Consider the following 61,390-nt stretch of genomic DNA (forward strand, 5'->3'; position numbering starts at 1 on the left):
ATATATCATCAACATCACAGATATCCAACACCACATATATATCACAAACATCACATGTCTCACAATATATCACAAATAAGTTCACAAGTAATCCAAGTGCTCCATCATCTACAACCACAATTGCAAATAGAAGTACCATTAACAAATACAAGTATCATCACCTAGCTTTCTCATCCCACCGCCCACCATCTTTGTTCAATCACCTGCAATTAAAAAGAGTAAACCAATATGCACAGATAAACAAGAAGTACTTAGAAAGAGATGCAAAATAAACAAAACATAATTACAAAATAGCATAGTATTACATGTATTAGAAATAATCTTCATGATCAGGATTAGCTGGATCATAAGTCTCATCATCACTATCAATCATGTTGAAATAATCAACACTATCCGAATGAGCAATGTTGCCATTGTCATTGTCTAAAAGTAATCGCTCAAGCATTTGTAAGTCCTTCATATTTTGCACCTCATCTCTAGCGTCCTCTTCAATAACCGTTTCATTGTCTACTTCCATTCTGATCGCTTTGGTTAAGTCCATCTCAAACCTTCCTTCTAGTCCCTCTTCTTGAAAGAACTCTCCGTCATATGTGTTTGGGTCTAAGTTGTAATCTTCATCGTTTGGGACAGACACTTTACCGTGTGGCGATACCCTATGCATAATATCCCAACCCTTAAGATGACTTTTGGTTTGACACGCATATAGGAGATAATAAACTTGCGTAGCCTGTTGGGCCACAATATAGACATCGTTGCCTGGTAAGATGGAATCCTGTCAAATTTTGACTAGCCCAAGATTAGAATATGTCCGTCTCCTTACTTCAGGATTAAACCAATGACATTTGAATATGACGGGATTAAAAGGTTTGGAACCATGAAACTTGAGTTCGTATATTTCTTCAATTCTTCCATAATACTCGACCTCATCAACGCCGGGCATAAAAACTCCAGAACTTGTGGTTCTTCGATTGGGCCGACTCTGCTCGTAGCTTGTTGTGCGAAAGCGATATCCATTCACGTCATAACCGGAAAATAACCTGACCCTATAGGCAAAGCCATCGGCAACCTGTCTCAACTCGGCACGCATAGACGCATCCCTCTGGCCCTGCAAGCTCAAGCAGGATGCATTGTTATATTATTCGCACGTACGAGTAACTTGGAATGTCAAACTAAGTATGAGCTAAATTGGATGGTGCCTTTCGTTTGAACCAAGAAATGAAATCGGGCATTCCATTTCCCGCACCCTGTTTAAGAAGGGTATCTAACTGCTGCGGGGTAGGATCCCTTGATTGAAGCTAGAATTCATGAAGAAATTCCCTGTACCAACTAGAAACAAGGGGGTTAGATGTAGAATAGTGACAGCATATTTAACAAGTTCGTTGAGAACTTACTGCATGTACGGCGCCACTTCGTCAAGGTTGGTCAACATGTATAGCATGATATGGTGCCACTATTCATGATTCAAGGTCTTGGGGGTCGATGCACTTGCGCTTCTGAGTTGCCCTCGGAAAAGGCTGAGGTTCGATTCATTTTCGCCAGCATTGTAATGAGGGGGTGGATTATGCACGCTAGGGAGGTTGTCACCATAGTATGTTGTTGTGAAGTTCGCCACCTCCTCCATATTGTATGCCTCTGCAATCGAAGCCTCGATTTCGCATTTATTTCTACATTTCTTTCGAAGAACCTTTAGACATCTCTCGATTGGATAGCACCAACGGCCCTATAGGCCCCCCATTCGTGTCTCATACGAGAGGTGCAAAATCAAATGCTGCATCAGATTGAAGAAGCGGGTGGAAAGATCTTCTCTAACTTACAGAGCAACACAGGTGCCATTCTTTCCAAGTCCGCAATCACAGTCCGAGATAACTGTAACAGAACCGCCCAATTTATACAAGATCAAGTATGGCTGTCCCCGCTAACACGTTGACACGCGCATACTTTCACTTATGTAAACCCGGTAGTCCGCTGAGTGTCCCAAAAGACCTCGGTAAATCAACATCACAACCAAGATCGCGTGATTAAGCAAATACACATCACATACACAGGGTTGCAGTGGAAATAATATTACAACTGGGTTCACAATTAAAAGTACCAGTTTAGGTTTCAAAATCGATTAGTGAAAACAACATAGCTTTCAAAAGATTATATTAATATATGTTCTAAATACATTGCTAGCATAAGTGACATCATCCGACAAAAGCATATAGATGATAAGTAACTATAGAATCACCGAGCCACCGGCGGTTAGCCACCATCTTCACAGGCCGAGAACTTCACCTGTAACATGGTGGGATAAACCCTGAGTACGGGAATGTACTCAGCTAGACTTACCCGTCAAAACCAGAAATAAAGGACACCAAGGGTCATGCAAGGCTTATGAGGTGGGCTAGCTTGACACAGTTGCATAAAAGAGCTTATGATTATAGTAATCAATTTAAACTTAGCATCAAGCTTATCATCATTTACCTGTCCACTAGATTTGCACCTGTACTAGAGCACTCACTTATTAGGAGCAAACAATATTAACCATAGCAGGTATAATAAGGCTGTCATCATCATATCATCATTTCTGAACCATTATGTTATTTAGTGTATCTACTTTGGAGATAAGCCCGTCAAGTTCTCACTAACCGGGAGAGACGGCGACTCGAATCGAATTACAACTCAGCTGAGGGGGTATTCCTAACTCTCACCCTGGCATACTTAGCAAGGGTAGCCGTGGGTCACCTTTGGGACAACTCAGGAACCAAATTCGCGGGTTCGATCAGCGCCAGCACTCTCAGGGATTACCCTTCTGCCAGGACGATCAGGACTTTTAAATCACCTGCCCTTGGACTCACGCCTACGGCTCCCTTCCGAGGCGTACTTTATACTTATCGACTCCCGGCCTGAGGTGAGCTACTCGGCTTCGTGGTTAGTCTCCAGACCCGGCCAACTAAGAGAGAGGCATGCGTTCAACATGAACAGGAAAGGCTCCAAGATTCAGTCCTTAAGCGACACAGACAGAGTCACTGCAAACCGGCAAGCCTCCGCCCGGTCTTCAATTCAAATTAAGACAGGTTCTTTTCCACGATAGCAAATATAGCCAACCGTGCCATATGTATATTCCTATATCTCGCAGGTGACAGGAAATCACCTGACTTCTACCGCGTTTAAGCAGGGCTAAGCACTACACAAACCTGAGCTACAAAGGATTCAGGGTATCAATATCTGGGCAAGGATTGGATAACCAATGCAGCAAGTGTTTGCATCCAACACCTAAACTTAATGCAACAATATATATATATATATATATATATATATATATATATATATATATATATATATATATATATATATATATATGTAACAATAATACTTTAACTGCATTTCAGAAATTAGGAGGCTTAATATGCTCTGGGGCTTGCCTAGGATCCAACACAAGTCAGTTCAGTTAGCTTGCACCGTCATGGTGACATCTCCGGCCCTAGCACTTGCTTAGTCCTTCCATCTTCGGGATATATCCACCAAACCAAATCTTCGGGTTTGGCTCCAACATCGCATCCTTCATGTGGTGCATCTAGCGTACCTAGATGAGATGCAATATGCAAGTGTATGAATACATGGAAGTGCAATAGACGATGCATCGCATGCAGTAAGTAAGACAAGCACAAGGTTACATTAACATGCACAAGCACTTCGCATTGCCTACTTTAAATATCGCACAATTTATCATCCCACGATAGCAAAGAAGACGACAACACCAAGCATGACACAAGTTTCCCAAGATCTCAGGTGCTCTAACTCAGTCATCATTCAAGGCATAAGTCACACTTAACAATATATAAGCAAACACTATAATTGGAATCTACTAATTTCTGGACATGCAAACAGCAGCTACAAGATTTAGCTATAACTGGAGTTACACAAATCCAAATGACTTGAAAGAAGACATTTTGGAAAGCTTATGAAATTATCTACATTTCATCTATAACCATCACAACATGATTCCCAAGTTAAGTAGGTCGAAATTATACCTTTACAGAAACTGGTTCATACAAAACAGAGAGCAACAAATCCTGTATTCTAACTTTAAACAGTTGTAACTCAAACACTACTCAGCCAAAGGATACCAAATTTTAACAGCAGCTAGATACATAAATTATCTACCACTTTTGTATAAACAAGTTTCACAACAAAGCACATTGTCATGAAGAACTTTGCTAAGTTCCCAGATCTGTCCATAAACCACATCGACAAGAAAATAATTATTAACTTATGTTGCAAATTCATAATTGGGCAAAACCAACTTTACCAACATTTCACACATGACTAAAGAACACCAGAAAACCTAGTGTCCATGACCAAATAAATTCTTTTAATGCATCTCTTAATTTATTTTAGATAACAAGGTGATTTAATGAACATATACCAAAAGTATACAATAAATTCTACACAAATCACAGTGGCTCACATATCCTCTCAATAGTCTACTGTATAAATTTCACTCTATTTAAATATGTATAGCAACCTCTATGAAAAAGACAACTTGCTAAAGCAAGAAATCATGTGAGAGCAAGATAAACCAATAACTCACTCATACTTCATCCAATACTCATGAAATTTTTACCCCACATCAACTATCACATGAGTAGCATGCCACAAAAATTTCACTTCATTTGGAGCCCTAGATCTACAGTTATGGAAAATAACAAATTCAACTAGCATTACAACCTTACTGCACAAATCTATTTTTACCGCAAAATATTGAAACTAAAACATGCCATATTATAGATCTAATGCATAGAGAATTTTACAAGGATTCGAAAAAGTCCTCATTTGCTATTTTACGAATTTCCTATGAATTACTATGAATTTCCAAAGATTCAGCAAATTTACTGCAAATAGGTCCTTATCGGCACTATTCATTTGAGTCACTGACTTCGCAGTTAGACCCCTCCCTTTCATCAAATTTGAGCCTGAGGCCCCTGGTCGCAGTTGAGAACAGAGGAGGCCGGGGAATTGGCCGGTAGCGGCCGGAGAAGGGCCGGTGGCGGCGGGGGAATGGTGGGGAAGCACCAGGGGTCCCGCGCGCGCCCGCTGGTGGTCTCGGATGGCCGGGAGGCGGCCCGAGGTGGCTCGGCCATGTGCACCGGTGGTCGGAGGCAACGGCGGCCGGCGACTGCGGTGCTCCCAGTGCGGTTTTGGACGGCGAGCACGAGCACGGCGTGCAGGAGAGGGAGGCGAAGCTGATGGCGTTGCTCGTGAGGAGCGAGGGGGGGCTAAGAGGGGGAAACAGCGCGGCACCGGCGAGCTCGGAGCTCGACCATGGTGGTCGCATGCTCTAGCGCCGAACGGAGCGGGGCGAGGGAGCCACAGAGTGAGTGAGGGAGAGAGGGCAGCACAGCGTTCCTTCAGGAGGGCGTAGGGACACGACAGGGCAGACCACGTGACAAGAAAACTCAGCAATGGTGGCCACGTCCATGGGCACGCGGTGTCCTTTGAGGCCTTTTACCGAGCACGTGGCGGGCGACGGTATGGCCGACGTGGGGAGCCGATTTGGGCTGCTTCCAGGCTGAATTTAGCAATGGGCCCAAAACGAAGTTTGCTCACCTTGGTCAGCTCTACATTTCTTATTGAGGGTGCCAAGTCATTTGAGCTATGGATTAGTAGGTAATTAAGCTACAAACTGCTAGTGTCAACACATTGATAACGGTCACGGAAATTCGCTTTCGGAGGTCAAAACTCGGTCAAACTCAGTGCAACTTTTTGCATGCTCTTCTCCATAATATAACCTTCAACTTTTATTTTTGGACCAACTCAAGTTGCTTAACGAATTTTGGAGAACGCGAAACGCCAATGCTGATGTCAATGAAATTCCAGACTTAGAATATTTCCAAGCGCTGAAAACTGCAGTAAATTCAATCTTGTGACCTCTGTTTGACTTATTTCCAAGCTGATCTAGGTCTTAGTGTAAAAACAAAGTTTCTTCTACATAATAGGAACTACAACTTTTATTTAAGGTCCAACATCAAAGCTTGCATAGAACCTAAGTTCTACCTTGACCAAAGTAGGATCATGATAAAGCTTAGATTATCATTTTTGATCCATTGGAGCATTTTCTTGGCATTTGCCCAACATGAACCTTTCATGACTTTTGCTGTAGAGTTCCTCTAGAGTCATTTGGGCAAGGTTGCAAGGTTTGGTTGATGACCTACATTTCCATTCACTTAATAGTGCAATTCAAGCACTTAGTAAAGTCATTCCAATAAGGATATAACTTATCATTTCATGTGACTTTTTGATTCCAAACTTTATGAAACTTTTCCAGTGATCCATGTGGGTGGAAATTGATGTGAGGCACATGAAGATATTCCAATAACACCAGCCAAGCATATATCTTGAAAAGACCTATATGTAAAGCAAGGGTGCAATATCCGAGTTTAGGTTGGGGCTCATTTCCATAGGTTTGACCTTGACATCTCCATCACCACTGAACATGTCATGGTTGAGTTTAAACCCATTGCTTAATGGGTGACAAACACCTGGGGTGTTATAGCCCTCCCCTCTTAAAGGAATCGCGTCCAGAGATTCGGTGCAAAAGACTTTTAAGGGAAGAGAAACATGTCATCCAGTTTCCAACATCAGTGATAGCATTAGGCCACTTAACTTCGGAGTATCAGAGGGACCAAGTTGGTCACGACACTTTCTGATACTTGCTCTTCGTCGTAAGTTGTTGTCTGAAGAATTTCCTTCGTTGGCTTCCATAAAGCATTGTTACATTGGGAGGAATCCAAGATAGCACTGTCCAGCGTACTTCGTCCTCGATGCACGAAGAGTGATACAAGCATAGACTAAATACTTGTAACATCTACTTCCCTAGTGGATATAGCATAGACCTATGGACTTTGCACTAGATCGCAGTCGGTTGATGGATATTCCTCGCAACGGTGCTATATTTGTTCCCAAGGTTTGAAAAGCAGTTCTCTATTAAAGTGGCTTGAGCACAACTTTTTGTAAAGGATGTGATCAAAGACGGGGTAAACATCCTTTGAGGGTATGAGAAGCTAGTTAACCAATATCCAAACTGGTTGTAGCGGTGCAATCACTCATTTGTCAACTGATGGAAAGCTACATAATGTTTCATGTGTGCAGTGCTCTTTCTCTGATAACAATACTGTATTACCTGAGTCCATTGAGTGAGCGGTGAATGTGATAGCTGACTCCATTGACTCAGCATTTTCGACGACCATTATTTAAGGGAATTCTTGTATCCAAGCGGCAACAGTTATCTGAGTTGTATCTGAGGCAACCCCTTGGGTAAAACACATGGAAGACACCTTAGGCATGTCAGCATTGGAAGACACAAGTTGCAAGTAATCACAAAACTAGGGACTAGTTCACTACCAAGCAGGTTAAGTACAATTTGCCTTCGTGGTGCAGTTGCACAGCAAGTTGGGTTTACTTGCATCGTAGCAAAACCAGCTTTCTTAAACTATATTTGCCGTTGAGGCTTCCATTCTTAGGCCAATCAATATCTCAAAAACCATAATCCAAAAATCTATGGGTTGACACCTTTCCAATTACTTTCGAATTGCAAGGGCACAATTTGACTTCTAGAACACTTTGACTGCTCACGCATTGCTGATCTAAGAGGGCAAAAGCAAGGCACATAGGGTTGCACTTAGTCTTCTCAAGGGTATGGAGGGTTGTCTAACAGCAATATACCTACAAGTTGTAATTTCTTGGCATGAATTACAAACACAACCGTCTAATGCAAAGGATGATCGCAGTCACAGCGAAATTGCAGATTCTGTACCCTTTTGTTTTCTATTCATATCTCACAAACTAGTGCTCCATTGTGCATGAATTTTGGTAGGAATATAGATCCATGGGTCTTCTAACTACTCACCAAAATTCAACTCAACCAGACACCGTTTGACTATCCAAACAATTCATCTACCAAAACTGCTCTGTTCTGAAATAGTAGCAAACTGAGCCGACAAGATATCTCTCAAATCCGATGTTTTACTCAACCAATACTCAAACCAACTTAAGACATTGAAGGGTCCTAAGCAATGAATGATATCACCAAGTTTGGGGTCAATCCAACTTCGTTTGAGTCACTAATTGCTGACTTGAAGATAACCAATTTTAGTGCCACAAAATCTGGACAGATTTCGTGTTCTCCCTTTTCTTTGCTTCACACGTTGAGGTGTGTGTTTTGCACTCTTTAACCTTTCTCATAGCAGCAGCAGCCTTTCCCTAGCTGAGGATGGAGGCTAGAGTTTTCCTCACATGCTTCTCTGGTAACACTTCAACCATCGTTCTAGACAGTAACTTGACTATGCACAAGCATTGGACTTGTGGCTATGTTTTTAGGACACAAAGCATCCTCTTCATGAAGGGACTGTCCTATTGTGATAAGGAACCATTCCTATATATCCTTCGGCACTTCATCCAATAGAGTCCGGACACATGTGTTAGTGGCACCTTGGGGCACAAAGATGCTGACTGAAACTAGGGACGTCTTGTACTATCTATGTGATTGTCCAAGATGGAATTGACTTGATAGCACAGGTTTTGGAAAACAAGGCAGTAGTTGCATTACTAATGGCTTGCTGTTTCATTGTTTAACATTAATTGTTGTGTGCCTTTCTGATCCAACAGTGATGACATAAGTTGTTCACTAGGTGACGGACGTCAATACTGGGACAACCAAGTGGAGTCACTTGTCTACCACCTCTTGTAGTCGGTTAATGTTTATGTCGGTGACCAGTTCTTCAAAGGTTATCCTTTTTGTGACTTCAACCGGACGCTCTACTACTTTCGGTCTGATATAGGGATCTTCGATAAGATATGGAGAGATAATCAAGGAAGAGCTCACGTGAAAATAACACATCGGTGCAGTTCTGCAATGGATCATGACTAGAAACCTCGATACCAGCGCGCACCCAGTAGCACAACCATGCATCGGCCGCCCACAAGGAGGCCCTAGGTTCCGTCGTGGCACCGTAGATTGCTAATCGTGGCACCATTACTGAACATACAACCCACCAGAATTCTCACATGGCACAAATTTGGTTGCATAGGAGCAAGCACAATGAGAAGGAGGGATAGCAAACAAAGGTAGTCACAAGGTTAGGACTCCACAAGGAGACGATCAGAAGATCAAAACATAGCACAAAAGAACATAGCCTAATTGCCGAAGGCAACTAAGCAGGAGACTCTTGCTTAATTTCCATATACGCCTCGTGTCCACCAAAGTGATTACCAGATAAATATTAACATGAGATTTGGTCCTGTCGAGCAGCAACAGGAGATCAAGACTGATAAACATCTAGGGACTTGAACGGGTTCGAGGCAAAATAAACGAGATTCGAAGGTCAGAGCCAATGCACTAACTAGGGATTCAGTTGATAAAGCAATGACATGATCTGTGTGGAAAAGGTTCCAAAGCCAGGGCAGATAGTGATTAGCGTTGCACTAGCTCATCCATAAGAGAAAGAGCAATGAAGTCCGACAAAGATTTTTGAGCAAGGTCCTCCCCCATAGGAGCGGGACAACCACGACACATGCAAGCATTCAAGGGAATTAAGCTTGGGCCTACGGTTCAAGCAAGGCATAGATACACAAACGTTCAAGGGCTAGTGACCACGTCTACAGGCTCAGGCTCCCAAGAGAGAACCTAATTGGAGACGACAACTGTGCGATTATGTAACTTGAGCGTTGTTTTAGGATAAAGCTATTTGACACTCGTATGCTTACCGAGGACAAAAGGGTGTCAACTACGGCACTACCTAGATAACGAGCATCCACACATATATCATGTTCTTAAGCGAGCATTTCGAAACACTCAATTCAATTAGCTTAAGCGACTATTACTAAGCTCAAAGTTCGCACACATAACAAGCATTTACCAGAGAAGATCTATCTACAAGCTTGGCCCAAAACCAAAGCAAGCTAAAGCATTCACTTAGAATATGCACAGAAACTGAACAGCAATACAGTAGGCACATGTTTTAGGCATAACTGAAGTTGTATGCATCAAACAAAGGTGATTCTAGACTTTAGGTAAAGCTTATTAAGTTGTCTATAACTTTGGTATTCTCTATAACTATAGAAAACACCGTTATGACCACGAAAACATCACTACTATAGAAACTGTTCTAGCAGCCCTAAACATTGTTACCTTAGACCAACAATAATTTAATTTTAGTCATAAGAATCACAAGTACTTAAGTGAGGCCTAAAGCATTTGCAAAAGCTTGTAAGAGCAACATACCCACCACTTGGCTAGACTAGAGGACATTTATAGGTTTAAACATGTAACCACAATTATTTCTAGAAAGGCTAAGCACACACTTTTCTCAAGCACTTCCTATTCAAGCAACATGGAACAAGGCATTTTGTCTAGCTTCACACAGAGAAGATAGCAACATCACATTGATCACAAGTTACTTAGTATTAAAACAAGGTGAGGGAAGCATATTTATGCACAAGCACAATCATGATGCATGCTCGTCCTATTCGTCCTCATGAAATTGCTAGCCTATGGTGGTAATCACGTTCTATGTCAGTGGCATAACACGTACTCTCTCAATATATAGCTAGTCGTCAGCTACATTCAATCTACGCATTCGTGGTTAGCGTACCTGTAGGCAAATTCATTGTAGCCCATCCCCACAAGAGATAAATAAGCACACAATGAAAGCAGTAAACTAAGATACTCTGCATATATACATCCCCAAATGTATATACTTCGATATCCATAGCTACCCGATAAATATACCTGTAATTAAATACCTTCATATATACATGTGTGTGACATGTAAATATTCCAGTAACCACAGCTAACTCTCCCCTAGACCGACAGTTGGACGGTCATGCTCTCACAACTCACACTTACCTGGGCGTAGAGGCAATTGATCCATACATTACCATTCAAACGAATGGCATCCATACAATAGCACGCCGTATGGACGACGAAAGTAAAAAACCCCCCATGTTAGTCCTTAGATAGCCACCTAATAGTCGTTAACTGGGCATAAAGGAGGATGTCGCTAGCATAGTTTTGCAAATTAGTTTTGACAAATTTGCCTGTAGCTAAAGTTTTAGTTAAATAGGCTTTTTAAAACCAAAACTTTGTTTTTAAAATAATGTACATGACAGTATTATGCTTAATCTTGCTCTGATACCAGCTGTAACAGAACCGACCAAATCATAAGAACGTAAGTACAAAAACAATCATCGAGGCGATCAAATTCCTATACTTAAGCTCCCATAATCCCGGTAGTCCAGAAATCACGAAGGATTTCAACCAACTCTCGACATACAAACCAAGATCGTAGTGATTCAACACAACACATCATTCGTTACAACATTTCACAAGTAGCATTCGAATTACATCCATCAGAGTTCAAATAACATATTACAAACCAAGTTTGAGTGTGCGGAAGCAACATAGTTTAGTACAAAACATCATAGTTTTCAAATACATTGCCAAGTCTGAGTCATGTCCCACAAAAGCATTATCAGGTACGAGAACTAGTACAGACCGCGCCCAACGGTCTAGTCTTCATCCCTAGCTGGGAGAAGGCAGTACTTGCAGCAACCAAAGTAGAACTGGTCATCTGCAACAAGTGGGAGATAAACCCTATTGAAAAGTGTCAAGCAACAGATTTCTTATTTTTCCTAGTATCATTCTAGCATAAGAATAGCACTCACCAATTTTTACCTTCACTGGATCTATAGAAAAATTATGAAAATTCACACAAGATCCATCCATGCAAACAAGATAATTTTCTATCTCCTACATACAGTATCCAAAATTTATGAAAATTTAACTACAAGCTATTCATGATATGAGCAGTACACCATAAAAATTTCATGCCATTTGGAGCTACCTAGAAAAAGATATAATTACCCCTATTTCTTGTATGATTAAAAGAGATAAATAGAAACTCCCATTTTCATAACAGAACCTGGCATGGATTATATTTTTAATAGAAACTAGACATTATCATGAACTCAACAAAATTAGAACCACATCATTTGGATCTACCATCTAAGAGCTACATATTTTTGAATATGTACATAAATCTGTGAAATAATAAAACAAAACAAAATAAGAAAACCAATTCAACTACTGGTGGGCCAGCCCGAAGAAACGGTGGCCCGTGAAGCAGGCGTAGGCGTGGCCCAGAAACGGCGCGGCCCAGCCAGGCTCCCGCGCGTCAGTCGACTTTTAGCCGAAAATGCAGAGGAGCTGGCCAAGTCCCGTGAAGAGCGACGTGCTCTCGAGGGGGAACTTAACCAGATCCGCAACGTTGCCCAGCTTGTCATCTCAGAGGTCTTCGGGTCGGCGCCAAGCACTAGCGCACCCGCCGTCCAGCTGGCGGAGGTCCCGAATGCGGTCCGGGACCTTATCACGAGCGAGCTGTTCTACGGAGCGTCAGGGGTGCTGACTTCGGTGGCGACACACCATCCAAACCTAGACTTTGCCACTATCTTCAGTGGGTACGCTGATGGCTTGAGCACGGAGGACATTCAATCAATCGGGGAGAGCTTGTTGCCGCACGCGAGGTCGGTGGCAGAGCAAGTCTCTGCTCAGTGGGTGATGGACGTCCGCCATGAAGACATGGCTAGAAGCATGCGTTGGGAGGACGTTGCCCAGCCTACGGATGGCGCAGAGCCTGGGTCAGAGGTGGACATTGCCCCAGCTTCAACCAAGTCGAATGTCGTCATGCCGGGGAGTGACCGCCCATGCCTTCGCCGGTCGCTCCGACAGCAGATGCTGCCGAGCCGCCCCAATAGCTTGTAAAGTTTAAGTAGTTTAGTAAACATAAAAAGTTTAAGTTTGTGGGGGAGCCCCTGTGTAAACGTTCATGTGTACTTTAATGACTACAGTCGGTTTCGTTTTCAGTGATGGAGTCACTCCGTTCGGGGAAGCTTGTTCCTTTTGTTCCTTAGTTTTCCCTTAGTGTAATTTTGTTTTTTGTTCTTTCTTTTTCTCACCTGCCTGTTTGTCCCATAGGCTACAACCTTGGGAGGCCGGGGCATGGCCCGCGAGGCTCAGCTACTCGTAACCGTAGGAAAAGGCGGGGTGCGATCGGTCGGAATGTTTTAAAGCAAAGCTACATAAGGCAAATTAAAGGAACGAACTACCCTTTTGTTTTGGTAGGAAGGAGTTTCACAATATGGAGGTAAACGAAAAATAGAGGTAGTAGTGTACCCTAGTGGAGCCCTCAAGCGCCCCGGGCCAAAAAGTGTTCGGGTCGGGGTGCTCTTATAGGAGCAAACGCTAAGTAAACAATGGTAAGACTGAAATTTAGGGGAAGAAAAACGACATAGTTGTTTCCAAGCGTTTGGTGAGGATGTCATTGTTGTCGCCCTTCAGTCGGTAGGCATCCGGTCGGATCACTTCAACCTTCAGTCGTCTGGATCCTTGTCCGTTATGCCCCTTTTCATGGCCGCTGCTTCTTCGCCTTTTTCTTCCATTGGCCGGCCGGCCTGTCACAGAAGGCGCTTGAGGAGCTCATAGTCCTTGTAGAGGTGTTTGACAGGGTAGCCATGGTTGGTGCATGGGCTCTCCATGAGCTCGTGGAAGTGGCCCGGAGGGTCCTGCTGGGGTTGCTTGCCCGTGTGATAAGCTGTGGCGACCAACGCGGAATTGGCCGGTCGGCGGCGATCTTTTCTGTTCTTTTTCCCCTTCTACGTGGAGGGGCCCTCGACCTGATCCTGATGCTTGGCCTTGCCTTTGCCTCGGCCTCCATTGGAACGTGGTGAGAGCGGCGCTCGCTGGGGGTGTTGGCCAAAGGTCTGTGGTCCCGGGCCATCCAGGCTAGGACTCTGATCGCTGCTGCGTGCATCTTGGTTTGGCCCGAGCCGCGCGTGGATAGGCGGTCGGTGTGGAGCGGTCGTCAAGTCAAGACGAGGCGTAGGTGCGACCTCTTGTGCTACGCTCGGTGGTTGCAGTGGTGAGTGAGTGGAGTGACTCGTCTGCCGCGTCCCCCTTCCCCTGGTGGGGAGTGAGGCCACGAGTCAGTGTCGTGATACAGAGCTCTCCGCTTGTTGAACGACGGCAGTCTCCACTAGTGCCCGGAGGTTTCGATGGATCGCCTATTCTTGAGAGTCGTTCGCCTCGGATAGGCCGCGTAGAAGCATCACCGCAGCGGCAATGTTCTGATTGGCCTGAGCGAACTGTGGGGGATCATTTCCCCTATCCAAGGTGTTGTGCTGGACCCGACGGGCGTGACCCAGGGCGCCGCTCGCCGGTCTATGCGCACGGGGCGCAGTGTGGTGCATCGAGCGTGCTGGCGCAATAGGTGGCTAACGCAGCCACTGTTGTCGTAGTGCCTCGCCATGCTCCCGTGTGAGCTCAGGGGTCTCCGCACAAGAATCTGGAGGGGTGCGAGTCTGTGAGGACTCTGCTTCCGTCGATGGGTGTCTTGGAGTGTCCGCCATAGCGCACTCCCGAGACAGATGGTGGCTAGGCGCCAGATGCTGGAGCCATCACTCTCGCCATCATCATCCATGAGGTCGAGGAAACAGGTGGGAGCATAGCTCGCCATTCCCATGAATTCGGAAGCGAGAGCGGCGGCGCCGGCATCCTTCGGAGCCCTCGAGCGTACACATCCGTAGGGGATGCGAGGCCGTACGGGAACTGGTCACGTGGCGGTTGCGGCGGAGACAATGGGGTCCCGCCAGATAATTGGCAGAAGATAGAAAATAGCAAGTAGATAACAATATGTACGTTACTTACAGCGGGGTTTGAGCAGAGAGTTTGCTCGGAATGAAGCGTAGATGCCGCACCCTTGAAGTCGCCGTGCGTCCCGGAGCCGATGGAGGGCGCCCCTCCGATGGGCACCGGAACGAGAGCCTCCTCTCAGAGGTGCAGTACGCCGAGCCAGTCGGCGATGAAGTCCAGGCTTCTAAAGAGGAAGGCTTGGGATGGCTCAAAGATGGGTGGAACCCACATCCCAATAGGCGAGAGTACGGGAAACTCTAATGAGCCAAAGAAAATCGTATCTCCGATGACCAAAAAGTGTTGAACGTACAACGTCTTCCCCACGGACGGCGCCAACTATCAGTGCAGAAAGTGACCAACAAGCAAATATTTATAGTTTTGCCATACGTTGTGATCGGAGGTGGCCTAGCACTCAATGACACAGGGTTTATACTAGTTCAGGCAATGTGCCCTATGCCCAGTTTGAGTCAATCGGTGACTTTATTCCTGAGCCCAGGTGCTCGAAGTTTGCAGTGGGGTTACAAACGAGAAGGAGAAAGATGGGGTGTACAAGAGGTCTGGTCGGCTCCGGTCGGAAGGGCCAAGAGCGACAGGAGCTCCGGTATGAGCTAAGTGTTCAAGCGTGTGTTTGAGGTCCGAACCTAACGGTTCTATGGTTGTGAACCAGTGAACTTGGTCGATCTAATGAATCTGTGGTGACTTGTATGAACTTGAATCAACTTTCTCTTCTTGGGAGAGAGCACATCCCCTTTTATAGATGAAGGGGATGGCCTTACATGTGAGAGGGAAGGAGTATGTTTGATTCTAAGCCTTGTTGCCCACGCCCATGGGTACAGGATGATGGTGGGCACCCGCAACACTGTTGGATGTCAGATGCATGTGGGAGGTCACGTCGTCTTTGTTTGGGTATGGCAGATGTCGGTACCTGCATATACTGTTGGTGTCCAGAGGCATGTGAGGAGTTTCACCATGTTCACTCGGTATGGTAAAAGTCGGCGCCCACAACACTGTCGATGCCCAGAGGCATGTGGGGGGCCTTACCGTATGGGAGTTAATGGCGCTCTCAATACTGTTGGGAAAATGTCAACGCCTACAACATTGTTTGTGTCAGGGAGGTTGCAGAGTACTGTTCCTGCAGGTGTATAGGGTACGGTCCTTGGTATCGTGGTTTGACTTATGTGCCTTGTCTCGCTTTCTCCGTTCGTTCCCTGGTCCTTTCCGAGTGGGCGTCCCCGGTCAGTTGGTCCCAGTCGGCTTTGGTGGAGCCAGTCGGAGAAGTGCAGTGCGTAGGGTCTTTGCATACCCTGGTCGGAGATGTGGGGTCGGAGTCAGAGGTAGTGCTTTGCCAGGCCTTCCGGTCATAGAGGCCGTCCGGAGGCGGCTAGAGTCGGAGCGAGCACTCCGGTCGGAGAGGTGGGCCGGAGTAGGAAAAACGGGTGCCGCTCCTCCTTGGCCAGACCTTCCGGTTGGTGACTAGACCACCCTTCTGGCCTGTCGTTTAGATACTTGGGCCGGCCCATGAGTCGTGCGCTATCTGCTTGGGCCGAGCCTTTGTTGGGAAATCGGCCCATGAGGGACCCCGGGTTTATGAACCCGACAACCCCCTTGTTTGGTTGTTTTTCTCAACTGGGCTTGGTCCAAGTCGAATTCTGTTTGTTTGCCTAGATGGCTTGCCAGTGATCCCAACTACCTCCCAACCGCCGGTCTGGGAAGATGTTTGTTTGCCTGCACGTCTGGGCAGGCCAACGAACAAGCACAAGATAGCACAAATGAAGGCATACAACAGTCTATGCAATAGCAATTGTTTGGACCAGTTTAACTCATATTACAACATGATAAAACACAGTTTAGTGTAACTAAATAAACTGATAACCAAGCTGTTCATTACTAGCAACTTTTGCAATTGTTCAGCTTCATCCACATGAGAAAACCAAAGCACACAGGAAGATAATGACAACATTTTTGTAGTTCATAGCCGAACTTGGTGCTGCAGATTCCACCATAGAAATGGAGGTAGAAGGAATTCAGTTGACTGTTGAGTTAAAATCAGCAATGACTTGCTCATAGGACTTGTACTTCTTATGCACAGCCTCTCGATACCCCAGCACGTGCTCACTGCACCCAGCCCAGCTGGGGTACACACCAGGTTTGTACCCTTTGAAAACAACATACTGTAACACCCTAAATTTTGCACCTTTGAAAATAGGGTCAAATTAATTTAATTTTGTATTTTTGAGCTCATAAAAACATAGGGAAATAATAAATTTACATTAAATTAAAATTTATCTTAAGATAAAAACATGTTTGTTGCATTCATGTCGGTCGCACCTTGTGTTTCTATGTGCAAATTATTTTTTAAAAATACGTTTAGGAGACGAATATCTATCTCTATGAAATTTCCAGCTTCTTTCTCGAATTTAATTCCAACCTCCTTGACCTTAATCTTTATGTTCCAAGTTTCCAACAATCAATTCATGATCTCCAAATCTTTTACTTGAGTTCTTCGTCCTTCAATTTGCTTCGATCATTTTTCGTGATATAAATGGTAATTCTAGACTTTCTGGAATTATTTTTATTTCATGATATTAATTAATTTCAAAATTAAAAAAATATGAGCTCCATTTTCCACCGACAAGGCCCATGCCTTTATTTACTAATGGGCATAAATGATTATTTAGGCCTATTAGTGGAGGTAGATGGTGCAACATTAATTAGTACCATATTGCTCGTTGGTGTGAAGGTGGGGAGTTTTCCTCCCTATATTTGTACCACACCTGGGCAAAACACACCAAGACTACCGTAAGGAAAGCCTCTAGTTTGAGAATCCCGAAGGCAATAAAATTAGATTTTTCCCTCTTTCTCTACGTTCCAACGTCTCGCCTATACACGTCGTCCCGTCCCTGCATCGTCAATTGGACGACCGAGCACCATGGCCTGGCACCACGTGGCTGGCTGGCATGCAAGCCATCGTCACCGTTTTGGTTGGATGAGCGTGCGAGCGGTCAGCTGCTGCGGCGTTGGTCTAGATCCAAGAAAGCGCCGCTGCCGGCGAACCTGCCGTCGACCAGCGCTGGTGAGCCTCTGCAAATACTCCTCGTTTCTATTGTTCACGTCCCGGTATCGTTTTAGCCAGTTGTCTGCCCATGCGTCATCTAGTTTCACCATAACGTGTGCACAAGGCATAGAGGCTTACATGCACATGAGCAATTAACGTCACCCGTGCATGTATAACCCCTCTATATATCTAGCTCTTCAAACTCTAATGCAAATTCGGTTCTTTTGATATCAATTCGTCCATGATCATCTAGAACACCTTTACTACCCATGTTTCTCTGCAGTTTCAAACCTCTGCCATCCAATCGTTTTAGCTCTGGTCTATTCGTTTTAATTCCGTTTTGCACCGTTCAAGTTACATTAGATTCGTGTCGACGTGGTCTACATGTTAGTAGCAGTATTTTTATGCCACCCGCTTATGTGTTTATAATTAAATATTAAATTGATTAATTTACATGCAAATTTTATAATTAAAAGCAATATAAGCAAACATTGATCTTTCAAAGATAAATATTAACCAGATTAATGTTAACATATGTGTTTGTAGTTATAATTGATTAGTTTAAACACGATACATATAATGACTTGTATAGATGCTCTCGCATGGTTATTTCCTTTTCAATGTAAAATTTAAATCACTTAAATAATATGAGATATGTTTATAAATAAAATATGATTAGCTTTAACTCCACTTGCAAAATTAAATAAGTTTTGATTAATTTGAATTAATACTACTCACATAGTTTTATTAATTAACATAAATCAAGCTCGTAATTGTTTCTTTTATAATGTAAAACTTTTGGGTAGTCGTCCGTTTAATTGTAGCTCCGTTCTCAGCGTTTCTTGTGATCTTGTGACCGTCGCACCTAACTCTCTTTTAGTAACATTGTTTAACATATTTTGTGCTTTCAAATAAAATGTTAGTTTGATCAGTCCATACCCAATTGATTTTCTAATTAAAAGCAACTTAGCCTTTCCACTTCGATATTAAGTAAAAATAAGATTAGATCCATTTTAGTTATCCAAATCAAATATAACTTGGCTTAATTCAATTTAGATACTTCTATGAAATATCTTATACACGTTTAAAATAAATGAATCTTAAAACCTTTTTTTCTCTTAAGGAGTAAATTTTACGGTAGACGTTTCTTGTTCACCGTAGCTCCGATTAGCGTGCTTTTCGCGTATGTGTGCTCGTAGCAATGCGTTCAGACCTTTTTATTGATTGGTGTACTGTTCTAATCTAGTCAAATTTGTATGTTATACATGTTTGTGTTTGGATGCTTGTGTGGTGCTTTATTATCATGTTCAGTCGGTGAGCTTTACATGGTGATCAAGAAGTTCTTGAAAGTTTGGACTTGAAGAAGGATCTGAGTTTAAGGCAAGTATAGCATGGGATCTTCGTTGTTGTCCTATACACCTTTAATCATTTAATTCATTGTGCATGTGTCTACCTTGACTACCACTAAGGATTTACTAGTACTTTGTTACCTTGTACCTTGATTCCTATGGCTTGACGAATCGGGTATAGTGCGGCCCCTATTCGTATGTGTATAGGCTGCGCGGAATGTGCTATTTCAAAGGGGAGCTCTACATCTATTTACCAATTGGAATCCTAGCGGCCCTAACTTGTTAGACGAACCTTTGAAAGGCTCGGGTAATTGTCAGGATTGGTCTTCGGTTCGAGCTATCATCAATTGGGAGTTCAACCTTCAACATACCCAAGACAAGTTGGCATTGATGACCCAGGAGGTATGACGACAATGAAAACATGCGTTGCATCTTGCACCCCAAAGGAAATCACACCATCGAAGATTGCTACACCTTCAAAGATCGATACACAAGGAAAGATAGTAAGGAGAATACCAAAGAAGGCAATCAGAAAAAAGAAGAAGACAACCACGAAGACAAGGGATTCCAGAAATCCAGGGGGACAGTAGCAGTAATCTTTGTCGGCGTTCCAGATTCTAGAAGCAAACATCAAGAAAAGCTAGCGTTATGAACCATCATGGCAGCAGAACCTGCTACACCAAGATATCTCAATTGGTCACAGTATCCAATCTAATTTTCAAGAGAAGACCAATGGACTAGCATAGGAAATGCAAGCCATTACCCACTGGTTCTGGATCCAACTATTGCCGGTATGACTGTTACGAAAGTACTAATCGACGGGGGAGCCGGACTCAACATCATTTGTTTAGAAACTCTAAGGAAGATGGGACTACAACTCGTCGAGATGATTACACCGACAAGCACACCTTTTTATGGCATAGTACCCGACAAGGCAGCAATGCCACTTGGACAAATCACTCTACCGGTTACTTTTGGGACTACCTCGAACTACTGTATAGAGTTCATCAAGTTTGAAGATGCGGACTTCGATTCATCACATCACGCAATCCTCGGGCGCCCAACACTAGCAAAATTCATGGCAATACCGCATTATCCATACCTGTTGCTTAAAATGCCAGGGCCTAACGGTGTCCTTTCTCTTCGGAGTGATTTGAAGCGCGCTTTTGACTGCGATGTTCAGGCAATCCAAATTGCAGCAAAAGCACAGGCCGTCGATGGAAGAAAAGAAATAGCCACTGTTGCAGCAGAAATGAACCCAGAAGAGCTAGTGATACCAGCTAAAAAATCCAGTATCCTAGCACCACCAAAAGAAGCCAACGTCAAGCAAATCGACCTGGGCACCGGTGATCCCTCCGAAACGGCAACCATCAGCGCCCACCTCTCAGCAAAATAGGAACTCACGCTTACCAACTTTCTTCGGGACAACAAAGATATCTTCGCTTGGAAGCTGGCCGACATGCCAGGGGTCCCAAGAGAGTTGGCTGAGCACAGAATTGATATCAATGAAGGCTCCAAGCCTGTGAAGTAACGACTACGACGATTCTCACTCGACAAGAAGGCAGCAATTAAAAAAGAAATCACAAAACTAATGGCAACCGGATTCATCAGAGAAATCCTCCATCCAGATTGGCTAGCAAACTCAGTTCTGGTACAGAAAAAGAATATGGACGAGTGGCGCATGTGTGTCGACTACACAGATCTCAACAAACACTGCCCGAAAGATCTGTTCGGGCTACCACATATTGATCAGATAGTGGATTCAACAGCATGATCTGCCCTATTATCCTTCTTTGATTGCTATTCAGGATATCACCAGATTGCATTAAAGGAACAAGACCAGAGCAAGACATCTTTCATCACCCCATTCGGTGCTTACTGCTACAAAACCATGTCATTTGGACTCAAGAATGCTGGTGCCACTTACCAAAGAGCTATCCAAACGTGCCTCGGTGATCAGATCAGCGAAAACATAGAAGCATACGTGGATGATGTAGTAGTAAAGACAAAGAACCCAGATACACTAATTGAAGACTTAAAGCAAACCTTCAAAAACCTGAAAAGATAGAGGTGGAAATTGAACCCAAACAAGTGTGTATTCGGAGTTCCTTCAGGACAACTACTCAGATTCTTGGTCAGTCATCGCGGAATCGAAGCAAGCACCAAGCAAATTTGAGCCATAACAGAGATGGGCCCTCCTCGAAGTGTCAAAGATGTGCAGAAACTAACAGGCTGCATGGCGGCCCTCAATCGTTTCATATCAAGACTGGGCGAAAAAGGGTTACCTTTCTTTAAATTGCTAAAGAAGACAGACAAGTTCGAGTGGACAGAAGAAGCCAACAAAGCTTTCAAGAAGCTCAAGACATACCTCACCTAGTCACCCGTTCTCACACCTCCGAAGAAATACGAAGACATGATGCTGTACATTGCGGCAACTTCTACTGTGATCAGCACAGCTATTGTCGTAGAAAGAGAAGAAGAAGGGCATGTATATAAAGTACAATGCCCCGTATACTACATCAGCGAAGTATTGTTAGAATAAAAAATCCGGTACCCGCATGTGCAAAAATTACTCTACGCCCTTCTGATCACTTCACGCAAGCTTCGCCACTATTTTGAAAGCCACAAGATTACCGTGGTGACAGATTTCCCACTCGGAGATATTCTACACAACAGAGACGCAACAGGGCTCATATCTAAGTGGGCATTGAACTTGGTGCTCTCAATATTGATTTCACCCCACGAAAGGCAATTAAATCTCAAGCCTTGGCCGATTTTGTTGCCGAGTGGACGGAAATTCAACAACCTATGTCAAATACCTTTCTTGATCATTGGAAGATGTACTTTGATGGATCACTCAAGCTAGGCGGAGCCGGTGCAGGCATTCTCCTCATTTTTCCAGATGGAAAACAACTCAAGTATGTCCTTCAGATACAATGGCAAGCTACAAACAATGAAGCAGAATACGAAGCCCTCATCCACGGGCTACGAGTGGCAATTACCCTCAGAATCAAGCGTTTACTCGTATACGACGACTCAGCAGTAGTCATCAATCAAGTCAACAAAGATTGGGATTGCACCAATGAAAACATGGGCGCTTACTGTGCTGAAATACGAAAACTCGAAAAACATTTTCAAGGATTAGAAATTCTACACGTCCTGCGCGATTCTAATATTACGGCAGACGTCCTCGCCAAGCTTGGATCAGACAGGGCAAAGGTCCCACCTGGTGTATTCATAGAGGAGTTATCAGCTCCCTGTATCAAACAACCCGGTGAGATAACCCCTGAAATCTCAGCTAAAGGCACCCAGATTTTGGTAATCACCACTTCATGGACCCAGGTTTTTATTGATTACATCAAAGAGAATAAGTTGCCAGCGGAAAAAGAGGAAGCTACCTGAGTTGTTCGCAGAAGCAAGAATTACGTCCTAGTAGGAGACAAGCTCTACAGAAGAGCCGCATCATTAGGAGTACTCCTAAAATGCGTCTCATTTGAAGAGGGCAAAGAGATCCTAGATGAAATACACTCAGGTTGCTATGGAAATCACGCCGCTTCAAGAACACTAGTCGACAAAGCATTCCGCACCAGTTTCTACTGGCCAACCGCTTTGAAAGACATAGAAGAACTCATCAGAAGATGCAAAGGTTGTCAAATGTTCGCAATACAAGCTCATGTGCCAGCTCACAACCTCATCTACATCCCACCCGCTTGGCCTTTCTCCTACTGGGGGCTAGATCAAGTAGGACCTCTCAAGAAAGCAAAAGGAGGTTTCAAGTACATTTTCATAGCAATTGACAAGTTCACCAAGTGGATTGAATACAAACCACTCGCAAAATACAGCGCAGCCAAAGCAGTCGAGTTCATCCAAGACATTATGCACCGCTTCGGCACGCCCAATCGAATCATCATAGATTTGGGTTCTCCCTTCACAGCCACTGAATTCCAAAGTTGGGCATAGGACTATGGCTTCAGCATAGATTACGCATCAGTCGCGCATCCAGAGGCCAACGGACAGGTAGAAAGGGCTAATGGACTCATACTAGCCAGATTAAAACCAAGATTGTATGAAGAACTAGTGGACTATGGATCAAAATGGATTGAAGAATTACCCAAGGTCGTATGGGGGCTGCGAACTCAAATAAGCAGAGCAACCGGATACTCACCTTTCTTCCTAGTTTACGGATCAGAAGCCGTACTACCTACCGACTTGATCTGGACGTCACCAAGGATAGAACAATACGACGAAGGAGAAGCAGAACACACCCGAAGATTAGAACTCGACAATACAGAAGAAGTCAGAGTAAACGCTACCCTTCAATCAGCAAGATACCTCCAAGGATTAAGACGCCACTACAACAAGAATACCCAGCATCGATCACTACAAGTCAGAGACCTAGTACTAAGAAGAATACAAAAAACTGACGGACGCCATAAACTACTCAGTCCTTGGGAAGGTCCTCTTATCGTCACAAAAGTCACCGGACCAGGCACATACAAGTTAATAACCGAAGACAGAAAAGAAGTCAACAATACATGGCACATCAGTCAGCTAAGAAGATTCTACGCATGAAAACAACTCAAGGGAAAATATATATACAAGCCACAAGAGATCAATGTTCATGATCAATAAAGATGGTGCTCATCGACAACATATGTACTATTATGACTTATCAATATTCATGATCAATAAAGATGGTTCTTTCTAGACAACATATGTCTTACTATGGCTTTCCCCGAGTTGTTTCCAATGAGCCCGCCGATGAGGGTAGCTAATAAGCTAACACCCAAACCAAAAAGCAAAATGGCTGAAAAGACGCCTGAGCATACCGGCCGAGAGCAAAAGAGCTAAAAACATGCTTGAGCCCGTCGATGAGGGTAGCTAATAAGCTAACACCCGAACCAAAAAGCAAAATGGCTGAAAAGACGCCTGAGCATACCGGCCAAGAGCAAAAGAGCTAAAAACATGCTTGAGCCCGCCGATGAGGGTAGCTAATAAGCTAACACCCGAACCAAAAAGCAAAATGGCTAAAAAGACGCCTGCGCATACCGGCCGAGAGCAAAAGAGCTGAAAAGATGCTTGAGCCCGCCAATGAGGGTAGCTAACAAGCTAACACCCGAACCAAAAAGGAAAATTCCTGAAAAGACGCCTGAGCATACCGGTCGAGAGCAAAAGAGCTGAAAACATGCTTGAGCCCGCCGATGAGGGTAGCTAATAAGCTAACACCCGAACCAAAAAGCAAAATGGCTGAAAAGACGCCTGAGCATATCGGCCGAGAGCAAAAGAGCTGAAAAGATGCTTGAGCCCGCCGATGAGGGTAGCTAACAAGCTAACACCCAAACCAAAAAGCAAAATGGCTGAAAATACGCCTGAGCATACCGGCCGAGAGCAAAAGAGACGAAAAGATGCTTGAGCCCGCCGATGAGGGTAGCTAATAAGCTAACACCCGAACCAAAAGGCAAAACGACTGAAACTAAGCCTGAGCATAAATCAGAGCAATTTCAAGACAAGACCCTCCAGCTCCTTGTTCCAAATAGCAAGAGGCTCGAGGGCTACACTCGAAAGATCCCAAGAAGCGCTACATGGTTTTGCTCAAGAAAGCACTCGGACGATGCTTGTTCCTGCTCAACAAGACTTGAAGGAACAAGACGAGGCTTCTAGAACTCAACCATGAAGTGCTCGGGGGCTTGTCGATCCTAGGATGTTTTTGCAACCAGAGATAGGACCAGATGCTGACCACACTCCGAGTTAAGCCAAAAAGAAGAAGCTAGAGATGTCCTAAGTCTTTTCAGTACTAACAAGAACACAAAGTTTGTCGAGACAACGATCTATACCGAGTTGTTTACAAGTCACAGACGAAAGCCAGAAAAGCACTCGACAAATCAAGGAAGTCTATCAAAACATCAATCTACGTATACCGAGTTGTTTACAAGGCACAAACTGAAGCCAGAAAAGCACTCGATAGATCAAGAAAGTTTGTCAAGACAATGATTTACCTAAGCCAGGTTGTTTACAAGACAAAGAAATACAGACAAAGAAGGCATCAACAAAAAATAAAGAATCTCCATTCAGTCTTCAAGTATAGTGTTTTATTATAGAAGCTGGAATACAAAGGTCGACTACATCAAGCATTGTCATCAGGAGAAGAAATATCAATGTTAAGATTATATACAATCTTCCTAGCTAAATCATCGACCTCGGGCTCCAACTTCTCAACAGCATCTAGATACTCTTGGCTCTCGGCTTCATTAGCAACCTTGGACAAAGGAAAGTCCGGAGAAAGAACCCGGACCTAGGACAGAACATTCCTAGTACAAAGATGGGCACACCTCTTCATGAACTCCTGGAAACGGGTCGGCACTTGGGGAATGAACTAAGCCCAAGAATGACCATCATCTGCTGGAGTCTGGAGAAGGTCGGCTACTGACCAAAAAGACTTCCACAAAGCTTTCCAGTTCTCAGTAGCCATTGCCAACTTGCCAGTCAAGTCCTCAACGGTCTTTTGGGCCTACACAAGATCTCTGTCAGCTCCACGCCTAATCAACTTAGCAAGCGCGAGTTCTTCTTCAGCTTGAGTAAATACCTCCTTGGCCTTATTGTGGCTAGTGCGAACGAGTGTCTTCATCTCCTCGATACCCTCCGAGAGCTTCTGCTTTTCAACTCAGAGAGCTAGACCAATCAACAAAAGACAAGTCAGCAGAAAGGCAAATTTGAGTACAAAGGGAAGCGAAAAAGAACTCGTGATATCATGGCACTCTTTCTTCATGGCCTCCACATTTTTCAAGGCCTCCTGGGCAGCTGCATCCCTCTGCTTTTCTACCTCAACTACCCGGGCACGGAGAACCTTCTCCTCCTTCTGATGCGTCTGACGCTCGGTCTCTAACTCGACCCGACAGAGGCCAAGCTCTGCCTTTAGGGTACTCACCTCAGAAGACAACTTTTTCTCGGTTTCAGACGAGAAAAAGAAGCCGGTATGATCATGAGAAAAGGACTGAGCAAAAAGAGAGAGAAAAACAAGACATAAGGATAGAAGAAAAACGAACATCCAAAGAAAGAATAGCAGAAAAACTTACCTGGAGCTTTTCCCCAAAAGAACTCGCAAGGGTCGACAAGCTTCCCCAGGCGACGGTTAGCTCTGACAATCGATGAGTGGCATCAAATTGCTGCACCACATCATCAGCCGAAAGCGGACCACCAGAAGCAAGAAGAGGAGAGGGAGAAGCCGGCCGAGGCGAAGAAGGCATGACCAGGGCAATCTCCTAGGAAGCCACGGCCAATCCCTCAGATGAACCTGCCGCCATGGCCACGGTCACCTCAGGAGTCAGCAAATCAGCAGCTGCGTACTCTGTCCCCCTCACAGCCACCTCGACGACCGTGCATTCTAAGTCCTGAGACTCATTACACAAGGGCGCACCAGAGGTTTGACAAGAAGTCGACTGGAGGCTCAGGGAAGAGGAAGGCCTGAAAGTTGACAAGGAAACTCACCAATAAGAATAAGAAAAAAGGAGAACAGAAGTAAAGAAATAAAACCAGAATTCACTCACTCAGCTATCTTCTTCTTCATAAAACCAAAAGAAGACCTCGCAGGGGGAACCACAGCGGCAAAAACATCACCACCACCCTGCGACAGGAGCGGTGCGGCCGGTACTGGAGCCCCAGAAGAACTCGAACCCGATGACCGCTTACTACAAGAGAACAAGACCAAAGTCAAAACAAAAACAGGGGTTCAACAATAGGAAAACAAGAAAAGAACTCACCGACAAGTAACGAGGGCAGCATCATCATCCTCTTCTTCCTCACTCTCGACCAAGGCCACCATAGCACTAGCTGAAAAAAGGACAAAAGTACTCGGTCAAAGATAAAAACAAACAACAAAAGGACAGAGCGTATTAATATGCTCACCTAAGAGCATGCTAGCTACAACTAGAGTACCTGGACGAGTACTCGACTGGCGAGACTTCTTGGCAGTAGATGGAGCAGAAGAAGAACTATCCGCTCGCCCCCTCTTTCCAAAAGTACGAGGAGCTCGAGGAACTGGACGAGGAACATACTCTTCATATATGTCAGAAAATGCAGAAGAAACACCAGGAAGCGTCATGGTAGTTTGAAACTTACTGGTCAAGGATGCCCCAGCAAGACTACCCCCAGCCTCCACATTTGCAGGGAGATCATCAAGACTACCCCCATATGAGAAGGGTCCTCCACCCCAAAGTACTCGAAACCGTAATGTTCTCGCTCCTTCAAAGGTTGAACTCGGCGGCGAAGAAAACTAGAAATAATCCCGAAGCCAGTCAAGCCTTACTGTTTCAGAATGCAAATCCTCTCAAGAAAAGGCTTGATCGTCTAGAGCTCAGCCGCCATCACAGGATTCTTTTCCCATCGGTCATTAACCAAGGGACCAGATCCAGAATGAACAGAAAGAGGGGGAATCAAGTTGGTGGCATAAAACCAGTCAGCACGCTAATCCCTCACAGAATCAACCAGGTCATAGTCAAAGAATTTGCTCTTAAGACCCTAGCGAAACTGGATCCCGCAGCCACCAAGAACATTGGTGTCATCGCGGTGGGGTTGTGTCTTCAGGCGAAAGAAGTAACAAAAGAGAGAAAGAGAAGGAGGAATTCCAAGGAAGGTTTCACAAAGATGAACGAAAATGGAAAGATGAAGGACAGCATTGGGAGCAAGGTGGTTTAGGCTAATCCCAAAATAGTTAAGAAATCGGTGAAGAAAGGCAGAAGCAAGAAGGCATAGACCGGCACGGATAAAGGAGACGAAAAGAATAATCTCACCAGGGCCTAGAGCAGGGACCCGATGCTCACCTAGAGCTCTCTAATCAGCAATATCCTTGCTCTGAATTAGACCATCGCTAACAAGCTCGCGAAGCTGATCTTCAGTTGTTGTTGGAGCCGGCCAGATCTTCTAAGCAGCCCTCATCGCCATGAATTCCTGATTTTCAATAACGGAGAGCGATGCTTCCTCGTCGACAAAGGTCGTCTGGGACTTACTCGCCGACTTCTTCCTACCCATATACTAGCAAAGGCAATGGGGCACTAAGAATAGAGAAGGCTCGAACAGCAGCGCTCAGATGACGGCGGCAATGGCGATGGCAGAGTTTCGAAGGCTTGGGTTTCAAGGCAAAGGCAAGGTACCAAAGAAAAGGAGGAGAAAGGCCTTTAAATAGATTTTACACCGGTAAAAACGCGGCCCACCAGGCCCGTTTTAACACGGCATGAGGACGCAACGGTCCATTTACCGACGCAGCTAAAATGACGGACGGCTCAAATCCACACAACGGTACAGTTCAACGGGCATATTTTAGACTTATCCATCCAGCACCACGGCGGAGTTATCATATTACTACAAAAAGAACTCATCAACAATAAAGCAAAGAAGGATTACCTCACAAGGAGCGCAACAACCCATTCCTTACAGAAAGAACTCGAAAATCTCACCAACAACCGGGACATCAGGAGAATAAAGAATGACAACTCAGAAGACAAGATTCTTTCCATTATAAATGGTTTAAAAAAATAGAAGATTACACATCTTACAAGACCCAATGAGTTCGGAACTACAACAAGCAAGGTAGCAAAGAGGAACCCGGACACGGCTAGGCTTTGGAACGACTACGTGTTCCAAATTGCTACTAGGTAGAACAAACCGCCCTCGGCTACACTGTTTTCTTCAAAGGACGGACGCAGTGCATCCAAGGCAGAAATCAGCAGCACCGCGGGACAACATGGAGCAGAGAAGGCCAGCAGGCATCTGTCTACCCAAGACCGATGTGATGCTGGATATGGTGTTGATCTGCACCGGACAGTCTCAGGGCAGGCGACGAGGATCAACCCAGAACTGCTAGATGAAGGATCAAATCCCACATCACAAGACTCCCTCCAACTACCGCCACGTACTTCCAAGTACAATGCTGCTGCGGGATTAGCCTACCTCTAATCCCTATCACAAGACTCCCTCCAGCTACGGCAAGATACTCAAGAACTGTAAAATATGCCCGGGGGCTGCTCTACTTCATAAACTACCATATTCATGACTATGGAGACTTTAGACCACGCAACAAAAATGCTCAATGAATCAAAATAGCACAGGAGGAGGATATTTATAGGCCAAAGAAGCGGTGCACATGGACCAAGAGCACCAGCGGAACAAACCTAACAAAGGACACAGTGAAAAGACAGAATTCAATGAAAGAGGAGTCAGGCGTAAAGCGGCAGTACTCGAGTACGAGCATATTCAGAAGAATATACCAATACTGTACAACTCGTGAACAAACAATATTTACTATCAACCACCACCATACAACTACATCTGACAATAGCAGACTACCAAAGAACATGCCAAGAACCTGTATCCAAGTTCTTTTTGATAAAAGAACCCAGCAAGAGGCTCAGGGGCTACACTCAGTGAGTGCACTTTTTTCTTCAAAAAAGCGCATATCAATAAAAAGACTTCCTCAAGATAGCAGTTTTTCAAACAACATAAAATTCAAGACCCTCCAACTTTTTGTTCCAAATAGCAAGAGGCTCGGGGGCTACACTCAGTGAGTGCACTTTTTTTCTTCAAAAAAGCGCACATCACTCAGAAGACTTCTTCAAGACAGACCACTTCAAGGCCACACGACAAAAAGAACACGGACATAGCTATATCCGAGCTCTTTTTGACAAAGAACCCGGGTATATGCTCAAGAGCCCTTCGACGAAGATTTAGGGCGATTTCAAGAGAAGACCCTCAAGCTCCTTGTGCCAAACAGCAAGAGGCTCGGGGGCTACACCCAAATGAGAGTACTTTTTTCTTCAAAAGGTACACACCACGCGAAGATCTCACGAAGCGCTACATTGTTTCGCTCAAGAAAGCACTCGGACGACGCTTGTTCCTGCTCGACAAGACTTGAAGGAACAAGACGAGGCTTCCAGAACTCAACCATGAAGTGCTTGGGGGCTTGTCGGTGCGGGACCCACGGGATACCCTGCATGGAAGGGAGAAGATCTAGTCTAACTAGGATTCTTCCCCTGTAATCTTAGTAGTAGTATTATTCTGTAATCCTATTAGGAACTCTCATTGTAAACCGACTAGGATTCTGACCTCCTGACTATATAAAGGAGGGCAGGGTTCCTAGGGACGAGAGACAAGGCAACACACAATACTTTACAATCAATCCAACGCAAAGGCTAACGCCGACTGGACGTAGGTCTATTACTCGATCAAAGATCGATGGTCCAAACCAGGATAAATCGACTGTCTCTTGCGTTAACCGTCGAGTTCCGCAAACGCTGAAGCCCGAACATACTGCCCCGGGTACCCCCGTGGCAGGCTATCGGTGGTCAAACATCGACACTTTGGAACATTTTTCGTGATATAAATGGTAATTCTAGACTTTCTAGAATTATTTTTATTTCATGATATTAATTAATTTCGAAATTAGAAAAATATGAGCTCAATTTTCCATCGACCCTCAAAGGCCCATGCCTTTATTTACTAATGGGCTTAAATGATTATTTAGGTCTATTAGTGGAGGTGGATGGTGCAACATTAATTAGTACCATATTACTAGTTGATGTGAAGGTGGGGAGTTTTCCTCCCTATATATATGTACCACCCCTGGGTAAAGCACACCAAGACTACCATATGGAAAGCCTCTAGTTTGAGAATCCCTAAGTTAATAAAATTAGATTTTCCCTCTTTCTCTACGTTCCAACGTCTGGCCTATACACGTCGTCCCGTCCCTGCATCGTCAATTGGACGACCGAGCACCATGGCCTGGCACCACGTGGCTGGCTGGCATGCAAACCGTCGTCACCGTTTTGGTTGGATGAGCGTGCGAGCGGTCAGCTGCTGCGGCGTTGGTCTAGCTCCAAGAAAGCGCCGCTGCCGGCGAACCTGCCCGTCGACCAGCGCTGGTGAGCCTCTGCAAATACTCCTCGTTTCTATTGTTCACGTCCCGGTATCGTTTTATCCTGTTGTCTGCCCATGCGTCATCTAGTTTCACCATAACGTGTGCGCAAGGCATAGAGGCTTACATGCACATGAGCAATTAACGTCACCCGTGCTTGTATAACCCCTCTATATATCTAGCTCTTCAAACTCTAATGCAAATTCGGTTCTTTTGATATCAATTCATCCATGATCATCTAGAACCCTTTACTACCCATGTTTCTCTGCAGTTTCAAACCTCTGCCATCCAATCGTTTTAGCTCTGGTCTATTCGTTTTAATTCCGTTTTGCACCGTTCAAGTTACATTAGATTCGTGTCGACGTGGTCTACATGTTAGTAGCAGTATTTTTATGCCACCCGCTTATGTGTTTATAATTAAATATTAAATTGATTAATTTACCTGCAAATTTTATAATTAAAAGCAATATAAGCAAACATTGATCTTTCAAAAATAAATATTAACCAGATTAATGTTAACATATGTGTTTGTAGTTATAATTGATTAGTTTAAACACGATACATATAATGACTTGTATAGATGCTCTCGTATGGTTATTTCCTTTTCAATGTAAAATTTAAATCACTTAAATAATATGAGATATGTTTATAAATAAAATATGATTAGCTTTAACTCGACTTACAAAATTAAATAAGTTTTGATTAATTTGAATTAATACTACTCACATAGTTTTATTAATTAACATAAATCAAGCTCATAATTGTTTCTTTTATAATGTAAAACTTTTAGGTAGTCGTCCTTTTAATTGTAGCTCCGTTCTCAGCGTTTCTTGTGATCTTGTGACCGTCGCACCTAACTCTCTTTTAGTAACATTGTTTAACATATTTTGTGCTTTCAAATAAAATGTTAGTTTGATCAGTCTGTACCCAATTGATTTTCTAATTAAAAGCAACTTAGCCTTTCCACTTCGATATTAAGTAAAAATAAGATTAGATCTATTTTAGTTATCCAAATCAAATATAACTTGGCTTAATTCAATTTAGATACTTCTATGAAATATCTTATACACGTTTAAAATAAATGAATCTTAAAACCTTCTTTTTCTCATAAGGAGTAAATTTTACGGTAGACGTTTCTTGTTCACCGTAGCTCTGATTAACGTGCTTTTCGCGTCTATGTGCTCGTAGCAATGCGTTCAAACCTTTTTATTGATTGGTGTACTGTTCTAATGTAGTCATATTTGTATGTTATGCATGTTTATGTTTGGATGCTTGTGTGGTGCTTTATGATCATGTTCAGTCGGTGAGCTTTACGTGGTGATCAAGAAGTTCTTGAAGGTTTGGACTTGTAGAAGAATTTGAGTTTAAGGCATGCATAGCATAGGATCTTCCTTATTGTCCTATACACCTTTAATCATTTAATTCATGCGGTATGTGTCTACCTTGACTATCACTAAGGATTTCCTAGTACTTTGTTACCTTGTACCTTGATTCCTATGGGTTTATGCATTTAGAAAGTATGATGCTAGCGCTCAATTAAATAACCATGATCTTGTAACTTGACTAATGGTATATGCAATAAACACTAAAAGATGCTTTTTAGCAACATGGCTCAGGAGGGCTAGAGCATTGGGTTGTTATTATGGTGCTCTAGATTCCTCTCCTTAAGGACATATATGTAAGTGGTCAACAAGGACTTACAGTACAACCATGAGTGCCATATGGCTCTGGCTTTAGTCAAGTATGAGGACCTTTTCTAGCTTGTTAGTGGCTACCTTTATGGCGCAAGAGGGGCTTGACAAATCGGGTATAGTGCGGCCTCTGTTCGTATGTGTATAGCCTACGCGGAATGTGTCATTTGGAAGGGGAGCTCCACATCTGTTTACCAATTAGAATCCTAGCGGCCCTAACTTGTTAGACGAACCTTTGAAAGGCTTCATAGTGAACCCTGCCGACCTAGTGGGTCAAGAGGTTGGCCGCCTCGGGTGAAAGGGTAAATCATGGCTCATGGTGAAAGTGTACAACCTCTGCAGAGTGTAAAACTGTTATAACAGCCGTGCTTACGGTCACGAGTAGCCTTGGAACTCTTACGGAATAGATGATTATTAATAGATAATTAATTATTTATGCTATTCATTATTCATGTTTACCTGATCATGTGTTTGTATGGGCTGGTGATAAACTTGAAGCTACTCAATTGCTAAAAACATGACTCACTAAAAGTTAATTGCAGTTAAACCAGTGTCAACTTTTTGAGCCTCACGAACCCCATGTTATATTGCTGAGTACAACATGTACTTACGCTTGCTTTACTTTTTAAATCTTTGGAAAAATCCCGAATGGGTACTAGATTGCTAGAGTTTGTAGAAATTAGGCTTGTGATCAGCCAGTCAGTTGTCCCTATGGAGTTGGAGTCTTCACCTAAAAATCAGAGTTGTCTTGCCATTGTTTGCTATCTAAGGTTATATCCTTTATACTAGTATGTTATATATTGAGCATTGTCTTTTGATGTTACCCTTATTTGTAGCTATATGTGAGATTTGACTTCCTAGGCTCACATATGGTGCATATCTAGTTTTATTCTTTAAAACCAGGTGCTACACATACCAGGCACACATTTGTCTGCATAGAACAAGCACCAAAGCCTCAGTCCAAAAAGTTTTAGGTGCCACCCATCAGTTTGTTCAATGAAGCTATCTATACCAGTTCAAGTGGTAGACAAACTCAAGGAACAAACAGTTGGATTACACATGGCAAGGTTTTAGTTGACATCACAGGCATATTATAGTTGAAAATGGGGCCTCAGACTAGATGATCATGTGTAATAGCTTCTCAATCATATCATGGGTGGCACTGCGTTAGAAGAACCAAACATAGTAGGGCGTGTTTGTTTGCCTGAACAAACCAAAAATAGGTAGGAGAAAACTTAAAACAAGACAGCTATGGAACCATGGAACACATCCATCCCAGCCATCAGCTACTACCACAGTTGCTTGGGAATGGATGTGTCCCATGGTTTGATGATAGCTATTGATGGTAGTTAACAACCAATATAAACCGTCAATTAAACATGCATAAGGGTATAAATATAATCACCAATGAAGGTTTAGGGGTTTAAACTAATAAATTTCATAAGTTTTGGTGAATCTGTGTTTCTAGCAGGGTTTAATCAGAAAACCACCAAGGAGGACCTAATCGTCAAAGGAAAATAAGGAGTTTCACCGTGGTACCTACGTGGGAAGACTCTAGAAGGGTCCAGAAGCCACGTCACCAAAGCGGAGGTCTACCCGGCCTATAGGTGGGGCTACCCAGCCCCCCTAGGGCCACCTGTCAGCCAGCTTCGTATGGCGGTCTCCCACCGCCTTTGAGGATGCATCTAGGCCATTGCTTAAGTCGGTTTGATCCAAGAGCTCATGTTGGACCCTCAGGGCTATATAATCTAGCCCCTGCCTCCCCCAGGAATCAGAAGTCATCAAGTCATTTGAGAAGATAGAAAACCTAATCTCCTCAGAGCTCCTCCTCCTCCATTGCATAGCTAGTTAGGATAGATCTAGAGGGAGGCAAGCAGGACTTCACTTGGATTTCCAATCTTGTCAAGAGTGTGGTTCGGTATAAACTTTGTACCCCTCTCTCTTGTTTCTCCATTATTTTATATGCTAGTTACAATTGTTATGACAATCTTAATATTCATCTTATTCATGTTCATCATTCTGATGTTCAACGTCTACTTTGATTGTATACTTAGTATAGCTAGTTTATCGTTGTGTTTATGCATAAGTTCGTATTGCGCTCACTCTGATGTACACGGGGTGGGTGATCGACATTGTGTAAGCGTGGTGCTTATACACTGTTTACATGTGGATACACCCTATATTCTGGGTCATGTGGTAGATCATGGATGTGACACTCCTGTTGAGTCCTTTGTAGTCCACTCCCCGAATATAGGTGCACGTAGGGTCCGATTACGAAGGTAGAACAAGCTCTGCCCTCAATCTTCCTTAGTAATATCCCTTAGGTGTAGATATGATGATGATCTTAGCCATGATTACTAGGTGTAATTGCACTAATCAAATGTATGCTTTCACTTGTAATTAAGAATGACTTAGGAATTATTCCTCTAATATTCTACCTGACCATGCTAATGCTATAGAAAGGAGTGCTCTGAGTGATTTATCATTATTATTACTTATTATATACATATCTTATCCTATGACTTATCCCTGTTATGAGTAGAGTATTGGGTATGGTTTGTTTTTCCTTCAATAGTATAAGTTATCAATACATATCCATGCTAGACCTTCCTAGTGGTAAAAAATATAAATAACGATACCTGGAATACTCTCAGGTAAAATGCTACAATGGTATATTATCTGTTCGCTTGCGGATACTTTTCATTCATAGATTTATATCTATCCTTTCTAGTCAGATAATTAATAAAGATCTGCTTAGTGTTATTCTAGTAGTAATACTATGTAGTACCAACACATATCTTTGGCATCATCACTAGGGATGGCAACCTAGTAAAGTTAGGGGTATAGGTTTATAATAGGTGGCTAAGTACTTCAAACAAGTGACACGTTAATAAACACCAACAACAGCCCTATGAAACAGAATGAAACCAAGATCACAGCAGCCATGGAAGCATGAGAGACATCCAACCCGAGCCATCAGCCTAGCATGCACAAGCTGTTGCTTGGGTATGGATGTCTCTCATGTTTTGATGACAACCATGAGAAACACATACAACCGAGCAAGCAGTGCCACCTCTATTATAAATTGTTGTGTCATCATCAGCCAATATCACCATCTCACTGTCCAAGTAAACCGAATCATGAAACCAGTAGAGAACATGAATAGGAAACCAAACAAAATAGAATGGGGCCAAATAGAACCAGAAGAAGCAAAGTAAAGGCCATAAACACAGCAACGGATAGATGGGGCCAAATCAAGTTATGTTACAGACCATGTGGCATTTAGCCACCAAATGTTTGCACCCAGAACAGGTGCCAAGAGTTACCTACCTCATTGTTCATTACATGGCATCTATAGTTACCCACCTCCTCAATCATACATCAGCCACAAACCAAAAGAATGTGTGTCAGCCCCTTCAGTGGTTCATAGGGCCACACCCCACCAAAAGTATGCAAAAGTCAGTCAGGGAGAGTGGTGGAGGGTGGAGGAACTGCATATAATCCTCAACTGCTTCCCTCTAGACTAGGGCAAGGAAGGCCCTAGGGGAACTACATGTAGTAGTTCTTGGCAAGGAAATTCCTAAGCAAAAGGACCCTGTGGCTGTCAACCATGTTGACATATGCAATGCCTGGGCCTTGTTGTCCAGCAGGTGGGAGAAAGCAACAATCAGAGCCTCCTCACTAAAGCTAGGCATATCCATCATAGCATGGTATAGATCTGCATCTACATGAGCTAGGCCAGTCTCCCTAAGTGCATTGGCTATGTTGTTGACTGCATCAGTCATGTTGGTCATGATGAGGACCTCTTCCTCACTAAAGCAAGACCTCTTTCTCTTCCTTCCACCATCAGAGATCAGCAGCTCTGTTGCTTTGCTACCTTCACCCCTCTCTGTCTTCTTCTCAGCCCCCAGGTTACCCACTAGCCCTTCCATTTTTCCCAGCCCACTATCAGCATGGTTGGAGTTGACACCTAAAGCCTCATTTGACCCAAGAGAGTACCTACCAGTGGCCATGCCACTACCAAAGATGGTTTGCATCTCATCATAGAACCTCAAGAAGGTGTTGAGAAGGTCAGCATCTTTGGGAGCCAATTCACAAAACTAATACACACAATACAAAACACAACTAAGGCAGCCAGTTCACAAAACTCAAAGTACCTTGATGTGACCAATGTAATGCTCAGGATCAAGCATGATAGCTCTGACATCCTCATCCCATACTGCTCCACTAAGGTCCCTAATTTTACATATTCTACCCCACCTCTGCCTCTATTTCCTAAGGTGGTTGTACACCTAGGTGGAGGACACTTCCTCCCCATAGTACTCCCTGAAGGCCTTGGCTACATGGTTAACTTCCTTGTCCTTGAATCCCTTGTTAGCTCTAGCCCCACTCTCTACTAGCTACCTCATCCTCCTAAGCACAAAGCCACTAGTGTTACTAGTCCACCTCATGGCTGGCCTAGCAACCCCCCAGCTATAGCAGCCCCCAACAGCAGCAGCCCCTGCAGGCACACCCCCAACACCAGCAGCAGTAGCCACTCCATTCACAGTAGCAGGATCAGTAATAGCTACACTAGCTACAGCACCAGCAGGTGGGGCAAAAGGAGACCCACCAGGCAGCAATGCAGCTGCATTGACAAACCTAGTACCAGCAGTCCTAGCCATCTATTACATTAAATATTCATGACAGCAATGATGTTAACATCCATACATTGAGATACAGCAATGAAACTTAGATTATTACAAAAACAAATGGTCTTAGGAGGTGTCCACCATTAAAACATTACATTTGTCTAACAATGTACCATTAGTTCCATACAAGGCAACCAAGAATTATTACAGTTCCATAAATGTTCCCATGTCATGAAATGCATAGCTAAATCCTAGAAGTTCCCCTTGTTCCCCACATTGCATCAGAGATTCCATCCCTAAGGGATGACATGCTAGGCATCTCTTCTGACTGCAATTCATTGACAAGTGCCCCAGAAGTAGAAGTAGGGTTTGGTGCCCACTCTACCTCAGCTGGGATGACAGCATCATGGCCAAATCCTAGAATCTAATTGTGCAAAATACAGTAGGCCTGGACCAACTTTACTTGAGTCTTGTAAGGATGAAATGGCTTGTTATCTAGGATTCGAAAGCGGTTCTTCAAAGCCCCAAAAGCCCTCTCAATGCTCTCTAAGAGAGTTGTGTCTCAGGTTGTACAACTCTCTGGCATTAGTAGGATAATGCCTAGGACCATACTCAGATAGATGGTACCTGACACCCCTATAAGGAGGCATGAAACCAGTTCTACAAGCATACCCAGCATCCACAAGATAGAATTTCCCTACAAGGTAGTGTTGTTTTACAATAGTGTTCAAAATGGTTTAGGGAATAGTAACCAGCTATGGTGGACAATGTTACCTTCAGGAACACTCAGACCCCCATCTCTCTCTAAAGCATCAGCTAGAACAAGTGCATCATGAGCAGAACCTTCCCACCCAGCCAGTACATATGTGAACTTAAGATCAAAATCAACAGCTACCATCACATTCTGTGTGCAGATTTGTTTCCTACCCTTGAATGCCCCCTGCATGCGCCTGGGCACCCTTGCCAACACATGGGTGCCATCAATTGCCCCTATATAGTCCTATGAGTAATGAAGAAACATAAGTAATCTTATGTGAACAGCACCCTACAGATAGAATAATGAACCAAGACATCCAACAACTACCTTGAAAAAAGGGTTCCACCTATGACTTCCTAGGATCTTAGGATGTGTTGCACCAGAAGGTGGTTTGATCAGGTTAGTCCTTAGTTCCTCAACAGCAAAAAGAACTTGGTGAAAGTGTCTGCTAACTGTCTCTATGGATCTCCTAAAGCTCTGGTGCACAACTCTAAACCTTTGATTATGCCCAACCACATGAAGGAACATGGCAACTTGTTCCTCCATAGAAGTATTAATGGAGTCTAGAACCAAGCCCCTCTGCCTAAACAAATTGCGGAGTGAAAAAAAATGGTGCTCTGCTCATCCTAAGCATGGCTATGCACTCAGCATCAGTAGAGTTGTAAATGAGAGAAATGTTCTTCTCCCTGTGTTCATCTGCTTCTAACCTAGGGCCATAACAAATGGGCTCATCATCCTCTCTACGCCTTTTCAGTTTGGATGAAACCAGGGTAACCATGACAACTACCATGGCAGCAGCTTGTTTAGCCATGGTAGATCTTTGCTGCTCGAACTCCATCTACATGCAAGAATGACAATTTTATTTTAGTTTTAGGCATGCCTTGCTGGCCTATAAATGGTAACATTTTAGACATACAATACAAAAGGTGGACTAGGTTTCATCACCTCGGCTGCATGTGCAAAGCATAGCCACCCATAGGTTCCACCTCAACATCATACACCATGAAAAACCCACATAATCTGTGCTAAAGTAAATCCCAATCTCAAATCAGGTTCAACAATTAACCGTAGAACAAATGTGTCATTGCAATCGGGCAAGAACATGAAGACATCATCGATTAGGACCAAGAACAAATAGATCTAAACCTAGCCATCAAAGCATCACATCGCTATGAGCACGCAGACCGTCGAAATTGGGTCCCGTGTAGCCACATCCATCGCTATGAGCACCAGACCACCGAAATTGGGTCCCGTGTAGACAAATCCATCGCTATAAGCACACAGACCACCGAAATTGGGTCCCGTGAAGGCAAACTGTTGGTGCATAAAGTGACCAACACATAAATATTTATAGTTTTGCCATACGTTGTGATCGGATGTGGCCTAGCACTCAATAACATAGGATTTATACTAGTTCAGGCAACGTGCCCTACGTCCAGTTTGAGTCGGTTGGTGACTTTATTCCTGAGACCGGGTGCTTGAAGTTTGCTGTGGGGTTACAAACGAGTGAGAGTAAGATGGGGGTGCAAGAGGTCCAGTCGGACTCTGGACCGAAGGGCCGAGAGTGACGGGAGCTCCTACGTGCGATAAGTATTTGAGTGTATGCTCTGTTGGAATCGATCGAGTCGTAGGTTGTTCGAATCGTTCGTGAATTGATCCTGGTGGTCCAATTGTCCCCCTTTTTGAGGGAGCGCATCCCCTTTTATAGATGAAGGGGGCGGCTTTACAAGAGAGAGTGTGTGAGAAAGAGTGCGTGTGCGCTACCTAGTCTTGTTGTCCATGCCATCGGGCACAAAGCGGTTTGTCGGCGCCCACAACACTGTTGATGTTTAGATGCATGTGGTAGGTTCCATCGTCTTCTTCTGGTATGGCAGATGTCGGCACCTACCAACCTATAGGATAAATGTCGGTGCCCACAACATTGTTCATGTTCTGACATATCTGGAAGGTTGCGGTGCATCCTTCGGACAAGGCCTGACAGTACTGTCCTATAGGTGTGTAGGGTACGACCCTTGATATTGCGGTTGACCGGAGCGCCCTACCTTTCTTGCTTTGTCCGTTTCCAGGGTCTTCACCGAGCGGGTGTCCCCGGTCGGTCGTTCCCCAGTCAGCTCTGACCTCCTAGTTAGAGAAGAGCTGTAAGTAGAGGTTTGATATACTCCTGGTCGGAGAGGCGAGTCGGAGTCGGAAGCGAGCGTTGTTCCTTCTTGCCTAGGCCTTCCGGTCGAAGAGGTGGGCTGGAGTCGGAAGCGAGCGCCGGAGTCAGAGGCGAGCTGGCTAAGCCTTCCAGTTAGAGAGGCGGGCCGGAGTCGGAGGCGAGCATCGATCCTCCTTGGCTAGCCCTTCCGGTCGGAGAGGCGGGCCAGAGTCAGAGGCGAGCGTCGATCCTCCTTGGCTAGGCCTTCCGGTCAGAGAGGCGGGCCAGAGTCGGAAGTGAGCGCCGGAGTCAGAGGTGAGCTGGCCAGGCCTTCCAGTCGGAGAGGCGGGCTGGAGTCGGAGGCGAGCGTCGATCCTCCTTAGCCAGGCCTTCCGGTCGGAGAGGCGGGTCGGAGTCAGAAGCGATGGAAGCGAGCGTCATTCCTCCTCGGCCAGGCCTTCCGGTCGGAGAGGCGGGCCGGAGTCAGAAGCGAGCGCCTTTCCTCTTTGGCCAGGCCTTCCGGTCGGAGACTGGATCGCCCTTGGCCTGTCGTTAGGTTTTTTGGGCTGGCCTAGGAGTTGCACATCGTTTGCAACGTCGTCTGCTGGACCAAGCTTTTGCTGGGAAGCAGGTCCATGAGGGACCCGGGTTTATGAACCCGACATAAACATTTCAAGATTTCACCTTGCTTTGAGGACGGAGAGGAGGAAGAAGCCAACGGCTTGGGGAGGAGGAAGCAGATCCGGGGAGGAAGGAGGTGTCGGCTTGGGGAAGACGAAGCAATGACACCAACAGGTCCACATCTAGGCAAACAAACACGGCAACCAGCACCGCTGGTCGTCCCGAGGAAGAAGACGATGGCGATGGGGACCCGCACCCTTCCACCGACGATATAGAGGAGGAGCAGCCGACGCGAGCCGCGCTAGGCCCGCCAACGACCCCACCGCCACCACACACCGCCAGAGAAGGAAGAAGGATGCAAGCGAACCGAGGAGAGTGGAGAGCGAGAGGGATTGGAGAGCGGAGTGGAGGAGGGGGTGGAGGGCGGCACCTCGTCTTATAAGGGAGGGCGAAACCCTAGCAGCGCGGAGAGGAGGCAAATGTCTGCCGTCACATGCGAGACGGAGGGAGCAGCCCGCCAACCACCAAAATGAGCCCGCGAGTGGCCGAATTCGGCCGCGCCCACGAGAAATGGAGGGAGGGGCATTCTCTGGGAGCTAGGCTCGAAGCTGCTTTAAGCTGCATGTGGCCTAGGCCCAGACGCCCTCTAGGCAAACAAACACGGCGCGTCCAGGCAAACAAACATGCTCCAAGAGATTACTATGAAACTAGAAGCATTCGTGACCACGGGAGCAAACGACGAAGGTGCCTGAACCAAGCAGAATCCCATAGCCTGCATTCATCAACGATGGACTGAAGTAGAGCGTCCGCAGTTATTGACTCGCACCTAAAAGTTCTTTCATTGCATTCTTTCCAGAGCTAGCCAACCAACCACCATTACCAGCGAGTCAAATCCCTTTCTGAAGTCTTTCGGTATGGACTTCCTAGAGAGTAGCCACAAGACCAAAAGCACACATGGTCCTGTGGTGCAAGGCTCCCTATTCCAATGGAACTCAGCACCTTTGCCCAAACTGTCTGACTGAAGATGCAGCTTACACTACTACAGAATGGACTTGTTGTCCCGGGCGGTAACGGCCTTTAGTCCCGGTTACTGCGCCGGAACAACGATCCCGGGACTAAAGGTGACACCCTTAGTCCCGGGTCATCGAGCCGGGACTAAAGAGGGACCTTTAGTCCCGGTTGGTGTTACCAACCGGGACTAAAGGCCCTCCAGCCGAGCAAACGTGGCCGCACCCTTTAGTCCCGGTTGGTAACCCCAACCAGGACTAAAGGTTCCTTTTCTTTTTCTTTTTTTTGTTTAATTTGTTTTCAGTTTAGTTACACGTATTTGTTTAACATATAATATGTTTTTATGTACGTATTCTACGCTGCTAATATAAATACACGCATGCATATAATTACATCTAATTCTCATCTCGAGCATTATTATATTCGAATAAAGTATGAACCTATATATATTATAGATATATATATGTATATATACAACACTTTCATAATATTGTTCTCGAAAATAACGATATCAATAAACATTTAATTTACATCATTTATTCCTTAGGATCAAAGTAGAACTCGCCGTTGGGATTTAACACTTTTTCTAGAAGAAATCCTGCTATTGACTCTTGAACTGCTTTCAGATGGTCTTTTTGCATGACCCTTCGTTTCAACCATTCAGTCTTGCATTTGAAATAAAAGGAAAAGTATTAATACATATATATATATATTCATTTAAAAATAAATAAAAAATTGATATATATACGTACTCTGAGGACATCTTTAGGAGTTCTTCTCATGTGCGCAGTGATAAATTCACAAATGTAGTATCCACACAAGTTATTACCTGGTTGCTGCCGCAAACACCACTGTACGAGAAGAAGATTATTCTCATCATCTCACACGTAAATTGAAGTACGATATAGTAATTAAACACGTGGGGAAGTGTATATAGTACAACTTACTGGTATTTCAACTACATTAAGTGGTGCCTTGCAATCCTTGCGATGTTGCCGAATAAACTCTTTCCAAACCCTGTGCGACCAATAATGTACGATCGTTAATAAATTATGGCAAAGTCTATTCAATAATAGTTGTGTGCGAGAGATCGAAATTACCCCTGGATAATGTCTGTCATATCTTGGTATAGCGCCCGCTCTTTTCTCAACGAGTCAAAGATTACTAACCGACTTGAGTTTAACTCAATAACAATGAGTATCCAGTGAAACCTGCATTGGTTTATACACACACGTACATGCATATAAGTTGTATTGATATTACATAAAATGTGTAGACTACATTATTATTAACACTTACTCAAAGTTGTACGGGAAAAGTATTGTTGTCTTGTCGTGCTGCTTCATGAAGAACATCATGATATTCTCCTGTGCTTCAGATACCCACCGCTCCTTGATAATAATACCGGTTTTGAATACGATATAAGGATCAATGAAGCCAACACTGGTGTCTTGTATTCTTTGGAGCTCTGACATCTGGAATCTGTATATAAATATAAGTTACATGTGAGGATAATTATATACACGTACGCATGGAAGTGAGTTTATTAAATAAAAGTAAGAATCACTTACAAACAAAAGGAGCTAATGATTGATTTGTCCAAAGCGTCCATGTGGTAAAGTTGATGCAATTCTTCGAAACTAATATGTAAGATGTCATCACCACGGAAGTAATGATGGTCTCTAAATCTGACAAAGATCCACTGCTCACCCCTGCCACACGTCTGCATGTACCACTTGTTGAGCAAGTACATTTGCGTACCCAATTCATTCAGAGCCGTAGGGTTGTACAGACTTTTGCCATATTTATAAGTCTTCCAGGTATCAACTTCCAGGTTCTGGATTGGAGCTTTGCCCGTCAATTGATCCAAGGTTAAACCAGTATCTTCAAAAAAAGCATTAAGGGCTTGAACCGACACTTCTCCAGAGTTGTCTGGTCGATAGACTTCTATATTGAAACCATATTCATTAGCAACAACAAGATTTTGCATTGGTTGCTTCTGTTGTCCGAGCTGTGGGACATCCTTCCCTGATGCTCTTTTCCTTTTCTTATCTGCATCATGTGACTTCACGAGGGAGCGGTCATAGTTTGATAGTGGCGAAGGCTTACGAAGTTCAATCATCTTTTTCTTGTGAGCATCGACCTTCTGCCTCAGCACATCTCGTGGTATGTAAAAGTACGGCTTCTCCTTAAGCTTCGCTTGACTCTTGTTTTTGATATCTATAAAAAAATCTTTCACTTTTTTGTCTTCTTCAGCTGCTATTTGCTCATCAGTCTTTTCAGGAAGTATTTCTTGAGAAATAACTCTTTTTCTCGGGGTCTTCTTTGCCGCCGGGACCTTAGACGTCTTTGTAGTGCGTCGCTGTGGAGGGGGTGGGGGCGGTGTTGGAGACCGGCGTGGAGGCGATGAGGCCGGTGTTGGTGGAGACTGGCGTGGAGGCGTTGGAGATCGTTGTGGAGGCGGTGGGGCCGGTGTAGGAGTTGGAGATCGTTGTGGAGGCGATGGGGCCGGTGTAGGAGTTGGCGATCACCGTGGGGATGAAGTCGTCTCGCCCCCTGCGACGCTGTGATGAGATGGGGAATGAATGATTAGGCTAGGCTGGGGGGAGACCCTGCTACAAAAACAAGTTGTGTGTCAATTATTTTTGAAGCCAATAGAAAATTAATGGAAAATAATATTTCATTCACTTTCATTCATACCTAGGGTGAGGTAGGGGAAGCGGTGGCGCCCCAGGAATGATGATGAAGTGTTTGCGCCATTGAATAAATGTCTTCTCTACTTCTCCAAGTGTCTTCTCCCCATCACCGCCTTCAATGTCAAGAGGAACATTGTTGTAACCTTTGAGCACTCTATCGACCGAGACGCTAGCATGTCCAGGTTGAATAACTGACCCATGGATTCTTGGTGTCTTCGTTCGGTCTATTGGAGATACAACCCCGACAGCCACCATGATTGATGCATTATTACCATCTGGAATGTGCAGCTCACATGTTGTTAGAGGCTCGGTAATGTCATCAACAGGGAAGCGCAACCCAGTGTCGTCTTGAATAACTGGCAGCTCCGTAGAAGCACAACTGCTTTTTATCTGACCAATGGGGCTAATGGTGACTCCCGGCGTTGATTGCGATTGCATTTGACTCATTGCTAGCTACACTTGCCTCTTGATCTCCTCCTGCATTCTTGCCTCAAGAGATTTTTCTCGTTCACGTGATTCAAGCAATGCTTGTCGTGACTCATCAACAAATTGCTCCAATGCACGGATTCGTTCTGCCTCCTCATCCTTCTTTCTCTGGCGGCTTCTGTAGGTATCCTTGTCTGCTGGGAATGCGTGTAGCCACGAAACTGCCCCATAGCCTCTTGTTCGACCACCGTGTTCGGGATTCTCTAGGGCATATGTCAATTCATCCTTCTCTCTGTTGGGCTTGAAAACACCACTATCAGCTTCTTCCCTAGCACGAGCTAGTCTCTGTGTTGCTCTCTCAATTTTTTGGCCGAAAATTAGCTTACCAGTGTCTAGGTCTAGGCTTCCCCCATGAGCATAGAACCAATTCTTCGCGCGTTGAGGCCAGTTCTTCTCTATTGTTTCAGGTATGATTCCCTTGGCAGTAATCTCTGCTTCTAGGTTCTGCCACTTGGGAATAGCACTCCTATAACCACCTAATCCCATGCGATGATGGTATTGCTTCTGTCGGGCATTCTACCGATTCCTCATCACGCGTTCCTCACTGTCTTGAGATGTCTTGTATTCTTCGAAGGCATCCCAATGGGACTCCAACTTGACAAACGCCTTAGCATTGAAATCCGGCGTAGCATTCTTCAAGATAAACTTTTTATACAATGTCTTCTTTCAACTCTGGAACAATGTTGCCATCTTCTTCATTGTCCAATCCCTCACTAGCTCCTTCAAAGCATCATCTGCTTGTAATGTGAAATGCTGAGTGATATCTCTCCAAGCTAGGTTCTTGTCACGATCAGATACAAAACTAACATTAGGAGCGGATATCTTCTGCTTCCATTCACGAGCACTAACTGGGATCCTATCCCTTACAATGAACCCACATTGATTGACATATGGCTGAGCATGTGGTCCCAATGGTTTGCCGGTGTCGGTGTCGAATTCTAATATTATGAAACGGCCCTCTAATGGCTTTTTTGGCCCTCGGACTTTCCTACTTTTGTCGGTGGTTGATGTAGATCCAGAGACCGGCTACATGACTAGAAACACAACGATTAACAACAAATATACGTACGCATGCATCTATAAGAGATGATAGATAATCGAATATACCTCGCCAGTATTTTCTTGCGCGACAATTTGTTGATCTTCAACCACTGGCATATTCAGGATATCCTCATAATCAGCAAAGTACTGACTCGTGTCATCTACATCCACATTGGTGCCAGCATTGATAATATCCGCCATTATGTCATCACTCAAGTTATCATCCAGAGCAGCCATTTGTATCTTCAAGATAACACATAGATAGAATTACTATGGTACATAACATAAGTACATGTGATAACACATATAGAATTACTAAATCCAATTAAATATAATAACACATAATATTTCATAAGGATAAACAATAATAAGGTATAGGCTTTGGAATCGAATCAAAAACACTTTCGATCCAAAAACATGGAAATAAGTACATGTATATATATACACATAGAATGATACAATATATTTTATCTCTCAACACATAGAAATAAGTGCATATGTCTATATCTCTAGATATGCATGTGATAACACATAGAATGTCTCTCTAGATACAATTTTCTCTCTCTCTCTCAACACATGAAAATAAGTACATGTATATATACATATAGAAATAATTAAGTACATACGTATACATATAGAATCTCTCTCTAGATATATATAGAGAGACAGAATATATAATTACTAAATCCAATTAAATAAATCTAACATGAAATTAGATAAACTAGTAATAGATAATACATTTTAATCTAACATATATCAAAAACTATAATAAAAACTATCTAAATAAAATACTAATTAAATTTTAATACATTTAAATCTAACATATATCAAAAACTATCTAAAAAATAACTAAAAAACTAACAATAAACTACTAATTAAAATTTAATACATTTTAATCTAACATACAGCCGAGACTTTGTAAAAAAAATCTAAAAAACATGGCCGATCGAGAGCAGCAGATCACGAGAGTTCGACGGAGGGTACGATGGGCGCGCGGGAAGCGTCGGCGACGGAGGGTGGGGTCGGGTGCGGCGGCGGAGACGGGATGCGGCGCGCGATGCGGTCCTGAAGAATGGCGCGGCCGGGCGGGGGTAGACGACGACGGCGGCGCGGCAGAGACGAGCTCGACGACGGCGGATGGCGCGGCCGGGCGGGGCTGAGCGACGGAGGCGAGATCGAAGATGAATAGAACAGACGTTCGATATATATAGGCCGGGACCCTTTAGTCCCGGCTGGTAACACCAGCCGGGACTAAAGGACATTTAGTCCCGGCTGCTAAGACCAACCGGGACCAAAGGTTCAATCCTTTAGTCCCGATTGGTCTTACCAGCTGGGACTAAATGTCCTTTAGTCCCGGCTGGTGTTACCAGCCGGGACTAAAGGTATTTTTGGGCGGGCACCGAAATTGCCGCCCACCCTTTAGTCCCGGTTCTTGGCCTAGGCCGGGACTGAAGGCCTGAAAATTTTGACAACCCGCCAGCGTAATTGGAAAGGCCTGGGATTTTGATTTTGTTTAATACTAGGTTAATCAATTAATTCTATAGCAACTTCAATACTTTGCAATATTTATTTTAAAAAATACTATTGATTAACTAATTATTTATTGTAAATAGGAAAATTTTGTAACCTAAAGTTTTTAATTTCTTTTATGAATATAGAATATAAATGTTACTAATACTAAGTATTTTGTTAATGCAAAAATATATTTGTAACTTAAAATTAATAAAACTAATATTATTCAATAGGAAATTTATCATCACATTATTGTAACGTCAATGTTTCAATTTTTTCTCGGTTTTTGACCAAAATTGATAGGAAATTTTTGTTGAACCTATAAAAATAAAGAAAATGTAGTATTTTTTATTCTACAACTTTTTCAAATGAAAAAATGGCCTATATAAGGATTGTATATATTGATGAGCTTAACAAACTTGGTATTCAAAACTTTTCAATTTGAGACAATCTAGGGTTCCGAAAACTAGTTTGTAGGCGTCGAAATTTAAAAATCACAAATTTGAACCATCCAAACTTTCTCAAATGGAAAGTTGACCAAAACAACAATTGTAGATCTTTTTGAGTTTAACAAACTTGGTATTCAAAACTTTTCAATTAGAAGTAATTTAGAGTTCATAATACTAGAGTCAAAGTGTTGTTTTTTCATTTGACCAAATTTGACTTGGTCAAACTTGCTCAAATGAGACACTAAATGACCTCAGATGAAAAAACTCTGAATACCAAGTTTGATCATCTCAGCAAGATCTACAATTGTTACATAGCTCATTTTCCTATTTGAGAAATTTTTATCAAACACTAGTCACAACTTCTTGAATCTCACATAGACTTTCTAAAACTATGTCACATACTTGTGAAATTTGAACTACATTTTATTCAAGCTTTTTCAAATGAAAAAATGTCCTATATAAGGATTGTATATATTGATGAGCTTAACAAACTTGGTATTCAAAACTTTTCAATTTGAGACAATCTAGGGTCCCGAAAACTAGTTTGTAGGCGTTGAAATTTAAAAATCACAAATTTGAACCGTCCAAACTTTCTCAAATGGAAAGTTGACCAAAACAACAATTGTAGATCTTTTTGAGTTTAACAAACTTGGTATTCAAAACTTTTCAATTAGAAGTAATTTAGAGTTCATAATACTAGAGTCAAAGTGTTGTTTTTTCATTTGACCAAATTTGACTTGGTCAAACTTGCTCAAATGAGACACTAAATGACCTCAGATGAAAAAACTCTGAATACCAAGTTTGATCATCTCAGCAATATCTACAATTGTTATATAGCTCATTTTTCCATTTGAGAAATTTTTATCAAACACTAGTCACAACTTCTTGAATCTCACATAGACATTTTAAAACTATGTCACACCCTTGTGAAATTTGAACTACATTTTGTTCAAGCTTTCTCAAATGAAAAATGGCCTATATAAGGATTGTAGATATTGATGAGCTTAACAAACTTGGTATTCAAAACTTTTCAATTTGAGACAATCTAGGGTCCCGAAAACTAGTTTGTAGGTGTCGAAATTTAAAAATCACAAATTTGAACCGTCCAAACTTTCTCAAATGGAAAGTTGACCAAAACAATAATTCTAGATATTTTTGAGTTTAACAAACTTGGTATTCAAAACTTTTCAATTAGAAGTAATTTAGAGTTCATAATACTAGAGTCAAAGTGTTGTTTTTTCATTTGACCAAATTTGACTTGGTCAAACTTGCTCAAATGAGACACTAAATGACCTCAGATGAAAAAACTCTGAATACCAAGTTTGATGATCTCAGCAAGATCTACAATTGTTACATAGCTCATTTTCCCATTTGAGAAATTCGTGGGACTTTAAGTTTAGGAATTTCTTATCTGGCACATTTATTATACCCTTTATATTGGAGGAGAATCCCGATGGGACCTTGATGCTGCTTAGACATTCGAACATGCTGTCCCTCTCTTCTTTGCTAAGTGTGTAGCTAGCAGGACTTAAGTAATGATGTCCATCATCTATCTTCTCTAGATGAAGGTTGTCTCGTTCTTTCATGCCCTGCAAGTCCTGGCGTACTTCAAGTGAATCTTTTGGCTTCCCGTACACACCCATGAATCCTAACAGGTTCACACAAAGATTCTTTGTCAGGTGCATCACGTCGATTGCGTTGTGGATCTCTAGGACTTGCCAATAGGGTAGCTCCCAAAAGATGGACTTCTTCTTCCACATGGGTGCGTGTCCCTTAGCATCTTTGGGAACAGATTCACTGCCTTGTCCCTTTCCAAATACTACTTTCACATCCTTGACCATTGCGAGTACATCTTCCCCGGTTCGGTTATGAGGCTTCTTCCGGTGGTCTGGCTTACCTTTAAAATGCTTCCCTTTCTTTCTTACTTGGTGATTCAAAGGAAGGAATCGACGATGGCCAAGGTACACGACCTTTCGACATCTTTTCAAATATATACTATCAAGGTCATCAAAACAATGTGTGCATGCATTATATCCTTTATTTGTCTGACCTGAAAGATTACTTAAAGCAGGCCAATCATTGATGGTTACGAACAACATTGCTCGTAGGTCAAAGTGTTCTTATTTGTACTCATCCCAGACACGTACACCTGGTTTGTTCCATAAAACTAGAAGTTCTTCAACTAATGGCTTCAGATAGACATTAATATCGTTGCCAGGTTGCCTCGGACCTTGGATGAGGATCGGCATCATAATGAACTTCCGCTTCATGCATAACCATGGAGGAAGGTTGTAGATACATAGAGTAACTGGCCAAGTTTTATGACTAGTGCTCTGCTCTCCAAAAGGATTCATACCATCTGTACTTAAGGCGAACCTTAAGTTTCTAGCCTCATTTGCAAACTCTGGAAATTCCCTGTCTATCGCTCTCCACTGGGACCCATCAGCTGGGTGTCTCAGCATATTGTCTACCTTACGGTCTTCTTTATACCATCGCAACAACTTTGCATGGTCTTTATTTCTGAACAAACGTTTTAAACGTGGTATTATAGGAGCATACCACATAACCTTGGCAGGGATTTTCTTTCTAGGACGTTGTTCACCCTCAACGTCACCAGGATCATCGTGCCTGATCTTATACCGTGATGCTTTACATACCGGGCATTCATCCAAATTCTCGTATTCATTGCCATGGTAGAGGATGCTGTCATTAGGACATGCATGTATCTTCTGGATTTTTAATCCCAAAGGGCAGACAACCTTTTTTGCTTCGTACGTAGTGGTGGGCAATTCATTTGGCTTCGGAAGCATCTTCTTTATGAGGTTCAATAAATTCCCAAATGCCTTATCGGATACACCATTATTTGCCTTCCACTGTAGCAATTCCAGTGTTGTACCCAGCTTTTTTTGTCCCTCTTTGGCCGTCGGGTATAGCAACTTCCTATGATCCTCAAGCATGCGCTCGAACTTAACTTTCTCTTTTTCACTTTCCCATTCTTGTTGTGCATCACGAATGGCATCGCCAAGAGCATCACCGAGATCATCTTCTACCGCTACCTCTTCTTCATCTCCCCCCATTGTAGTATCATCAAAGGCACCATACTGAGCAATAATGTCATCAATGTCTAAATCTTCTCCTTCACCTTCTTCCATCATGACCCCGCTTTCTCCATGCTTAGTCCAACATATATAGTTTGACATGAAACCTGACTTAAGCAAATGTGAATGAAGACTCATTGAGCTTGAATATTCCTTTAAATTCTTACATAGGGCACATGGACAGCACATGAAACCATCCCGCTTATTTGCCTCGGCCACACCTAAGAAATAGTGCAAGCCCTCAATAAAGTCTTGGGAGCGGCGATCGGCATTGTACATCCAATGGCGTGACATAATCTGTATTACACGACAAATTATGAAAACCTTGAACATAATTAAGTATTTTATTACACAACATAAATGACACACACACGGTTGATTAATTAACTAAGCCTGGCTACAACGTAAGCAATCCCAACTATCACTAAACAAACTAAAACTATAATGCACTTCAGTAACATAATTATTTCGTGATCGTACGCAACTAAAACAGACAAATCATTCTTCTGTTGAATATCAATAAGCTTCTCCTGCTGGCTCACTGCCTCATCAGCAGCAGCCGCTACCTCAAGCGCACCCAAATTCTGCACGTATGTAGCATAATCTTCCTCCCAGTACCAACCATCGCATCCATTGCCCTCCCACTGAAATTAAAGCCAAAAAATATTTAGTCAAAAATATTCAAGAAAAGCAGGTCAATTAGCCATAATTATAAAATGCGTAAGAAACTCACATCGCGATCCGGGCACTTGTAGAAAACACGACCCTTGTTGGGTCCCTGTCTCTTGACTCGGTACTCCATCACAATCTTCTACTTACACTTGCCGCAGATAATGAGAGGGAGTTCTGGCCTCAGTCGTTTCGCAACCGAACGAGAGGCCGAGGATCCGGTACCAGTTGTCATCTACTTTTTATACTTATTTTTGCAAACTAGTGTAAATTTCATATTTTCTAAAATGATATATTTAAACAAAACTAGTACGGATTTCACATGTTTCAATAAATAACCATCCATACTAGTTGACCTTGCTTACGTGATCATCTCGGCCAGCATTTCTCCACCGGACGGCACCGTACTTGGCCAAGGAAGAACTCCGATTCTACGAGAAAGGGAACACGGTCTTCCACGACCGTTGTCGCTCTCCCTCGTAGAATCAAAGTTCCTCCTTGACGTCCGTTACCGCTCGGCAGAGAACATGTTGGCCGAGCTGAACATGGTCCGCAAGTTCAACTAGTACGGATTTTCTATAATTTTCTAACTATTTACTAAGTTTTTCATTTCATGGAAAATTTAATTCTAAAAAATAAAAGGCATGATTTCTAAGTAGTTCATTTCATGGAAAAAATAATTCTAAGTGACCTGCTCGATATCGGCGAGCTCGCGGACATTTAGGTTGCCGAGGATAGTAACATTTGTAGATGACATTTGTAGGTCTGAAGTTATCAAATATCCATCAAATTATAGCTCAAAAACATGTTTCAATAAATAACCATCCGTACTAGTTGACCTTGCTTACGTGATCATCTCGGCGAGCATTTCTCCACCGGACGGCACCGTACTTGGCCAAGGAAGAGCTCCGATTCTACGAGAAAGGGAACACGGTCTTCCACGACCGTTGCCGCTCTCCCTCGTAGAATCAAAGCTCCTCCTTGACGTCCGTTACCGCTCGGCAGAGAACATGCTCGCCGACCTGAACACGGTCCGCAAGTTCAACTAGTACGGATTTTCTACAATTTTCTAACTATTTTCTAAGTTTTTCATTTCATGGAAAATTTAATTCTAAAAAATAAAAGGCATGATTTCTAAGTATTTCATTTCATGGAAAAAATAATTCTAAGTGACCTGCTCGATATCGGCGAGCTCGCGGGCGTTTAGGTTGCCGAGGATAGTAACATTTGTAGATGACATTTGTAGGTCTGAAGTTATCAAATATCCATCAAATTATAGCTCAAAAACATGTTTCAATAAATAACCATCCGTACTAGTTGACCTTGCTTATGTGATCATCTCGGCGAGCATTTCTCCACCGGACGGCACCGTACTTGGCCAAGGAAGAGCTCCGATTCTACGAGAAAGGGAACACGGTCTTCCACGATCGTTGCCGCTCTCCCTCGTAGAATCAAAGCTCCTCCTTGACGTCCGTTACCGCTCGACAGAGAACATGCTTGCCGAGCTGAACACGGTCCGCAAGTTCAACTAGTACGGATTTTCTACAATTTTCTAACAATTTTCTAAGTTTTTCATTTCATGGAAAAATTAATTCTAAGATCACGTAAGCCACCGGGGACGAGGATGGCGCGTGCTCCAGCGAGAACGAGCGAGGCGTGATTTTGATGAACTAATTTAACTTTTGTTTATCCAAACATATATGCAAATCATCATGTGATTTTGAGCTAAAAATGACATATAAAATCATAATAAAGTCTAACATATAAAGTTACACATGCATCTACATCGCAAAATGAGATAAGCTACTGATAAAACATAAGAGGATTAAGTTTGTTACCTTCAAAATCGAAGAGCAACACCAATGGAGGGGGAGAGAGCCAGAACAACAGCAAGCTGAAGAACAGAGGCAGTGAGTTTGAATGGAATGGCTCGGGCTTGGGGAGGAAGAAATGAGCTGAATTATAGGCCGGGATAATTAGTCCTGGTTAGGGATCCAAACCGGGACTAAAGATTAATCTTTATTCCCGGGGCATCACCCAAACCAGAACTAATTACCAACCGGGACTAAAGGTTTACCTTTAGTCCCGGTTGGTAATACCAGCCGGGACTAAAGATCCTTGCCCCGCGGACGACCGTTGGGCAGGGACCTTTAGTCCCGGGGGCAAAAAATGCCGAGGCTAATGCTAAATTAGGACATCGTTCTAAAGTCTGTTCTCTAGTAGTGTTAGCAGCAAGTGATCGATCTCCTCGGGCGTTTGATCATAGAGAATGCAAGAATCGGAGTCCTACAATCCATGGCGCTGATGTCGAGCAGCTGTCCAACAGCGCTTATGCATGGCTAACCAGGAGAAGTGCTTAACCCTTCCGGGAGGGAATATCATGATACCTAGTGGTGGTATGGAATGTACTTTTCAAGTTCCTCTGAAAAAGCGTATAGTAATCTCATTGACCAAAGTCGATGGGACAAACGCGGAATAGCAACTAGCATTTTGTTTTTTCATTGAAGTCTGTGTTCGAATGTTCTTGTTTTTCGTTGGAAAAACCAACAATGCCGACGTCAAGATCAGTCTCCTTTCTCATTTGTTTTGGGAGCAGAGGTGAAAAAGATGGAAAATTCCATTTATTGTTCTTTCATTAGAATGTCGATTCCTCACAATCACTCTTTGTGATGCTGTGAAACCATGACAATTAGGAACTCAAGACGCAGCAACACCTATGATGCAAGAAATCATCCCCCTTTTTGGTTCTGGCTGGTTAGAGCAGAGGACTGAAAATCCTCTTTTGATTAGCGCGTTGTTCCTGCCAATTTATCGAAAGAAAGTGCTATCCACTGAGGAGCAAGGAAGGTGCACTAACGCCGCTAAGCTAGGAAGCCGTGATTGGTAGGTGGTATTGAGACAGGAACTTCGGAACAAGGGTGATTGCGAGATAATTTTGCGATAAAGATTGTACTGCACCTATAACAAGCGTCTGCTGGTCCAAGTGTGGCCACCGTTTGCTTGCCTCGGCTACTGACAAATCATTGACAGTTTGGGATGTGTCCTGACGGCCCAGCCCAGCCCAGCCCAGCCCAGCCCTTGACATTAGGAATAGGAACTCGATATAATGTAAGAAGAACTCAACCACGATGCAGCCCTTGTTGGGAGGGATCCCGGATTCGTGATGCCTGCCGCAGCAGCTATGCCGGACGACGCGCTCTGGCGGCCATGGGCGGACCTCCCTTTGGATCTCCTCCGCGACATCTCGCGCCGCCTCCACGCCACCACCGACTACGTCCGCTTCCACGCCACGTGCAAGCCCTGGCGCGACACGCTTTCGCCGGCGCCGTGCTATCCCGCGTTCCTGCCATGGCTACTCGCGCCGCCGGACTCCGCCAAGCACCGGATGGCTCGCTGCGTCTTCTCCTCCTCCAGATCGACCCGCCGTGGCACCAGCGCCGCCACTGAGATATCGGTTCGAGATAGGAGGTGGGTGATCAGCCTGGTAGACGGCACTGCCGTCTCTACCCTCACCAGTATCTGTTCCGGTTCTGGCCCTAGCGGCAGCGGCCTCACCGCCGGCGTCGATGTCGCCGACCCTCTCACTGGATCTGCTTCATCTGCATCGGCCACACCCCTACCCCTACCTCCTTTTTCATGTGACGACGAGACCAAGTGGTGGGTGGAGCACGCCGATGCCGTGGTCTGCGGCGACGGCACAATCTTTCTATATTTGTTTTGTCCCGTCCACCGCAGGTCGTATTACCTGCCGGCGTTCAACGCTGCCCTCCTGCGTCCTGGCGATACGGCGTGGACAATGGTGCATAAACAGTACCTGGGCATATCCTTCATAGGAGAAGACCCCTGCAGCTGCATTGCCCATCACGATGGGAAGATCGTCGCACGCTACAGGAACTGGTGTTCGTACTACATTGAGACAAGGCAGGTCGACCACAGCCAGTGGGTAACCCCATTGCCATCTCATTATGGCAAGGCATTGCAGGCCAGCTACCTCTTGGAGTCTCGAGGCGAGCTTCTTCTAGCAAATCATGCGCACAGTTATACCATAGCCAGCTTTGTGGACGGGCTGTCGGTTTCAGTCCACGCGCTGCAGGAGGCGGAAGGCGGAAAAACACAGTGGGTGAAGAGGGACGGCCCGAGCTTGGCTGATCGTGTCATGTTCCGCGCGGTTTGGCGAGATCAGTGGTGGGTGCGCCTATTTCGTCATCAAGAGAGAGCTCTATGGCCGGGGGATCTGGAGCAAGTTGGCCATCAAACGCTGCCGTGTGTTCAAGTACAGCTTCCTGGACGATAGGTCAGAACTCTTCGAGCAGCTCCCGGCTGAATGGGACAAGGACGCCTGCATGTGGCTCACGCTGCCACAACCTTCCATCGCTTCAGCTGAGGTAATCAAGTGCAAATCTGAGATTGCACGATCTCATCTTTAATTGTTTATACTGAATTTGTAGTGTTTCTAGAAGAACAATTCATATTTGTTTATCATATCATATATATATATTCTACTTACAAGCATTCATTAGTAGTAACATTCATTTGCATGCACATGCAGGAAATTAGAGAGAGGATTGAGCCTTCACACACAAAGGCTGCAGGAGGGCCACAATTCGGGCCTTATTTCAGGATTTATGAGGGCAATCTGTCACGGAATGTGGATAGCTATCGACTGGGACAGTTCTTCAGCAAGTATGGCAAGGTAGCAGAAGCAAGGGTCATGTGCCACATAAAAACCAAGCGTTCATGAGGTTTTGGGTTTTTTACCTCGGCGACTGTAGTTGATCATGAGCATGAGCAGGAACATGCTATTGCTAAGCTGGATGGACAGGTACATATTTATTGATGTTTACTTTTTTTGAATAGCTAATTAGCCAATCGATGCCATGAATGAAGGATCACCTAGACACACATGCATGATACTGTTCATGTTGGATCAATTTTTCAGATTTTGGAGCGTCCCGTGCGAGTGAAGTTTGCAGATCAGAAGCAGCCACATGCAGCTTGCTAGTCTTGCTAGTTATGTTTAGTGTCCTGCAATCAGCATTCTTGTAGTAATCACCAATGTGTATGTATTGTGCAAAACATCTCATTTTATGGAAATTATATGTGACATTGAAAGATCATCTCAATTTAGAAATATACCATCTCAGCTATCTGTGCATCTTCGGCTGCCTCGCCTTCGTCAAGGAGCTAAACCATGTCGGCAAGCTCGACGATCGTAGCTCGTCGGGTGTCTTCATCGGCTACGCAGAGGGGGCTAAGGCCAACCGCGTGCTCAACCCAGCGACACGGCGCGTGCGCATGATGTTGTGTTCGATGAAGGACGCGGCTGGGCATAGAACAAGGCGGTGGATGACGGGTCGGCGACCGCGCTTCGCGACTTCACTGTCGAGTACGCGTGGGCTGGAGGTGCTGAGAAAGCACAAGGTGCATCTTCATCGACGTCTGGGTATTCATCACCAGTGCCGACCTCTTCACCAACTCTACCTCGTTCGCCAAATCTGGGGGAGCTCGGCAGCCCATCGGCGGTGGTCGGTAGCCCATCAGTGGTGGTCGGCAGTCCATCAGTAGCAGCTCCGACCTCTCTAGCACCACAGCCAACCTCTCCGACCTCTACATCATCGCAACCGATCTCTCCAGCATACCTGCCGACCTCCTCGGCGTCTTCCACCTTGCCCGCAGCGACACCATCGTACATAGGGGAGCCGGAGGTCGAGTATGCCACACCGCTGGAGGACGATGAAGACCGCCTGGACGCCTACTACGACGATGAGCCTCTGTGATACCGCACCGTGGCAAGCATCCTCGGCGACTAGTCCTCACCAGACCAGCCCGAGAGGCACTACAAGAAATGTGTCATCCTATGACATTTACGCCATAACATCTCATCTAAATGTCATTAAATCAATTAATTTATGACATTTCTTTAGAAGCCATCTCAACTTAGTGACATAAACAATTGCACGTCATAAAAAACGTCTTAGAGGTAGTCAATTTTCACATTGTGACTATATTTGCAACACAGGGTGCTCAAACTTGAGAGCAGGGGGGTGGGAACATGTTGCTCTACCACTGAGGCCCCGTTCGGATGGTATGGTTCTGGAGGAATTTGGATGGTTTGAAGGAATTTGTGAAAGGAAAACACTGTTCCGGATGAAAAAAGAAGTGGATCAAGACGGGTTTAAGGGCACGCGAACGGGGCCTAAGGTGGGTTTGTTTTTGTTATAATTTGCGCACTTAATCATATATGTCTAAACTGTAGTAGCTAATGCACCCTACGTCATCTGCTCATGGACTCGGGGCCTTTGGCTCACTTAGAGCGGGTGCTGCGCATGAGTGAGCTCACCAGAAATATATTTTACATTAAGAAAAATAATTAAATAAAATACTAGAAAAAAATGAAGTTCATCATATTAAAGTCGCAAGTCTTTGTTTCAAAAAAATACTATAGTTATTACAATTCATGTTTTAGAATTAAACTAGCAAACATAAATTACAACGGGACTTATAGCATATTGGATGACAACACACTAGACTATACACTGGACATGCATTACACATGAATTTCAGTGTTAATTGAAACAAATTCCAAACTGAATTATGTGTACTTCTACTAAGATCGAAAAATTACATTAAAAACATATTTGGATTGTGTAAATGCAAAAGTTATATTTGAAAACATCTGTGTATGAAAAATGTTAGCCCGCTAAAACTCACAGAAGCGGCAAAATTCAAAAAAGAAGGCAATGCCCAAAACAATGCGCGAACGCGAATAGCCCAAAACCACGGTCCGCGGGCAAGTCAAGCGGCAAAAGATGGACCAAACAAAAAAGACCCACCCCTCCCCAAACCCTCGCCGCACTCGACTCCCACGTCCCTCCCTCATTGCGCCACCAGCCCGGCCGCCCGACTCCCTCCCGGATCCCGCACAGCGCCACCATCGTTCCCCGCTAGGCCGCCACCCATCCTGCGCGGCGCACCTATCACTGTCGCCACCTCAATCGTCTCCAGCGCCGAGCCCGAGGTGCGGCCCCCGTCGTCACAGCGTCGAGCCGGGAGGCGCGGCCCCGCATCCCCGGCACCCCGTCGATGTAGGGCCAAGCCGCCCCATCTCCAAGGAGACAAGGCGCAGCCTCCGCGTCCCCACCCCCACCGTCGTCTTCAGCGGCGAGCAGACACGACACAACCCTCCACGTCCTCGACCCCCAGGTCGACTCCATCACCGATCCGCGCATCCACACGTCCTTCTCCTTCAGTCCACACCAAGGTGAGCCCCATCCCTAACTTACCTCCAGTTCCCCTGGCATCCGATTTGGGCAACTAGGGTTCTATAAACTGGTTGGATATGGTTAGATCGGGTCATAAATGTCCAATTTTAGCCACTGGGTGTTAAAAACGTGAGATTTGTCTTTTCAAAGCATCACTACTGATTTGAGATTTATTTTGAAGCAAATGGCTGATTTGAGATTGTTGTTGTACTATTATTACTTGCTAACCTGACTTTGTATGCTCAACTCACGATATTTGTTAGGTGGGCAATATGTCAAGCTCTTACCAGATGCGTTCTGATGGCAAATTGGAGCGGTAAGCTTTTTGGTTGTCATTTAAATTCGTCTTCCTTTTAACTAAGAAAGGAAATACTGTAGAGTTCCAGAGGTGTTCTGCTGTAGCATGTTGCAGATTTCCCAAAAAGTCAAGTTTTGAACTATTTGATAGAAATTTAGGTAACACCATTTCCTATAATATCAGAACCTAAAAATCCTGTGCCGTCAGTTTGACACCATCATTATTCTGGGCTCACTCTAGTGTATTTTCTGTGCATGGAGGACAGGGCTCACCCTTTGGACGCCACATCCTCCCCTTCGTCACTGCTTCTCATAGCTTGGTGAGTTAGCTGTTGCTGCTGGTTGGATGCCAATATGCACAGATGATTTTCTGACTGACTATTCATCTGTTATCAATTGGCAACACTAGTTTCAGTTGGCAGATGCAGCAAATACAGCTCCTAGGATATTAACTCCAAGTGACTTCTGTATGCTCCTATGATATTAGCTCAAAGTAATGTTGTACTTAAAATACTTAGCTCAAATTAGATCGACTAGTGCATCCTTTTTTTTTTTTGACGCAAATCATCAGTGCATCCTTCACTAGCAGCAGGAGAGGTCTATCATTCTTTTTGATGTTTCCTTGTTTACATTCCAATATGACTGGAAACCAATAATATGTATTTATTTAGCAGCAGGACATGCTTGTAGCACTAGTTTGATTATTGCAATTAGTGTTTGGCTGGTTGTAAACATGAAACTGAGATATATGTTAAAATAGGTGTTTGCTATTGTCACATTCTTTTGCCATTGTCTGACCTTGTTATCTGAGTTAACCATGGTACTGAATCTACACATGTTCTGTCAACCTAGATCACCTTGCAACTTTCTGTTGATCTAGTTGCTGAGTTGGTGCTGCATGTTAACCAGGGAGGAGTCGGCCAAATGAAATCTTGTTTTCTTTTGTTGTTTGTCTTGGTTTTCTGACACCTTTGACCATGCTTAGTTCTTTATATTCCAACTTGTAATCTGTATTGTTGTATGCTTGTAACCTATAAAACAAATACCAAGTACTACCGTCATGTGCTCATCGACAAGCAAAAATATAAATGTAAGTGGATTAGTTCATAGTTATTTTACCTGTCGACCAGAGCTGAGATCGCCGCAGGGTTGATGGCGGGCAACCCACGGTGAACCTAGAATGATACAATGTCCAGGCCAGCCCACTCAAGGAGAGGAGTGTACTTATCATCGTACCACATGTCCTCGAACATATCATGGGTCCGAGGACAAAGAGGGTGCAGTTTCTATAAACAACGGAATTTATTAGATTAATTCGTGAGCACAAATACATATGTAGTGCAAAAAAAATAAAGAAGCAGGACTTAATAAGTTACCTCCTTCGCGATTAGTCATCCTCGGTGGTGCTCCTCGTAGTATGGCTCCAGTAGGTGGAACGGCTCCATCCTACAAAAAAATTGAGAGTCCAAATTAGTTAATGTAAAGAAATAATGAACTCTTCCATGCTAGTAAACATGCTTCTCAAATTGGACAATTAAAAAATGAAGTACAGTGAATAGCATCGGCAATTCATAAATGAGGTTCATTTGTTACTTGCACCTGACTAAGCGGCCAATGGCATGTACATGAATTATGCCCAAGTCTCCCGCATTTGCCACATTGGTTCTGCTCGGGGTCAGTAAGAAAGGGGTTGCTCTGCCTCGCCTCGTTCTATAGGAAACCTAGTCCATGACCATCTTGTGTCTCGTCCTCTTCCTGGTTCCACGTTTGTCCCAATGTGTACCTGGGTTCGCAATGTACCTCGGACCAGTGTATGGTGGCCACTACCCCTCATCTAGGTAAGGCTCGAAACAGGGAGACCAAGTAAGTACAAGGCTGTCAACACTGAACTCCCGTGGTATCTTGGTCTCATAGGCAAAGTTGCGATGCTAAGATGCCGCAACATAATGAGAACAAGGAAAGTGGTACTGTCTGGTTCTCCCACATCTGCATGAAAAATTA

The 61,390-nt window shown here is 44.0% G+C and overlaps 1 long non-coding RNA gene and 1 pseudogene across 3 annotated transcripts; both read left to right on the forward strand.

The window, feature by feature from the left end:
• Positions 1 to 55,001: 55,001 nt before the first annotated feature.
• Positions 55,002 to 56,832, forward strand: LOC136488446 (uncharacterized; annotated as a pseudogene).
• A 1,844-nt stretch (positions 56,833 to 58,676) lies between these two features.
• LOC136490058 (uncharacterized) lies at positions 58,677 to 60,232 on the forward strand. 3 transcript variants are annotated; one of them, XR_010767491.1, is made up of 3 exons: positions 58,677 to 59,091; positions 59,356 to 59,548; positions 59,651 to 60,232. It is a non-coding gene; the product is annotated as an uncharacterized lncRNA (long non-coding RNA). The 3 variants fall into 3 exon arrangements; XR_010767490.1 differs by having other exon boundaries at positions 59,656 to 60,232; XR_010767489.1 differs by having other exon boundaries at positions 59,356 to 59,408; positions 59,656 to 60,232.
• Positions 60,233 to 61,390: the final 1,158 nt, after the last annotated feature.

Source organism: Miscanthus floridulus, chromosome 10 (assembly GCF_019320115.1).
Source record: "Miscanthus floridulus cultivar M001 chromosome 10, ASM1932011v1, whole genome shotgun sequence".
Lineage (NCBI taxonomy): Eukaryota > Viridiplantae > Streptophyta > Magnoliopsida > Poales > Poaceae > Miscanthus > Miscanthus floridulus.